The sequence below is a fragment of the Dermochelys coriacea genome, chromosome 23 (assembly GCF_009764565.3).
Source record: "Dermochelys coriacea isolate rDerCor1 chromosome 23, rDerCor1.pri.v4, whole genome shotgun sequence".
NCBI lineage: Eukaryota > Metazoa > Chordata > Testudines > Dermochelyidae > Dermochelys > Dermochelys coriacea.
In genome coordinates this window covers 8,983,810-9,039,001 of record NC_050090.1, presented here as the reverse complement: position 1 = coordinate 9,039,001, position 55,192 = coordinate 8,983,810, and the positions used below count along the sequence as shown (strand labels likewise).

Here is a 55,192-nt window from a genome sequence, read left to right as displayed (position 1 = left end):
TTATTTTCTATCCCTTTTCTAACAGTTCCTAACATTCTGTTTACTTTTCTGTCTGCTGCTGCGCATTGAGCAGATATTTTCAGGAAATTATCCATGATGGCTCCAAGATCTCTTTCTTGAGTAGTAACAGCTAATTTAGACCCCTTCATTCTCTATTTATAACTGGGATTATGTTTTCCAATGTTCATTTCTTTGCATTTACCATCATTCAGTTTCTTCTGTCATTTTGTTGCCCAGTTACTGTGATGGGCTGTGGATTGGGACTGCAGGTGAAATTTTCAAGAGCTCTGAACCCAATGTACTCTGTGGAATCAGGCCAATAGTAAATACAGTTACTCACCTTGGTGAGGTGGAGTTTTCTCAGGCTGGTCAGTGACTCTGCTGCCATCGAGGAGAGCCTTTTTGTCTGGTCAATAAACACAAGAAATATCACAGTGCCTTAGCTAGGAATGAGTTAAATTGGGGTCTGTATCTACCATGAATACCTTTACACGTCTGGCTCCTGGCTCCCCTGTAGCCATAACTCAGCCTGCTAACACATGTGACATCTCCAAACTGTCCTGTCTTCACTGCAGTTTTACCTCGAGTTAGTTGATTCTAGTGCAGAACACAGCTGTTTTCCTACTGAAAGCACAGCTTTGGGGTCAGAAAATGTTATAAACAAGCCAGATATGGCTGGGTGGGGGAGGAATAATCTACTAAATGCTGGATATCCTCCACTTGAGCCCTTTCTCCTGCCCACACTGTGAAGCGTACAGATGCTCACCTGTGACCCTCAGTTGCAAGGGGGCACTGTAGTTGGAACTGGTCACCTGGTTTTTCTCATCCTTGCGCTGATACCCACAGGAATAGTGCCCTCCACTCTTCATGGAGGTCTTCAGAAGCACTGTAGAACTAATTTGTTCTGGTTTGAATTTTTGGCTTGAAAACTCCATCCCATCCTTACAGAAAATAACTTTGGTAACATTATACTTTGGAAGATATGCACATCGGGCTAAAACTGGGTCCCCCTCCTGAGCTGACGTTGTATTCAGGAACAACGTAGGTGCTGGGAGATCACCTGGAACAACAAAGAGACATGGGAGATGGGAATGACAGGGAGCTGAGTGTTAGCAATCACGGAGATGAGAAATGTATTGACTGGTAAAAGGAGAAGGGTCTGTTCACTTGGGAATTCACGGAAATATGGAATTCAAAACAGCAAAGCTGAGGCAACGCCCAGCTTTAATTCATACACCCAGACACATATCAGACTTGCCTATTTAGTCTGTTTTAGCTGTGGGTCTGAATCCCTGCTATATTGGGCCCTGCCTGTGAGTGGCCTGGCTATGATGTGACCCGCTCAGAGCTGCTCCTTCTCCCGAGCACTCAGACACCTGCTCTAGGATGGTCCGCAGGCTGGGCAATGTGGCGGGGAGCTGTTAAACAGTGCAACAGGCCACTCAGCGAGAGCCCTGTCTGGGTCTGTCGTTATTGAATCTGATGTTAAAAACTCCCCCAAAGGACATCAGCAATTGAAAGATGTTCAGGCTAGACGGGACCATCTAGGTTTTAATTAACCTAATTGTCACTTTCTATCAAACTGTGCCGTTGGATGTGATCTCTCCAGTCTCTCTTAGCCGTTATCTTTGTACCAATCTTGATTTTTTCACTAATCCTGGATTTCAGGAGTCTGAGTCTCTCCTGCCGGGCCCACAGTGTGCCATTTGTACCAGTGCAGTGGGGGTGTAACTCGGGGGTCATTTCACACTCGCTGTGCCCAGGTAACATGGTTGACCCCATGTGCCAGGCAGAGGGGAATCGGCCACAGAGCTGGGTATTTCTGGTGTAAATATCCCAGTGCGCTAAGCCCTGCCCTGCCTCCCTCAGTTTGGGAGCTGCCTTTGGCCTGTGTTACAGACTGGAGATGGATTTGTACAGGGTTTCACTAGCACTAGCCCCCAAGACAGGACTGGATCAACAGCTCTGAAGGCTTTGCCCCTCCCCCACTGCACTTCCCCTTGCACTAACACTTTCTAGCGCTTGTTTTTTTCCTACCCATTTTCATGCTGTTTTTCTTCCCTCTCCCCAGAGGCTGCAGGTGGGGTGAGGCTGTGCCCTGGGGGCTCTTTGGGGCTGGGCACCTACATATCCACAACTGAGCAAATCCCATTTATAGGGGCTGTATTTAGCTGGAGACTCTGTGGGGCTGTGTGTGTTCAGAGAGGTGAGCCCCACGGGGGCAAAGAGGTTTGTGTGGCTGTGTTATTCCAGGGCCGGTCTTACGGAAAATGGTGCCCTGGGGGTACTTGTGTTTTGGCGCCCCCCACCATCCAGCCCCAATGGGCACCCTGCTCCCCCCATCACATCTGGTCTCCACTGCCTCCCCAGTATTCAGTTTGTATTGAAAGATGTGCCAGAGCTCAGCCCTGGCACAAAATAAGCACCGGCAGGGCGGCCTGTTACTGGTGGGTCCTGGCCGGGCACCCAGCTCTGAAGGCAACGCCACCGCCAGCAGCAGTGCAGAAGTAAGGGTGGCCAGGCATATGGTGTATTGCCACCCATATGTCTGAGCTGCTCCTGTGGCTTGTGGTGCCTGGTGCTTGGCATGTGGCTCAAGGCGGGCTTTGCATGGTCACACAGGGGCTACATCTTGCCAGAGCCTATGGCCCTCCTGCAGCCCTCTGGCCACTCCTGGCTCACCGGGACACCATTTCAGATTTTGGGGGAGGGTGAGGAAACTTTAATCATGATTCTAGGGATCGCTTAGCCACCTGAAAACTCTAGGGTTTTTGCAGATAATAATTTAGGAATTAGCTGTCAGGAGCACTGTATCTAATTGTTAAAGCCACGTTTAAAGGTTTATGTAAATTTAGAACAATCAGGAGATAATACAGCAGATATTCCCAACCCCAAACCTTGAGGTATCAGTTCTGGAACAGATATCAGAAACACATGTTAGATACTTTGTACACTATCTTTAGTAGAGATAAATAAAAATAAAAAAAAATTGCTTAAAATCTGCTTACTTCCTCTACCATACATACTCTGTGTTACTGCCATTATCTGCTCTATTTTAGTCAATTGTTTTTGCATTCCACTAAAAACATACTTAATTTTAACTTTTTTTTCTTGTTTATTAAGAAAGGGAATTTATATTTCTAATTACTTTGGCATTTAGGTTACTGATCAAAATTATGTATGTGACTCACTAAAATTTAATTCCATCATTGCTATCATAGTTGGAACTACATCTGTTTTCATGTATATTTTAAATTATTTTACAGATACAACTAAAAATACAATTTGAAAATAAGCAACCTTAATAAGCCCAATGTCTAAAGTTATGTTTTTAGCTAATGTTTTTTAAACTGGCACTGCTAAGGTTAGTACAAGCTGAAGTTACATTCTAGAAGGATACTATTATTTGATTGTAGCATTTTAAATAATAAATGACAAAGCACAATATGATAACAAAAGTAATAATGATAATTACTCCAGCCAGGACAGATTAGGCATTTTAGAACTCACTACACAAAGAATTAAAATTAAGCATAAGAGAGAAATAAAATTATGAAATGCACAGACTGGTAAAAAAAAACTAAAACAATAGCAATTTGAAAGACTAAAATTACAGAGAATATACATGCTTTGCAGGAAGTACCAAGAAGTAATAACAAAAACATAATACATGTTTGTTGGGGGGGGGGTGTATGTGTGTGTGAGGAGAGACAGTTTGTGTTGGAGAAGTGTGTGAGAGTGTGTGTGTGAAAAAGAGCCAGTGTGTGTTGGGGGAGTGTGAAAGAGAAACTGTATGTGTGTGTGTGTGTGTGTGTGTGTGAGAGAGAGAGAGAGAGTGTGCTGGGGGAGTGTATGAGAGACAGCGCGCTGCCCCTTTAAGCAGAGTGGCACTCACCAGTCTAAAGGCTTCTTCAGTCAGCAGCAGCTGCCAGCATCTCTGTCCCACTCCTGACCCCTGTAACCCCCCATCCCAGATCACAGAGATGGGGTACATGGATGGGGGACACTCTGACATCAGTGCCCCCTCTTATCCCTAACCCCATCTCTTGCACAGCAAATATGAGGCTCCTGGGGGCAGCTGGCCTGGGGCGGCTCCAAAGCAGGAGGCAGGAGCAGCCGCGGATGCAGAGGGTTGCAGATCAGCAGGGCAGGGTACCTCCTGAGTCAGAGGTGCCCTGCTTAGATTTTACCCCTTTTGCTGTACCAAAGGCCAGCTCTGGTTACAGCCTGAGCCTGGGGCCCCATATGTGTGATCTCCTCCGGCCCTGGATGTGATGGGACCCAGTGCTGAGGTGGGGCTGGGCTGGGACATTCTGCTCTGGATTCGGGGCTGGAGTTTGACTCCTTGTACCATGTTTAAGTTGAGGAGCAGTGGGCAGTTTGGGGTACAGTGTCCTGGAAGCATGGCTGACACTCAGCTCCCAGGTGGGGGTTTCACAAATGCTGGGCCTCTTCCCAGGGACTGTCCATGTGATTTATCATGTGGGGCCTGTCCAAACCGAGTGCTGTCCCTGCCCAGGGTCTGTCTGTGGGGTTTACCGTGTGGTACGTGGGCATGGGGTGCAGGCTAGGGAAATGCAGCTGCCCCTTCTTGAAGGGGGGAATGAACATACTAAACATGAGTGCTCTGCACCCAACCCCCCCATTGTCCATCACCTCCTGTGAGACCCTAGGGGCTCAGTTGCTTTGGCCTGTTTGCTAAACTTTCTGAGCCACACCCCAACCTGGGTCATAGTTAGTACTGTTTATATGGGGCAGCACTCACAATGTGACCCCAGACCCCACAGAGGGGACAGTCCCTGAGCTGCTCGCAGCCTGAGGGCAGACAGACACAGTGTGGGGTAGGGGAACAAGACAAGAATTGTCTGTGAAAATCCCCATGTTTTGCTCTAGGCAGGTGAAGCAATGGGATTGCTCAGAGGGATTGAAATATGGAAAACCGAGGGCCTTGGGGAGGAGGACAGAGCAGAGGGGTACGTGCGAGGCAGCACAGTGGGAACTGCTTTGAGAAACTGGGATCCGGGCGGATGGGGCTGGGGGAGCCGGTGGGTGGAGCGGACGCGGCTGTGTTACATCCCCTGGGAGTTCCAGTCTGGAGGCTCAGGCTTGTTCTCTCCAGGATATTGGTGATGATCAGGGAAGACACCAGGAAGAAAAGGACGAGGGTGGAGTGCAGGATCCAGATGTAGAGAGACATGGCTGGGCCTGGAACACACAAGGGGACATTTGATGGGAGGCTGGGAGGCAGGGAAATGGCTCTAGGGTGTTCAGGGTCAGAGTGGGTGTGACGTTGCACTCCATATGTTTTATGGAAATATGTTTATAAGTGGGAATATGAGGTAATTGAAATATGCTTTTTGCAAAAGTTCTCTTGTAAGGTATCATAACAAAGGTTACAACCTACTGAATATATTCCTTTTGTTTGTATGTATTTAACATTCTTGTATATGAAGCTAGAAATCTGAAGTATAACTCTGAGGACCTATTGTAATTATGCAAGATGTGGGCCATTAATGGTGGCTTGGAATCTTGATGGCTCCTATTCACTAGGACCATTGGTTGAGAACGGATTTATTTACTTGCAAACCTTCCTGTGTGCGTGTGGGTCAGCCCAGGAAGAATGGAGGCTGGGGTCTCACAGGACATGTGACCATATCACATGACACTGGAATCCATCTTAACCCTGGAGATTTTCCATTTAGAAAGGGCGGGGGGGGGGAGGGACCCAGAGAGACAAAAGATTCCAGCCTTGTGTCAAAGCTATAAAAGGAGGTGGAACAGAACAAAGGGGGCTGTCAATCATGAGAAAACCCCTGCTAGCCACCTCAGATGTCTGCTGGAACTAGCAAAGTCTGTACCAGGGGAAAGGATTGGGCCCAGACTAAGGACTCTAGTCTGTGAAAGAAGCTTATTGGACCATCTCTGAGGGTGAGATTTTACCTGTAATCAGTTTCTTAATAAGAAAAGGAGTACTTGTGGCACCTTAGAGACTAACAAATTTATTAGAGCATAAGCTTTCGTGAGCTACAGATCACTTCATCGGATGCATTTGGTGGAAAAAAACAGAATGCATCCGATGAAGTGAGCTGTAGCTCACGAAAGCTTATGCTCTAATAAATTTGTTAGTCTCTAAGGTGCCACAAGTACTCCTTTTCTTTTTGCGAATACAGACTAACACGGCTGCTACTCTGAAACCTGTCATTATGCCAGTTTCTTAATGTATTCAGCTTAGACTTGTGTGTTTTTGCCTTATTTTTCTTGGTAACTTACTTTGTTCTGTCTGTTATTACTTGGAACCACTTAAATCCTACTATTTATACTTAATAAAATCACTTTTGTTTATTAATAAACCCAGAGTAAGTGATTAATACCTGGGGGAGCAAATCGCTGTGTTTCTTTCTATCAGTGTTATAGAGGGCAGACAATTTAAGAGTTTACCCTGTATAAGCTTTATACAGGGTAAGAGGGATTTATTTGGGGTTTGGATCCTATTGAGAGCTGGGTGTCTGGGTGCTGGAGTCAGGTAACCTGAAGAGCTGTTTTCACTTAAAGCATACAGCTTTGGGGGCATGGTCCAGACCCTGGGTCTGTGTTGCAGGAGGCTAGCATGTCTTGCTGAACAAAGCAGGGTTCTGGAGTCCCAAGCTGGCAGGGAAAATGGGCTCAGAGGTAATTTCAGCACATCAGGTGACAGTCCCAAGGGGGTCTCTGTGACTGAACCCATCACAGTGGAGCCCCGACAAGGCAGCTCTGGCTCCAGCTGGACAGCTGTGTCCCCCCAGAACTCCCGGGGGCCATGCTCTGAGAAGAGGAAGCACAGTGTCATAAGACCTCATAGCAAATCCCCCTGGAGGGGGTGAGATAGTTCAGAACCGCACTTCACATTCAGCACAGAGAGCACACGGAGAACTATTCAGACACTCATTAGCACTCTATGTAAAATATCTTATTTAAGCTAACCTCAGCCATACCTGGCAGAGCCTTAAAGGATCTTCTTATGAACATGTCTGGTGTGTACTTTGCTAGGAAGGAAGCTCTCTAAACAGTCCATATCTGATACCAGAACACGACAGATCATGCCTCCCACCCCACTGGGGAAGGAAGGGCTCTGCAGTGGCAGCCCCCTAAAAGGCAGTACCCCGTATGCCATTCAGTCGTGCCAACCCCAGGAGATGCTGCCAGCTGCAGGGTGAGAGGAGGGAATGGCTGTGGGGAGACAAATGGGTTTCCCTCAGCTGTGGATGCTCCTATATGTGCCGTTCCCTTCCCCACACACCCTGCTGTGGAGCAGATTGGAGAGGGGCTGCTCAAGGACCAGCCTAGAACAGGACACCTCCTCCCAGTTCTGAACATAGGAGAAGCCCGGCCCACTGGACTCAGTGCCAGGGTCCCAGGGATGCCGATGGGCTGTGGGTCAGGGACTCAGGGTGAGATTCTCGAGAGCTCAGAACCCAACGAGGTCTCAGCGTGCTGAGCGCTGAGGGAATTAGGCCTGAACACAGTCACTCTTCTGGTTGCCAGGCATCCGGTTTTCTCTTTCAAAAAGAGACCCTGGCAGCTCCGGTCAGCACTGCCAACTGGGCCGTAAAAAGTCTGGTTGGCAGCAGGGGGATGAGGAGGGGGCCTGCAGCAGCTCTCTCTGTGGAGCTCGGGGCGGTGTAAGCCCCGGCAGGCAGGGGGTGGATCCCAGCGGAGGGGCTGGGAAAGGCATTCGGCTGCAGGCTGGGGCTGGTAGGGTTAACCCCGCTCAGCAGCCTCCGCGGTGGCCAGGGGTTCCCTGCACAGTGGTCACCGTGGCTTTTAGGAAGTGCCTTCAGCCCCCTCCCTACACGGCCCACTGCTCCCCAGTGGTTGGGAGCTGAGAGAGGAGGGGTCAGGGCAAGCCGCCTGTCCTGGGTCCCATAGCCTGCTCCCTGGGGGGCTGCTGTGCTGGGTTCGACTCGGGACCATGCGGCCAGCAGGTAAGGGGCTGTGGGCTGGTCACTCTCCAAGGATGAACGGGCTGCGTGGAAGCATGGGGCTAAAGTTGGGCTGCTCTGCTTGGGAACGAGAGTTGGGCAGCAGCTGAGTGTGGAGGCCCCAGCCAGCGGCCGGGCTGTGGGGGGGAATGAAGGAGAGGGGCTGGGGGTCACTGGAAATGGCAGGAGGAGGAGGGGGCCTGCAGCAGCTCTCTCCCTAGAGCTGTTGTGATTTGGGTTATGCTTGGAGAGCAGCGAGTCAGGGGCAGAGGTGGGGTGGGTGTGTCACTTGCGGGGAATTCTCCCCACCCCCCCACATTCCAGAGAAGAGGAAAAACTTTTGTCCTCACCAAGACAGGTGTCCAGGATTCATGGCAGTTAAAGCACCCTCTGATGCCCAGGAAATGCCAGGTCAGTGCTGGTGCGGCTGCTATTTAAGGGGCCACCTGAAATCAATGCCTCCCGGACACCCATAAACCACACCCGCCAAAGACACCCAGAGCCCGCACTCCAAGCCCACTCCCGTGCCCCAAACCCCTGCCCCAACTCAGAGCCCCCTCACACACCCATACTCCCTCCCAGAGCCTGCACCCCTCTACCACACTCTGAACCCCTTGGCCCCAACCCAGAGCCCCCTCATGCACCCCAAGCCCTTCATCTCCAGCCCCACCCCAGATCCCGCACTTCAGCTGGAGCCCTCATCCCTCCCCTCACACCGCAACCCTCTGCCCCAGCCCAGAGCTCCCTCCCGCGCTCCGAACCCCTTGGCTCCAGGCTGGAGCACCCTCCTGCACCCTGAGTCCCTGATCCCCAGCCCCACCCCAGAGTCCACAACTTCATCCGGAGCCCTTACTTCCCCACACACCCCAATCCCCTGCCCCAGCCCTGGTGAAAGTGAGCGAGGGTGGGAAAGAGCAAGCCACGGAGGAGGGGGGATGGAGTGATCGAGTGTAGGGTTGCAGGGAAGGGATGGGACAGAGGGAGGGACTTCAGGGAAGGGGCAGGGCAAGGATGTTCAGTTTTCTGAAATTAGAGAGTTGGCAACCCTAGTCATTCACCTTCCTGAGACGGTGGATACTCAGGGCTGCGGCCGGTGCTCGGGATCAGCTTCTGGCCTGGGCAAAAAACACAAACATCAGGGACGTTCAGTAGTTCAGTGGCCAGCCACGCAGAGATCATCCCAGAGACGAAGCTGCTACAAATCCCTAGATCATGTCTCTCCAATGGAGCCTCAGACACACTGGGCCAAATCCCAGCCGGGGTAAATTGGTCCCACTCTACTGGAGTCAGTGGGCCAGATCTCCAGCTGGTGCAGATTAGCCCTGCTCCATTGACATCAGTAGGCCAGATTCCCATATGATGTAATAATAATTAATAATAATAATGCACTAGCATCTGACGGTCAAATCCAAGTCAGGTCTCATTGAGCTGCTATCTTTACAGACATGATAAAAGTCAATCTCTGCCCCCAAAGATCATGACTGGATGAGACAGACAAACTGGCCAAGAGGGTGGGGTTGGAAAATGGAGTTACAAATCTAATAAGAACATACAAACAGCTAGACTTGATCAGACCAATGGTCCATCTAGCCCAGTATCTGTCTTCTGACAGGGGCCAATGCCAGGTCCTTCAGAGGGAATGAGCAGAACAGGACAATTAATGAGCGATCCATCCCCTGTCATCCTCTCCCAGCTACTGGCAGTCAGAGATTTAGAAACACTCAGATCATGGCTAATAGCCATTGATGGATCTAACCTCCAGGAACTTATCTCATACTTTTTTTCAACCCTGTTATCCTTTTGGCCTTCACAACCTCCCTGGAACAAGTTCCACAGGTTGACTAACAGGTTTCAGAGTAGCAGCCATGTTAGTCTGTATTCGCAAAAAAGAAAAGGAGTACTTGTGGCACCTCAGAGACTAACAAATTTATTTGAGCATAAGCTTTTGTGAGCTACAGCTCACTTCATCTGCTCTACGTGCCATATAATATCATGCCCTTGTGAAGGCATCACAGGCTCATATATATAATGTACGCTCAGAGCGGCCTAGTGGTTGAGACACCCATTTCCCATTAAAAATTATGGAATTTGGATCTAAATCTCTTAGACAGCTTCGAAAATTAGAGCCTATGTAACCCACACACCTTCTGGGTGTGGTGTCCTGTCTGATCTAGTTGCACTGAGACCCCTTAGAGAGAGAGATAAGATGAGTTTGTTCTACAGATTTAGCTAACAGCATGTTAGCTTTTAGCTCATGGGGTAAAGGCTCATGTACTCAGCTCCCAAGGACACCAGTTCAATCCTGCCGGCCAGCGACTGGGGTCTGTTGGCATTACATGTAAATTTACATCGATTGTAAACTCTTTGGGGTAGGAGCCATCTTTTTGTTCTGTGTTGGTATGGTCCCTAACACAATGCGGTCCTGATCTATAACAGGCACTCCTAGGTGCTACTGCAGTAGAGATTACTAATATTGCATATAAATAAATTACATTAAAAGGATGTTACTGAGATTTCAAATTCAAGAAGTGTGATGTTAGGAAATGCCAGTGTTAGGTTTGGCCACTCAGCGCTCATTATGATTGTGGGGCCAGACAGTTTAACATTCTTCTTGGGGAGCATATTAATGATAATTTGGGACTTTGTGAGAAAGTAGAAATATTGAAATTTTTACAATGCTATACGTTCTGAGTTTCCAAGGGCATTATTAGGGAGAGGGGTTCTTTAAAATTAATGGTAATTTTTTTACACTCCAATCACTGAAATCAAGGAGAGTTTTTTCCATTGACTTCAGCCGACTTCTGGTCAAACCCTCAAACTGTACTGAAGATTTTGTAATCCTCCCCTGCAACTATTCAGACTTTGTCAGATTCCTAACCGGGTGTTTCCACTGATATCTGCATTGAAACCTATTAAACATGCATTGATTGTGTCTTGATTATCAGACATTCTGGGAAGATTAATTAATCAAGTCTGCAGAAAACAAGGTCATTAGAGAGGATCACAACTTAGACAATGTTTTCAAATTTGGAAATATATGGGAAAATTTTAGCCAAATATTTCCTAATTCCTCCCTCCCCCAATTTTTCATCCACCCTTTGTTTCTCCATCTGTACAATGAGGGTACTGATACTGACCTCCAGCAGGAAGGCTATGATATTGAAAAGAAATCTGAGAATAGTCTACATCAACTGGGAGACTTTGCAAAGAGCCCCCCTAGTTAATATTATAAGACTGTTCAATTGTTTTTTAGACAGACAAGAAGGGAAAAGTGACATTTCTCACTTTAAAACATTGTTACAAAGAAGATTGTGCTTAAATTGATTATCTTTAAAATGTCACCCTTTCCACATGGTCATACCCAGTGAGGAATCTCAGCTTTGCTAGTTTGGAAGGAAAACACCCCCTAAATACTGAGACCCTGCGCCTGCTATCGCTTGTGCAATTACGTAACTTTACTCTTGTAAGTAATTCCATTGAAGATAATAGGGCTACTCACAAGTTCAGTTATGCATGTGATTAAATGTCTGCAGGACCAGGGGCTTGAGTTCTTTGTTTTCTGCATATCTGTGTGTAGGGTTAAATCTCTCTTCAACTCTAGCTGCTGTGACAGCTTTCTGTTAATCCGATAACCAGCCTGTCTCTGATAGTTTCATATTTTGCATTCCCAAAGTCACAGTTTTCAGACAATATATGCAGAGCTTTTATCAAACATTCAACATTTTCCTCTGCTTCTTGAATTCTCTGTTTGAAACGTGCTCTTTCATAAAGCACATTTCTTTGAGCTCTAAAGTACATATCAAGTATCACCTGGACCCTTTTTCAGTCTTCTCTGTGACTGTCTCCAGTAGAGTCAAATGATTTTAACATATGCTCTGCCTGTTTCCCCATAGCATAAATTAACAAAGGTACCCAGATATTTCCAGTTTCTTTGTGGAGCCTGTTTCCATTGTGAAATCTTGCACAATTCTGTTTCCAGTTTGTCCATTGAGAAGGTTTGTCACAAGTGAAGTGCCCTGGAGTTTTGAAGAGTGGCATGTTGATGAGATCCTGCAACCTATGTTGCATTGTTCCCTCTGTCTACAACCTTTGTTGCTGTTTTCCTTCTGTTTCTGTTCTAGTCTGTCTCTAGTATACATCTGACACCATGTCATGTTTGGGTACCAGATATGGACTGGCCTCAGAGCTTCCTTCTTAGCAAAGTACACACCAGATGTGTTCATCATAAGATCTTTTAATGCTCTGCCAGGCATGGCTGAGGTTAGCTTAAATAAGATGTTTTCCATACAGTGTCCGTTAGTGGCTGAACAGTATAATAGAATTCAGCAGTCCATTCCCTGATCTATGAAACCCTTTGCCTCCAGGGACCAACACCCAGGGCTCAGAGCATCCAACAGTGGCCTGGGGGTGTCTAGGGCACGGAGATGGGTCTGTTACCTGGGAAGGGAAAATGTGAGAATCATCCAGAGATAGGTTCAGGGTCTGGTTATCCCTCAATTCAATATCCTGATGCCTAACTCCCATCCACGGGCCCTCTCCAGGAGAAAAGTCAAGGAGAGCGCTTGTCCTGGTATGACAGGCCCTGCTTGGTGTTCCTTGGGGTCTCTATCCTAGTTTGTTAGTTCCCCATGTCTCCTCTGTGCTGAACGTGCTGCACGTCTCTGCAATGTCCCAGCCCCCTTGGGGGCCTTGCACTGAGGTCTCATGACACTGGGCTGCCTCTTTTCAGAGCATGGCCCCCAGAAGTTCTGGGGGGAACACAAACAGCCTTGTGTGGCCCTGCCCATGCTCCACCCCCAGACCCCTTCCTACTTCCCAGCACTGTGCTGTAGGGGGCACTTCCCCTGTGGCCAGGGCCCCAGGCTGCCGCTAATAGGGGCTGCCTGGTGCTGAAGGGGCGGGAGGGGGAGCCACCAAACACCCCCAAGGCTGGGGAAGTGCCACATCACCTGCCCAGTGCATGGTGGAGGGGAGCACACCACTCGGCATGCTGGGGGGAGCCATGCCACCCACCCGCTGGGAGCTCTGGGGCTGGGAGAGCGGAACAATGCGGCCCACCCAGGAGGTTGCTAGGATGGGTGTGGCCTCCATGTCAGGGGAGCCTCTGGGCTTTGGCGGGAGAGGCTGGGCCTCGGGCAGAAGCGGCTAGCCTTCCTGAGCCCGGGGTTCACTCGCCATCTAGGTGGGGACAGCTGCCCAGCTGGAGGCAGAGCTGCTTTGTGGAGATCCCGCTCTGAGCCTGCACACTCAAGAGCCATTTGCCTGCTCCTCTACTCCGATCAAATGTTCCCTATTCCAGTCCCAGCCATGTCTGTTTACATCTGGTTCCTCCACTATGCCCTGGTTCTTCTCCTCCTGGTGCCTTCCCTGATCATCACCTTCATCTTGGAGAGAACAAGCCATCGCTCAGCCTGAACCACAAGACTCGAGTCCCCATGGGGTATAACATGGCCCCGTCCCTTCAGCCCGCCTGCACCCCCAACCTTGTCCATCCAGCTCCCAGTTCCCCAACACAGTCCTCTCTGTGCTGCCTCCCATACACCCTCTGTGCTCTGTGCTCCTTCACACAGCCCTCCTCTCTCCATGTCTCAGTCCCTCTGAGGAATCCCATTGCTCCACCTGCCTAGAGCGAAACATGGGGATTTGCAGGGAAAATCCTTGTCTTGTTCCCCTTCCCCAGTTCTCTCTTTCTGTCAATCCTCAGACTGTGATCTCCTCAGGGATTGTCCCCTCAACAGGGTCTGGGAGGCACCTGGCACATTGTGGTCACCACCATGAATAACCAATAATAACAATGTCCCAGGTGGGCATGTGGCTGAGGGAATCCAACAAACATTTGGGGCTGAGCCCCAGGGTTCTCACTGAGATGTACGGCCCATGAGGGACATGGGGCTCACATGTAATATGCTCATTCCCTTCCCCTATGCAGAAGGGAGCAGCTGCATTTCCCAGCCTGTGCCCCATGCCAAGTGCACTGCACTGCAGGAGTGAGGTCTAGGGGTTACCCTGGAGATGGCCAGGTCTGAAGCCTTGTCTCTCTCTCAAACCCCAAGGAAAAGGATGTTTGTGGAGTCTAACACAATCAGGATTCCCCGAGCAGGGAGGAGTTTGGCCAGGCTCCACACACCACCCAGGGACAATCACTGAACAGGGTCCCATTTTATATTTTGCACAGTACGCACTGCACACACAGCTAGTGAGGCATAGGTCCTGCCCCAAAGATCTCATCATCTAGCTAGACCAGGAAGATAAAGGATGGGAGGGGAAACTGAGGCAAAGATCAATGGGGTGACTTGTCCATGGTTACCATGAAGAACCAGGATTAGAACCTAGGTCTGCTGATTCCCATGCCTGTGTCCTGTCACTAAACTTCACTGCCTCTTCCTTATGTCTATGGGCTGTCCATACCTCTGGGTGAAGGAAAAGGTAGGTCATTCTCTGGGGTCGTTCCAATGTCTACATTTCTTCTGGGCTCCGAAACAGCACATCCGCTGAGTTCCATGGAGGGGACAATGTTATCCCATAAGAAAGGGCTGCCTTGGTCCATGTCAGACAGCGACCAAACCAAGGAGGTATCTGCTTGGCTCACGTCTCATTCAGGTCTTCTCAAGACACAGTGAAAGACATTTCCCAGAAATTACCAATTGTTCATTCTCTTCCATGAATGTTGGTGTTTCCCAGCCATGCTGCTCCAGGCCTGGGCTGCTGGCTCAGCCAGGGGAGATGGGAAGAGCTGCTGGGAGAGCACCCAAGAGACAGACTGTTGCCGAATGTGGAGCTGGTTATTCAGTAGGGTCGTCCCTGGGAGCCAGCCCTGAGCCCAGGTGTCTGTGCAGTGTTAGGGGGCGGCTGCTCTGTCTGAGGAAAAAGAAAAGGAGTATTTGTGGCATCTGAGAGACTAACAAATTTATTTGAGCATAAGCTTTTGTGAGCTACAGCGATGCCTGAGAATAGTGCAGTTGTCTCAGAGTTGGTTCTGGAATCCGCTAAAGCCCAGGAAGGGAATGGTCCTAAGTTAGTGTCTGCTAGGGAGAATGGCCCTGTAACTAGGTCGCATCCAGTTAGTGTCTATGCAAAATCCCAGAGACCAGACAATTCTGTATTTTGCCTGTTGCTAGTGTGTGGCTGGGGAAGTGTGTAGCAACTCTTTCTAATTAGGGTGAGATCCTAGCCAGGGTACAAGGAGAGCATAAAGGTGATTTGATTGTGTTACCTACTGAGGGTGTGGAAACCTGTAGTAAAAAGGACAAGATTCCTGAACTTGTGTGTGGCAAAGGGAAGGAGAATGCTTCCAACATTTTATCTAGGAAGTCTATAAGTTTGCCTGAAAGGGGATTGTGTAGGAATCCACCTGATGGGCCAGAGGTAATTCTGGATGTAATGAGACCTAGAAAGAGTCTGTTGTTGCTCAGAAAAGTGTTCCTCTAGAGCAAGCTCTAGGTGAAGAGTATAAGGGCAGAATTTCTGTGAAGGCTGAATTGTTGCATAGAAAAGCCCATAAGGAAAGGAATCCTCATCGTAGTCTTTGCAAGCAGTTTACTGCAACTGAAGGGTGTGAAAGTGGTTTAATCAAGAAAGTTTCAGTTCCTAACAGCCAGAAATTTTCTGTTGTGAATGAAGCCACTGACTTTCCTGTTGAAAGATCCAGTGTGGATAGCTTTGAGAAGGTCTCAGATGGAGTGAAAGTTGTTAAGAAAGTTATACAGTCCTATAACCAAGTGGCTGTGTTTGACCAGCTTGTTGGGGAGACAACTATGAATCCGAAGAAGTGAGCTGTAGCTCACGAAAGCTTATGCTCAAATAAATTTGTTAGTCTCTAAGGTGCCACAAGTACTCCTTTTCTTTTTGCAAATACAGACTAATATGACTGCTACTCTGAAATCTGTCTAAGGAGATGCTCATGCCTGGCCCTGGAGCCTTTGCCATTGGGGACATGGGAGATGGTCCAACACTCAGTGGTTGTAAATCAAGATTGTTGTTACTAGAAGACACTCTCCATCTCCACCACAGAGATGGGCTGGATGCAGGGATCACTGCATGGGATTCTCCGGCCTGGGTGATGCAGGCGGCCAGACAGATGAACATAATGGCCCCCTCTGGCTTTAACATCCCCGGATCTGTGTAGCTCGGGCTGAGGAAACCCCCAAGCAGGGGGCCAAATTCCAAGGCACATTTTACAGAGAAAAAAATAGATGCAGGCACTGATCCCATCTCCCCGCACTGATCCCATCCCCACGACCCAGCTGCACTAGCAGCTCAGAGCAGCACATGCCACATGGCTCAGTGGGGTATATATAGATGCACAGACCCAGAGCGATGCTGTTCCGCTGATGCAGCAACCTTCTCATGGCCCATTTCCATGGACCTCTTGGTGCCAACCGGCAGGGGACATGGGGTACATGAGGGTTACAGGGATTCCTTGGGTGCAGTATCTACACATTAGTCTGCCAAAGAATGCCAAGAAAGGGGTCTAATGGAAGCCTCTGTCACACTGGTCATCACAATTATTGTGAGACGTATGTACGGATAATACAGGAGAAGTCATGTCTAAATACTAGAAAATATGTTTTAGAGGTCTGTGAGATAAGGCAGGTTACATAAATGTGATTCCCAAGCTCCTGGCAGGCAGAGGAGAAGAAATGCTTCTCTCCTACTGGCTGGTCATGTGCAAATTGAGTATTGCCCAATTACAATCTGAGCAAAATACTAACCAATATACAGAGGGGTTTCTAGGGAGAAACAAAGCCAGGGACAGCAGATTCATAACAAACATAATGATGTATTTCTTCACACAACATACAGTCAACCTGTGAAAAAGAAAAGGAGTACTTGTGGCACCTTAGAGACTAACAAATTTATTAATTTGATCTCAGACCCAACGTGGTCTCAGTGTGCTGAGCGCTGAGGGAATTAGTCCTGAACACAGTCACTCTTATGGTTGGCAGGCATCCGGTTTTCGACCGGAACGCCCAGTTGAAAAAGACCCTGGCGGATCCGGTCAGCAACGCCCACCGGGCCATTAAAAGTCTGGTTGGTGACAGGGGGATGAGGAGGGGGCCTGCAGCAACTCTCTCTGTGGAGCTCAGGGCAGTGCGAGCCCTGGCAGGCAGGGGGTGGATCCCAGCAGAGGGGCTGGGAAAGGCATTTGGCTGCAGGCTGGGGCCGGCAGGGTTAACCCTGGGCAGCAGCCAACGTGGTGGCCAGGGGTTCCCTGCACAGTGGTCACTGTGGCCTTTAGGAAGTGCCTTCAAGCCCTCCCTACCCAGCCCACTGCTCCCCAGCCACTGGGAGCTGAGAGAGGAGGTGGTCAGGGCAAGCCACCACCACCCGTCCTAGGCCCCAAAGCCTGCTCCCTGTGGGGCTGCTGTGCCGGGTTCGACTCGGGACCATGCGGCCAGCAGGTAAGGGGCTGTGGGCTGGTCAGTCTCCTCCCGGGGATGAATGGGCTGCATGGAAGCATGGGGCTAAAGTTGGGCTGCTCTGCTTGGGAACGAGTCTGAACAGAGTTGGGCAGCAGCTGAGTGTGGAGGCCCCAGACAGCGGCCGGGCTGTAGTGGGGAATGAAGGGGGCTGGGGGTCACTGCAAATGGCAGCAGGAGGATGAGGGGGCCTGCAGCAGCTCTCTCCCTAGAGCTGCTGTGATTTGCACTATGCTGGGGGACCAGCAAGCCAGGGGCAGCAGTCGGGAGGGGTGTCACTTGTGGTGAATTCTCTCCCCCCTGCATTCCAGAGAACAGGAAAAACTTTGGTCCTCCCCGAGCCATGTGTCCAGGATTCATGGCAGTTAAAGCACCCTCTGATGCCCAGGAAATGCCAGGTCAGTGCTGGTGCGGCTGCTATTTAAGGGGCCACCTGACATCAATGTCTCCTGGACCCCTCACAAACCCCTCACTAGCCAAAGCCACCCAGAGCCCGCACTCCAAGCCCCCTCCTGTGCCCCAACCCCCTGCCCCAACTCAGAGCCCCCTCACACACCCAAACTCCTTCCCAGACTCCACACCCCTCTCCCACACTCCGAACCCCTTGGCCCCAACCCAGAGCCCCCTCATGCACCCCAAGCCCTTCATCCCCAGCCCCACCCCAGATCCCGCACCTCAGCTGGAGCCCTCATCCCTCCCCCTACACTGCAACCCCCTGTCCCAGCCCAGAGCTCCCTCCCATGCTCCAAACCCCTTGGCCCCAGGCTGGAGCACCCTCTTGCACCCTGAGCTCCTCATCCTCAGCCCCACCCCAGAGCCCACACCTCCAGCTGGAGCCCTCACCCTCCCCGACAACCTCCAATCTCCTGCCCCAGCCTGGTGAAAGTGAGCGAAGGTGGGGAAGAGCGAGAGATGGAGGAGGGGGGATGGAGTGAGTGGGGGCGGGGCCGTGGGGCGGGCCTTCGGGGCAGCGGCAGGGCAAGGATGTTCAGTTTTCTGAAATTAAAGAGTTGGCAACTCTAGTCATTCACCTTCCTGAGACGGTGGATCCTCAGGGCTGGGGCCGGTGCTCGGGATCAGCTTCTGACCTCGGCAAAAAACAATATCAGGGACGTTCAGCAGTTCAGTGGCAAGCCAAGCAGAGATCATCTCAGAGATGCAGCTGCTACAAATCCCTAGACCATGTCTCTCCAAAGTAGCCTCAGACACACTGGGCCAAATCCCAGCTGGGGTAAATTGGTCCCACTCTGCTAGAGTCAATGGGCCAGATCTCCAGCTGGTGCAGATCAGCCCTGCTCCATTGACATCAGTGGGCCAGATTCCCATCTGGTGTAATCATAATTAATAATAATAATGCACTAGCACATGATGGTCAAATCCAGGTCAGGTCTCATTGAGCTGCTAGCTTTACAGACATGAGAAATGTCAATCTCTGACCCCAAACACCATGGGTGGATGAGACAGACAAAAAGGCCAAGGGGGTAGGGTTGGATAATGGAGTTACAAATTTAATAAGAAAATAAGAACAGAAAAACGGCCAGACTTGATCAGCTCAATGGTCCATCTAGCCCAGTATCTGTCTTCTGACAGGGGCCAATGCCAGGTGCTTCAGAGGGAATTAACAGAACAGGACAATTAATGAGCGATCCATCCCCTGTAATCCACTCCCAGGAACTGGCAGTCAGAGGTTTAGAAACACCCAGATCATGGCTAATAGCCATTGATGGACCTAACCTCCAGGAACTTATCTCATACTTTTTTCAAGCGATGGTCACATAAACACCACCCTATATCGGAAACCTCCTGACCGCTATTCCTCCCTACATGCCTCTAGCTTTCATCCAGATCACACCACACGATCCATTGTCTACAGCCAAGCGCTACGATATAACCTCATTTGCTCCAACCCCTCAGACAGAGACAAACACCTACAAGATCTCTATCATGCATTCTTACAACTACAATACCCACCTGCTGAAGTGAAGAAACAGATTGACAGATCCAGAAGAGTACCCAGAAGTCACCTATTACAGGACAGGCCCAACAAAGAAAATAACAGAACGCCACTAGCCATCACCTTTAGCCCCTAACTAAAACCTCTCCAACGCATCATCAAGGATCTACAACCTATCCTGAAGGATGACCCATCACTCTCACAGATCTTGGGAGACAGGCCAGTCCTTCCTTACAGATAGCCCCGCAATCTGAAGCAAATACTCACCAGCAACCACACACCGCACAACAGAACCACTAACCCAGGAACCTATCCTTGCAACAAAGCCCGTTGCCAACTCTGTCCCACACATCTATTCAGGGGACATCATCATAGGGCCTGATCACATCAGCCACACTATCAGAGTCTCGTTCACCTGCGCATCTACCAATTCGATATATGCCATCATGTGCCAGCAATGCCCCTCTGCCATGTACATTGGTCAAACTGGACTCCAGCGAGAGACTGCTGAATTGGAATTAATTTGCAAACTGGATACAATTAACTTAGGCTTGAATAGAGACTGGGAGTGGATGAGTCATTACACAAAGTAAAACTATTTTCCCATGTTATTTCTCCCCACCGCCACACCCCCCACTGTTCCTCAGATGTTCTTGTTAACTGCTGGAAATGGCCCACCTTGCTTGTCACCATGAAAGGTTTTCCTCCTTCCCCCCGCCCTCTCCTGTTGGTGATGGCTCATCTTAAGTGATCACTCTCCTTACAGTGTGTATGATAAAACTCATTGTTTCATGTTCTCTGTGTGTGTATATAAATCTCCCCACTGTATTTTCCACCAAATGCATCCGATGAAGTGAGCTGTAGCTCACAAAAGCTTATGCTCAAATAAATTTGTTAGTCTCTAAGGTGCCACAAGTACTCCTTTTCTTTTTGTGAATACAGACTAACACGGTTACTACTCTGAAACATTTTTTCAACCCAGTTATCCTTTTGGCCTTCACATCATACCTGGAACAAATTCCACAGGTTGACTGTATGTTGTGTGAAGAAATGTATCAGTTTGTTTGTTTTAAATCTGCTGTCTATTAATTTTGTCTTGTGACCCCTGGTTCTTCTGTTATGTGAAGGGATAATAACACTTCCTTACTCACTTTCCTCACACCATTCGTGAGTTTATAGACCTTCTAACACATTGATGAGGCACGATTTCCCTTTACAAAAGCTGTGTTGACTCTCCCCAACACATTGTGTTCATAGATGTGTCTGATAATTTTGTTTTTTAAAATAGTTTCACCAATTAGCCTAGTACTGAAGTTAGTCTTACCACCTTGTAATTGCCAGGATTGCCTTGGAGCCTTTTTAAAAAAATCAGCATTATGTTAGCTACCCTCCAGTCATCTGGTCCAGAGGCTGATTTAAGCAATAGGTTACATATCACAGTTAGTAATTCTGCAGTTTCATATTTGAGTTCCTTCAGAACACTTGGGTGAATACCATCTGGTCCTGGGGACTTATTACTGTTTAATTTATCTATTTTATCCAAAGCCTCATCTATTGACACCTCGATCTGGGACAGACCCTCCGATTTAATACGTTCTGCACAATCCCAATTCACTTCGGCAGTGATCACAGCTCACTACCTGCGTCATTACTAGGTTCCCATGGCAGAAGCCCACACAATTCTAAAATGCCTGATCACCAGCCAGCTGTTCCCTTCTCCCTCCTCACATTGTGTTGGGGTCCAACAACTCACCTGGTACATTCAATGTCTGGGGGAGACTGAGACGAGAATTTTTCACCTGGTTCTGGTCGTTCCTGTACTGGTACATACATCTAAACTGGTCTGAGCTCCACACAGAGATGTCATGTCGATACAGTGACTGGCCTGGTATGGCCTTTTGGCTTGATATTTCTTTACCATCCTGACAGAAAATAGCTAAAGCAGCTAAACTGTTGAGACGAAGGTGACTCTGAACCGAAACAGAGTTCCCAACCTGAGCTGAAGAGGTGCTCAGGGACAATTTAGGAGAAGGGAAATCACCTGCAACAAGAAAGAGAGACTAAGGGTGCATCTACATGGCAAAAACCCAACGTGACAGCAAGTCTCAGAGTACAGGACAACTGACTCAGAATCATAGAGTCATATAAGGGGGCTAAAATTGAAGTGTAGACACTCCCGCTGTACTGTGGACACAGGCTAGCACCACTTGAGTACCACTAGTACCACTAGTCCTCCAGTACCTTCCCACAGTTCCCCTAGTGTGCCCAGAAAGGACAGACTGGCAAAGAATTCATAGAGCAGCTCAGTTTCCTGCAGCTCTCAGAGCTGTGAGCCATGCCCCAAGAAGCTGTACGTAGCCCCACAATCGAGGGAGCGCAGAATCAGTGTGGGCACAGCAGTGTGCCTGTTCTTGCACGAGCTCGGCTAACTCGAGAGGAGTCACTGAGTGCAGATAACTCGAGTTAGCTCTGCAGTGAAGGCAGAGCCTGGCAGGAAATTAAGCATTAGTGATGGATTAGTGAGAAGTGCGCTTGGCTGATTGAAAGAGCTGTTTCTCTTCACGTTGGAATAAAAATAAATACAAGGCAACACAGTAGATTTAAAACAAATTCATTCTAGTTCAGTGCCCTGGTCACATCAATACACTCTTCTATTAGCACCAAGTCTGCTAAGATTTACATATGGAAAGTTTGTTAAATATGGGCCAGATCCCTGGCTTATGTAAATCAGCCCTGCTCCATTAGAGTCAACAGAGGTATGCTGGTTTATGCCTGCTGAGGATTTGGCCAAGATGTTTCATTTCCAGTAACGTTTATAGTCTGTCACTGTGGGAAGTTCCATTTACAGTGTGATTACCAGGATTTCAGGCAGGAATCGTGCAAGAGGCATTCCCCACTCATCCCCCTCCTACACCCCTGCAGCAGCCCTCCCATTGCCCTTGCCTGGGGATTTCGCTCCTTTCTATGTCTCCCCTTCTTCCATGTCACTTGTTCTCTCACTCACCTGGGGAGCTGCAGGGCCCTGGACTGTGACCCCAGCACCTGCACCAGACAGCAGAGGGGGTGAGTGGCAGACACAGCAGCACTAACTATACACACAGCTACACTGGGGTAACATTAATATTAATAATTAAGCCAAGAAAAGCCAGGAAATCCCAACTCAGGATCATGTTGCAAGAGCCATACACCCCGATCCCACAATCGGATCCATCTGTGGGCCCTGGGTCTCACCATGGCTATCGATGGAAAGTCCCAGGTGGGAATCTTACAAAGTTTGAATATTTGCAAGGCAGGATTAAAGTTTCCATTAACGTTTAAGAAATTTTTTCTAATAATAAAACACTCCTCACCATGTAACCTGCTGAAAACAAAGAACACGAACATTCATGATCTTTACAACATTTTCTCACTGTCTCTACTTTCCTAATCAGCTTCGACTCTTTGTCCTCGTCCCTGAAATGAGCTCTGCACAGCCAGTCCTAACCCTGTCGTTTCCAGGATTGTAACCTCAATATCATTCTTTTAATGCAGGTCTATTCTATGTACTATGAAAGATCTTCTCACCGGCTCAGACTTTCAGAGCTGTATAGGTGATTTGGATGCTCAGTTGCCATGAATTTGAACAAAGTGTCCAAATCCCGTAGGCAGCTTTGAAAATCTCAGCCACAGGATACAGTATATCTGTGAGTACAATACACACACACAGGGACATTATATATTCAATAAAATAGCAAGTTATCAAAACAATGTTCTGTTTTGCATTAAATATTCTCTCAGAAATTGGTAAGAAACTTTGGCCATGAATTTCAAACCGGTTTTTAAACCCAACATGAAATAACTGCTTAGAGCTCAGTATAATATCAATGTGCCGCTGTTCATTTAAACCATTTTTACCCTAACTTCCCCTACAGGCTGTTCCCCATGTCCCTCCAGCCCAGGCAGACCTATAAACCTGCCTCCCCCTAAACCCCTAGGCAGAGAGCTCACTACAAACTCACAGAGCAGCCACAGCAGGATCATGGGGTGATTGAGAGTCTGTGACTCAGCCTGAATATCCCAGAGCATCTAGTCTAGGTCTCTGATGATCTGCCACCGGGGGTCTCTACTCCAGGTCCCTCCTTCTCCCCTCCTTCTTCCGGCCTGGACAGGCTCTTGTAGCGTGTATGAGGGAGGCCCTGATGTGTCTGTGGCCAGAGGGGCTGTCCCTCATGAGATGAGAATGGAAACATTATTCACCACCCCCCCACACACACACATCTTGTCTCTGCATCGGGGAGAGCTGGACCCCCTGGTTTCCCAAAGGAAGCCTGTAATTGCCAGGATCACCTTTGAAGTCTTTTTAAAAAATTGGAGTTACATTAACTAACCTCCAATCATATGGCACAGAGTCTGATTTAATCATATGGTACAGAGTCAGATTTAAGCAACAGGTTACATACCACAGTTAGTAGTTCTGCAAGTTCACATTTGAGTTCCTTCAGAACTCCTGTATCGAGTGGGAGTGTTTCCAGTGGGGTCCCACAGGGATCAGTTCTTGGCTGTAAACTATTTACCATTTTCATTAACACCCAGAAAAAAACATAAAATCATCACTGAAAAAATAGGGTGAGGTGTAAATAATCACGAGCACAGGTCACGGACACAAAGCACATTCTGAATGGCTAGGGATAGAACCACCGAATCTCAGGGTTGGAAGGGAACTCAGCAGGTCATCTGGTCCAACCCTCTGCTTAAAGCAGGACCAATCCCCAACTAAATCATTCCAGCCAGGGCTTTGTCAAGCCTGACCTTAAAAACCTCAAAGGAAAGAGATTTTCCTAATATCCAACCTAAACCTCCCCCACTGCAACTTGAGATCATTGCTCCTCATTCTGTCACCTGCTACCACTGAGAACAGTCTAGATCCATCCTCTTTGCAACCCCCTTTCAAGTAGTTGAAAGCAGCTATCAAATCCCCCCTTATTCTTCTCTTCTGCAGACTAAACAATCCTAGTTCCCTCAGCCTCTCCTCATAAGTCATGTGTTCTAGTCACCTCATCATTTTTGTTGCTCTCCACTGGATGCTTTCCCATTTGTCCACATCCTTCTTGTAGTGTGGGGCCCAAAACTGGACACAGTACTCTACATGAGGCCTCACCAATGTCAAATAGAGGGGAACAATCGTGTCCCTCCATCGGCTGGCAATGCCCCTACTTATACAGCCCAAAATGCCGTTAGCCTTCTTGACAAGAAGGGCACACTGTTGACTCATATCCAGCTTCTCGTCGACTGTAACCCCGAGGTCCTTTTCTGCAGAACTGCTGCCTAGCCATTTGGTCCCTAGTCTGTAAAGGTGCATGGGATTCTTCCATCCTATGTGCAGGACTCTGCACTTGTCCTTGTTGAACCTCATCAGATTTATTTTTCACCCAATCCTCTAATTTGTCTAGGTCATCGGTATCCTATGCCTACCCTCCAGCATATTTACCACTCCTCCCAGTTTAGTGTCATCTGCAAACTTGCTGAGGGTGCAGTCCACGCCATCCTCCAGTTCATTAATGAAAGGTAAGCTGGGTACAAGCAAACAATATACATTTAATATGGCTAAATCTAAATGCATGCATCTAGGAACAAGGAATGTAGGCCATACTTACAGAATGTGGGACTCTATCCAGGGAAGCAGTGACACTGAAAAACATTGGAGTGCCATGGTGGATAATCAGTGGCACATGATCTCCCAGTGTGACACTGTGGCCAAAAAGGCAAATACAATGGTTGGATGCCTAAATAGGAATCTCGCATAGCAGTAGAGAGTTATTTTACCTCTGTATTTGGCACTGATGTGACAATTGCTGGAATCCTGTGTCCAGTCCTGGCGTCCACAATTTAGGAACGATGTTGGTAAAGTGGAGAGGGGTCAGAAAAGATCCATAAGAATGATTAAAGGATTAGAAAACGTGCTTTTAGTGACATACTCAAAGAGCTCCATCTGATTATTTTAACAAAGAGAAGGTTAAGGGGTGACTTGATCACAGTCTGTAAGTGCCTACATGGAGAATAAATATTTAATAATAGGCTCTTCAGCTAGTAGAGAAGGTCGAACATGATCCAATGGCTGGAAGTTGAAGCCAGCTAAATTCAGACTGGAATAAAGCATAAATTAAACATTAACACAATCTACCAAGAGTCGTGGTGGATTCTCTGTCACTAACAACTTTTAAATGGAGATGGGATTTTTTTTCTAAAAGCTCTGCTATAGGGATCGCTTTGGGAAGTTCTGTGGCCTGAGCTACACAGGAGGTTAGACTAGATGATCTGGCCTTGGAATCCATGAATCTGTGAACTTCCTGGCTCCACCCCCATTCAGAGGCCACATCCCCTATGTCACTAGCTGGGTTGGAGCTAATTCAGGTGTCTCTATGACAGGACTGTGCCCCCAGAGCACTCTAGGCTTGAGACATCCTGCTGGGACCAGATGCACCTACATTCGGGTCAGTTTGGGACAGGCAGGTGCACTGTATGTAACCACCCTCCCCCACAGGGGTAAATCTGGCTCAGTGACTGTACCAGGGTCACATAGTATCAGCATAGGCTGGGAAATGGTGCCATTCTCCCAGCCACTTGGGCCTGCTGAGAATGCAGTGCAGGGACCATCTGCAGGATAGAAGTGAGCGCAGCAGATGGGCATTGTGTCAGTATGATGCTACCTAGGGGTACTCAGGGTTGTGAGGCTACCACCTGGCCTTACATGACACTTTCTCGGGTTGGTCCAGGAACATGAATCACCTGGTTACTCCCCTCCTGTTTCCAGCTAGAGGAAGACTTGCTGGTTCTTAGCTGGGTGTCAGCTTCTCTGACACATCCAGTCTGGCAGCCACCCACAAAATCTCTTCTGCACTCTGCCAGCCCTTATTTAGCCTTGGAAGAGAACAACAGGTGTAGTGCAGCCCCTGTGCCCCTGGGAAAGCCTCTCCCTGTAGTATCCAGCCTGTGCCACTGGAGACTCACAGAAATTACCAGATTTACTGTCTCCAAGGGAAAAGTGCACACACAGGCTGACTGGTACGACTCAGGGACAGTCCTTTAAAACATCACAGCACAGAGACTAAGTTTGAGTGAAAACAATAGTAAGGTTATTATCAAAGATAAAGATGTAAGGAGAATGGACATAGCAATGGTTACATATAAAACAAAAAGTATAACATGCTTTTGTGAACCTAAGCTTGACTGCCACAGGTTAAAATCCTTGTCTACAGTCTTTTCTCCACTCAAAGCCATCTCCCAACATCACCCGCCAGCATAGCTCAGATCCAGCTTCCATGAGTGCAAAAAGAGCTGTCCATTTTGCTTCATCAGTGATGGATAAAGTTGAGTCTTTTTGACTTCTTGTATTCCCCACATAAGTTGCTGTGTCCCTGAGGTCAGGAGAACCCTGTGTGGTTTTATCTCTGGGGTCTTTCCATCCCCCTGTTTATTCCATATGCAGCTTTGGCTTCCATTGTGTTGGCTCACAAAGTTGATTTACAAAGTTGAGGGTGATGGGGGGAATCAGCTTCCTTTGTCTAACTCAGCCCCTCATTGTCAGTCCTGCCTTGAGTTAGAAATCAAACCATCGTTTAGTGCATAGACACAGCTTTCAATATCACCCCTATATATGTCATCCAACAGTTCTGGGAATCAGTATGATTCTGTCTTTCATTTAAGTTTTCATTAGACATTCTTTATACGTAAATACTATGACTGCAATGTATTGTGTGTAGTGAGCTTTTCAGGACTATCAGAGGCTATAATGATGGAACAGAGATCCCTTTCCCAGGTGGCATTGAGGGATCCTAAGGGTCACACCTTAGTGTGAGGGAGTCTTGTCTGTATCTGCTGTGGGCAAGCTCCTTGAATCCTCCAGCTTCTGGCAGCACAATCACGGCCTTCGAGACCTCTGCAGGCCTTGCTGTCTCTGTATAGGCTTGTGATGGACACCCTCCATCCCCCAAGTCCTACGATTGTCCCTCTTGGGTGCGAGGCCCTGTTCCAATGGACATGCACAGAGCTCTCAGATTCGCCATTCCCAAAGGAACAGCACATACCGGCTTACCAAGTTCCACACAGGGTCACCACTATGCTTCACACACAGCACTGAGATAGATTCATAGTGAAAACAAGGACAGGTTTGTTATCAAAGATCAAAGATTAGAGTAACAGTAAGTAAGAATATTGGAAACAAGCCATTAGCTATCAAACAGAAGCACAACAGATTTTCTACAGCTGAAACTTAGCTAACAAGACATTCCCCTGTCTCCTGCCAAATAGCTTACCCCAAGCCATTCTCCCAGCATTTTCAACCAGGTTGGTTGAGATCCCTTCTCAGACAATCCAGCCTACTGGCAACTTATCCTCACAGACGAAAAGAAACGGGGGGGTTCATCTGCACCCCAGACATAGTTCGAAAAGTTCATTCTCTTACCCTTAAACAGGAGAATCCCTGCTGGCTTTGTTTCTTCCTAGAAACCCCTCTGTATATTGATTAGTATTTTACTCAGATAATAATTGGGCAATACTCAATTTGCACATGACCAACAGAAGGAGAGAAGCATTTCTTCTCCTCTGCCTGCCAGGAGCTTGGGAATCACATTTCTGTGACCTGCCTTATCTCACAGACCTGGAAAACATATTTTCTAGTATTTAGACATGACTCCTCCTGTATTATCCATACATATGTCTCACAATGATTGTGATGACCAGTGTGACAGAGGTTTCCATTAGTGCCCTTCCATGGCATTCTTTGGCAGACTAATGTGTAGATACTGCACCCAAGGAATCCCTGTAACCCTCATGTACCCCACGTCCTCTGCTGGTTGGCACCAAGAGGTCTATGGAAATGGGCCATGAGAAGGTTGCTGCATCAGGGGAGCAGCATCGCTCTGGGTCTGTGCATCTATATATACCCCACTGAGCCATGTGGCATGCGCTGCTCTGAGCTGCTAGTGCAGCTGGGTCGTGGGGATGGGGTCAGTGTGGGGAGAGGTGCCTGCATCTATTTTTTTCTCTGTAAAATGTGCCTTGGAATTTGGCCCCCCGGTTGGGGGTTTCCACAGCCCGGGCTACACAGATCCCGGGATGTTAAAGCCAGAGGGGACCATTATGTTCATCTGTCTGGCCGCCTGCATCACCCAGGCCAGAGAATCCCATGCAGTGATCCCTGCATCCAGCCCATCTCTGTGGTGGAAATGGAGAGTGCCTTCTAGTAACAGCAATCTTGATTTACAACCACTGAGTGTTGGACCATCCCCCATGTCCCCAATGGCAAAGGCTCCAGGGCCAGGCATGAGCATCTCCTCAGACAGACCAGCTGCCTCCTAACACTGCACATATACCTGGTCTCAGGGATGGTTCCCAGGGATGACCCTGCTGAGTCACCAGCTGTCATAAATATAAAGGGAAGGTTAAACACCTTTAAAATCCCTCCTGGCCAGAGGAAAAATCCTTTCACCTGTAAAGGGTTAAGAAGCTAGGATAACCTCGCTGGAACCTGACCACAATGACCAATGAGGAGACAAGATACTTTCAAGGCTGGAAAGAGGGAGAAACAAAGGGTCTGTCTGTCTGTGTGATGCATTTGCCGGGGACAGAACAGGAATGGAGTCCTAGAATTTAGTAAGTAATCTAGCTAGATATGCGTTAGATTATGAATTCTTTAAATGGCTGAGAAATTAGACTGTGCTGAATAGAAGGAATATTCTTGTCTTTGTGTCTTTCTTGTAACTTAAGGTTTTGCTTAGAGAGATTCTCTATGTTTTGAATCTAATTACCCTGTAAGGTATTTACCATCCTGATTTTACAAAGGTGATTCTTTTTACCTTTTCTTATATTAAAATTCTTCTTGTAAGAAATTGAATACTTTTTCATTGTTCTTAAGATCCAAGGGTTTGGGTCTGTGGTCACCTATGCAAATTGGTGAGGATTTTTATCAAGCCTTCCCCAGGCAGGGGGGTGCAAGGTTTTGGTGAGAATTTTGGGGGAAGGCGTTTCCAAACAATGCTTTCTCAAAAATAAACCCAGGTGTTTGGTGGTGGCAGTGGAAGTCCAAGGGCAAAGGGTAAAATAGTTTGTCCCTTGGGGAGGTTTTAACCTAAGCTGCTAAAAGTAAGTTTAGGAGGTTTTCATGCAGGTTCCCACATCTGTACCCCAGAGTTTGAGTGGGGAAGGAACCTTGACATGGTGGCAGAGCGGTGGGATCAACTTGAAATGATTTTGAGATTTTTTTGAACCAGAAGCACAGATTTGAAAAGAAAAGCTCACGAAAGCGTATGCTTAAATAAATGTGTTAGTCTCTAAGGTGTCACAACTACTACTTTTCTTTTTGCGAATACAGACTAACAAGGCTGCTACTCTGAAACCTGTCATTATGCAAGATTTGAAAAGGAAATATTTTTTTTCCTTTGGGCTGCTGGAAAGCAGGTTAAACTTAAAACAGTTAGAGGTGTTTTTTTTCTCTGCTTTGGGCCCAGAGCAGAGACAAAAGGGAATTGCCTTTTGTGAGATGGAGTTTTCTCTACCTAAAGGCAGGATAGTTAAACTCCTGCAGGGAAATTCACAAGTCTTCACAGACCTGAAGTTTTTTTTTTTTTCCTAAGAGCAACTAGAGGAGGTTTCTGCCTATTTGCTTGGAGCCAAAGGTGTTAGTTTTTTTGGGGGATTTCTCTGTAGGTTGACAATCACTGTCAGAGAATATAGGTATAATATTCAGCACAGTAAAATTTTACAAGCCAAGTTTCTTTGTTTTGGTTTGGTTTTCTGTCTAACTCTCGGGTGTAAAGTTAGTTAAAAACAGAGCGGTTAGGATGACAGACTCCACTGTTCAACAAAAGCTGGAATTAGCCAGATTTGAGGCTGAGGAAAAACAAAAGGAACATGAAAGACAGATTGAACTCATGCTGATGGGAATGGAGGCAAGGGCCAAAGAACTGGAGGAGAAGGAAAGAGAGAGGAAGCATGCACTGGAGATGGAGAAGGCAAAGGCTCAGCAGAATATACCAACAAACCCTAGCAATCCTTCTCCAGGTACCACTTCCCATCCCAGAAAGTTCCCCACTACAAGGCAGGCGATGATATTGAGGCTTTCTTAGAAAATGTCAAAAGGGCCTGCCTTGGGTACAGCATCTCTACAGACCAATACATGGTAGAGCTGAGGCCACAGCTCAGTGGACCCTTAGCTGAGGTGGCGGCTGAAATGCCTAAGTAACGCATGAACCAGTATGAACTGTTTAAAACCAAGGTGAGAGTCAGAATGGGGCTAACCCCCAAGCATTCCCGTCGGCGGTTCAGAGCCCTAAGGTGGAAACCAGATGTGTCATTTTCCCGACATGCCTACCAGATTGTGAAACATTGGGATGCCTGGATATCAGGAGCAAGTGTTAAATCTCCAGAAGATTTGCACTTCCTAATGCAAATGGAGCAATTCTTAGAGGGTGTTCCTGAGGAAATAGAAAGATACATCCTAGATGGGAAGCCCAAAACTGTAATCAAGGCGGGGGAGATTGGAGCCAAATGAGTGGAGGTGGCAGAGAAGAAAAAAACTGGTCATAGTTGGAGCGGATACCAGAAGGGACAACCTCAGACCACACCCTACTACCGGGGGCCACCCAAGGCCCCATCTACCCCCCAAAGAACCCTCCAGCCACCTTATCGTCCTGCCACACCATTCTCCAGCAACCCACCTCGCCTCAGTGACCCGTCAGCTGGATGATGTTTTAAATGTAACGAACCGGGGCATGTGAAGGCAGACTGCCCCATGAACCCCAACAGATTACAGTTCATTGCACCGGAATCACCCCAGAGGTCCTCAGGCCCAGATACCTCCCAGATACCCTTGTAGCGGAGGGAAGCTGTGAGTCTGGGTGGGAAGAAGGTCACTGCGTGGAGGGACACCGGAGCACAGGTGTCGGCTATCCATGCTTCTTCAGTGGACCCCAATTTAATCAACCCAGAGATCCAAGTGACAATTCAACCCTTCAAGTCCAACTCTTTCAATTTGCCTACAGCCAAGTTGCCTGTCCAGTAAAAGTGCTGGTCAGGAATGTGGACTTTTGCAGTTTATGATGATTATCCCATCCCCATGCTGTTGGGGGAAGACTTGGCCAATCATGTGAAGTCAGCCAAGAAGATGGGAATGGTCATCCGCAGCCAGACTAAACCAGCCATCACGCCTAGCACTGTTCTGGAAACTTCTACCAGGACCCAGTCAGAGGTGATAGAGCCGGAGCCCATGCCAACAGCAGTAGTGGATCCAGTCCCAGAGACCCAGACAGAGCCAGTCCCAGAACTGGAACTGGCGGAACAACTAGCACCAGACCCATTGCCAGCACTGAATCCAGTACTTGCAACCCCAACCTCAGAGGGCCCCACCAAACCTGAACCGGCAGCAGCCGATAACCCTACACAAGAGGCTCAGCCGAAGCCTGAACCCCAATATAGTGCACCAGCGGAGAACGGTTCACAGTCAACAGAAACAGCCCCATCCCCTACATCGCTTCCAGAGGGACCAAGCATAGGCTCACAATCCAATGAGGAACTGATGTCTCCAGCATCAAGGGAACAGGAAGTAGATGAAAGTCTCCAGAGAGCTTGGACGGTGGCACGGAGCAACCCACTGCCTCTCAGCTCTTCTAATCGATCCAGGTTTGTTGTACAAAGAGTACTCTTATATAAGGAAACTCTTTCTGGTGGACACCAGGAAGACTGGCATCCTCAGAGACAGTTAGTAATTCAAACTAAGTACCGGGTCAAGCTCTTGAGCTTAGTCCATGATCATCCTAGTGCTCGTGCTGGGGTGAACAGGACCAAAGACTGTTTGGGGAGGTCATTCCACTGGGAGGGAATGGGCAAGGATTTTTCTACCTATGTCCGGTCTTGTGAGGTATGCCAAAAAGTGGGAAAACCCCTAGACCAGGTCAAAGCCCCTTTCCAGACACTCCCCATCATTGAAGTTCCATTTCAGCGAGTAGCTGTGGATATTCTGGGTCCTTTTCCAAAAAAGACACCCAGTGGAAAGCAGTACAAACTGACTTTCATGGATTTTGCCACCCGATGGCTGGAAGCAGTAGCTCTAGGCAACATCAGGGCTAAAAGTGTGTGCCAGGCACTAGCAGACATTTTTGCCAGGGTAGACATCCTCACAGATGCAGGAACTAATTTCCAGGCAGGAACTATGCAAAGCCTTTGGGAAGCTCATGGGGTAAATCACTTGGTCGCCATTCCTTACCACCATCAAACAAATGGCATGGTGGAGAAGTTTAAAGGAACTTTGGGGGCCATGATACGTAAATTCGTAAATGAGCACTCCCATGATTGGGACCTAGTGTTGCAGCAGTTGCTCTTTGCCTACAGAGCTGTACCATATCCCAATATACGGTTTTCACCATTTGAACTTGTATATGGCCGTGAGGTTAAGGGGCCATTACAGTTGGTGAAGCACCAATGGGAGGGATTTACACCTTCTCCAGGAACTAACATTCTGGACTTTGTAACCAACCTACAAAACACCCTCCGAACCTCTTTAGCCCTCGCTAAAGAAAACCTAAAGGATGCTCAAAAAGAGCAAAAAGCCTCATATAATAAACATGCCAGAGAGCGTTCCTTCAAAGTAGGAGACCAGGTTATGGTCTTAAAGGTGCTCCAGGCCCATAAAATGGAAGCATCATGGGAAGGGCAATTCATGGTACAGGAGCGCCTGGGAGCTGTCAATTACCTCAAAGCATTCCCCACCTCCAACCGAAAGCCTAAGGTATACCATATTAATTCTCTAAAGCCCTTTTATTCCAGAGAATTAAAATATTGTCAGTTTACAGCCCAGGGAGGAGATGATGCTTAGTGGCCTAAAGGTGTCTACTAGGAAGGGAAAAGTGCTGGTGGCATGGAAGAGGTGAACCTCCATGACCCTCAGGTGTATGCAGAGATAGCAGATCCAGGAGTTGTGCACTAGCTATGCTCCGACGTTCTCAGCCACCCCAGGGCTGACTAAACAGGCATACCACTCCATTGACACAGGTAATGCTCACCCAATTAAAGTCCAACCTTACCGGGTGTCTCCTCAAGCTAAAACTCTATGGAACAGGAGATCCAGAATACATTACAGATGGGTGTAATCCACATCTCCCACAGTACATGGGCATCTCCAGTAGTTCTAGTTCCCAAACCAGATGGGGAGATACGTTTTTGCGTGGACTACCATAAGCTAAATGCTGTAACTCGCCCAGACAACTATCCAATGCCATGCACAGATGAACTATTAGAGAAACTGGGATGGGCCCAGTTCATCTCTACCTTGGACTTAACCAAGGGGTACTGGCAGGTACCGCTAGATGAATCCGCCAAGGAAAGGTCAGCCTTCACCACACATATCGGGCTGTATGAATTTAATGTACTCCCTTTCGGGCTGCGGAATGCACCCGCCACCTTACAAAGACTTGTAGATGGTCTCCTAGCAGGATTAGGAGAATATGCAGTTGCCTACCTTGATGATGTGGCCATATTTTCAGATTCCTGGGCAGAACACCTGGAACATCTACAAAAAGTCTTCGAGCACATAAGGGAGGCAGGACTAACTGTTAAGGCTAAGAAGTATCAAATAGGCCTAAAGACAGTGACTTACCTTGGACACCAGGTGGTCAAGGAACTATCAACCCCCTACAGGCCAAAGTGGATGCTATGCAAAAGTGGCCTGTCCCAAAGTCAAAGAAACAGGTTCAATCCTTCTTAGGCTTGGCCGGTTCTTACAGATGATTTGTACCGCAATACAGCCAAATCGCCAGCCCACTGAAAGATCTAACCAAAAAGAAACAGCCAAATACCGTTCAGTGGACTGAAGAGTGTCAGAAGGCCTTTAACCAACTTAAAGCGACACTCATGTCTTTCCCTGTACTAAGGGCGCCAGACTTTGACAAACCGTTCCTAGTAATCACAGAAGCATCTGAGCATGGTGTGGGAGCAGTTTTAATGCAGGAAGGACCGGACCAAGAATTCCACCCTATAGTGTTTCTCAGCAAAAAGCTGTCTGAGAGGGAAAGCAATTGGTCAGTCAGTGAAAAAGAATGTTACGCCATTGTCTACCCTCTGGAAAAGCTACACCCATATGTTTGGGGATGGTGTTTCCACCTGCAAACCAACCATGCTGCACTACAGTGGCTTCATACCACCAGGGGAAATAACAAAAAACTTATTCGGTGGAGTTTAGCTCTTCAAGATTTTGATTTTGAGATCCAACACATCTCAGGAGCTTCTAACAAAGTGGCTGATGCACTCTCCCGTGAAAGTTTCCCAGAATCAACTGGTTAAGATCGTCCCTGAGATGTGGAAAATATTGTTAGTCTTTATGTGCTTGGTAGTATATTTAGAGGTACATATGTCTTATTAACTCTGTTTTTTCCTAGAGCTCCAGGAAGAAATCCCAGCCAATGTTTCACTCTAGCTGTCATTTGGGGTGTGTGCCATAAATATAAAGGAAAGGGTAAACACCTTTAAAATCCCTCCTGGCCAGAGGAAAAATCCTTTCACCTGTAAAGGGTTAAGAAGCTAGGATAACCTCGCTGGAACCTGACCACAATGACCAATGAGGAGACAAGATACTTTCAAAGCTGGAGGGAGGGAGAAACAAAGGGTCTGTCTGTGTGATGCGTTTGCCGGGGACAGAACAGGAATGGAGTCCTAGAATTTAGTAAGTAATCTAGCTAGATATGCGTTAGATTATGATTTCTTTAAATGGCTGAGAAATTAGACTGTGCTGAATAGCATGAATATTCTTGTCTTTGTGTCTTTCTTGTAACTTAAGGTTTTGCCTACAGGGATTCTCTATGTTTTGAATCTAATTACCCTGTAAGATATTTACCATCCTGATTTTACAGAGATGATTCTTTTTACGTTTTCTTATATTAAAATTCTTCTTGTAAGAAATTGAATGTTTTTTCATTGTTCTTAAGATCCAAGGATTTGGGTCTGTGGTCACCTATGCAAATTGGTGAGGATTTTTATCAAGCCTTCCACAGGCAGGGGCGTGCAAGGTTTTGGTGAGGATTTTGGGGGGAAAGACATTTCCAAACAATGGTTTCTCAAAAATAAACCCAGACCTTTGGTGGTGGCAGTGGAAGTCCAAGGGCAAAGGTAAAATAGTTTGTACCTTGGGGAAGTTTTAACCTAAGTTGATAAAAGTAAGCTTAGGAGGTTTTCATGCAGGTCCCCACATCTTTACCCTAGAGTTCAGAGTGGGGAAGGAACCTTGACACCAGCTCTTCCCATCTCAGCCTAGGCCTGGAGCAGTGCGGCTGGGAGACATCAATATTCATGCAGGAGAGTGAAAAATTGGAGATTTCTGGGAAACGTCTTTCACTTTGTCTTGAGAAGCCCTGAATGAGACTTGAGCAAAGTAGAGACCTCTTTGGTTTGGCCGCTCTGTGACATGGACCAAGGCAGCCCTTTGTTAGGGGATAACATCCTCCCCTCCATAGAACTCAGGGGACGGGCCGTTTCTGAGCCCAGAAGGAATGTGGAAATTTGAATGACCCCAGAGAGTGATCTGCCCTTTCCTTCACCCAGAGCCACGGCGAGCCCACAGACATAAGAAAGAGGCCGTAAAGTTTAGTGACTAGGACACAAGCATAGGAATCAGCAGACCTAGGTTCTAGTCCTGGTACTTCATGGTAACTGCAGGCAAGTCACCCCATTGCTCTTTGCCTCAGTTTTCCCTCCCATCCTTTGTCTTCCTGGTCTAGCTAGATGATGAGATCTTTGGGGCAGGATCTATGCCTCACTAGCTGAGTGTGCAATGCCCACTGTGCAAAATATAAACTGGGACCCTGCTCAGTGATTGTCCCTGGGGTTTGCTGTGTGGAGTCTGGCCAAACTCCTCCCTGCTCAGGGGCTCCTGATTGTGTCAGGCTCCACAAACATAATTTTCCTTGGGGTTTGAGAGAGGGACAAGGCCTCAGACCTGGCCATCTCCAGGGTAACCCCTAGACCTCACTCCTGCAGTGCAGTGCACTTGGCATGGGGCACAGGCTGGGAAATGCAGCTGCTCCCTTCTGCACAGGGGAAGGGAAGGAGCATATTACATGTGAGCCCCGTGTTCCTCATGGGCCGTACATCCCAGTGAGAACCCTGGGGCTCAGCCACCTTGGAATGTTTGTTGGATTCTCTAACCACACACCTACCTGGGACATTGTTATTATTGGTTATTCAGGGTGGTGACCACAATGTGCCAGCCACCTCCCAGACCCTGTAGAGGGGACAATCCCTGAGGAGTTCACAGTCTGAAGAGGGACAGACAGACAGAATGGGGGGCAGGGGAAGAAAACAAGGATTTCCTGTGCAAATCCTCATGTTTCTCTCTAGGCAGATGGAGCAATGGGATTCCTCAGAGGGACTGAGACATGGAGAGAGGAGGGCTGAGGGGAGGAGCACAGAGCACAGAGGGTGTATGGGAGGTAGCACAGAGAGGACTGTGTTGGGGAACCGGGAGCTGGATGGACAAGGTTGGGGGTGCAGGCGGGCTGAAGGGACGGGGCAATGTTATACCCCATGGGGACTCGAGTCTTGTGGTTCAGGCTGAGCGATGGCTTGTTCTCTCCAAGATGAAGGTGATGATCAGGGAAGGCACCAGGAGTAGAAGAACCAAGGCATAGTTGAGGATCCAGATGTAGACAGACAATGGCTGGGCCTGGAATAGGGGACATTTGATGGGTAGTTGGGGAGCAGGCAAATGGCTTTTGAGTGTGCAGGCTTAGAGTGGGCTCTCCATAAAGCAGCTCTGCCTCCAGCTGGGCAGCTGTGTCCCCATGGACAGCGGGTGAACCCCGGGCTCAGTAAGGCTAGCCCCTGGCCTGGCCCGTCCCTTCTGCCCGAGGCCCAGCCCCTCCCACCAAAGCCCAGAGGCTCCCCTGACGTGGCTGCCACCACCTGCCCGGCAACCTCCCAGGTGGGCTGCATGGTTCCCCTCCCCCAGCCCCAGAGCACCCTGTGGGTGGGTGGCATGGTTCCCCCCAGCATGCTGAGTGGTGTGCTCCCCCGTGTGCTCGGCCGTGCACTGGGCAGGTAATGCGGCCCTTCCCCAGCCTCAGAGGTGTTTGGTGCCCCCCCCCCACAGCACCAGGCAGCCCCCATTAGCGGCAGCCTGGGGCCCTGGCCACAGGGGAAGAGCCCCCTACAGCACAGTGCTGGGAAATAGGAAGAGGCCTGGGGGCGGAGCATGGGCGGGGACACACAAGGCTGTTTGTGTCCCCCCCAGAACTCCTGGGGGCCATGCTCTGAAAAGAGGCAGCACAGTGTCATGAGACCTCAGTGCAAGGCCCCCAAGGGGGCTGGGACATTTCAGAGCCATGCAGCATGTTCAGCACAGAGGGGACACGGGAACTAATAAACTGGGATAGAGACCAAAAGGGACACCAAGCAGGGCCTGTCATACCAGGACAAGCGCCCTCCTTGACTTTTCTCCTGGAGAGGGCCCGCGGATGGGAGTTAGGCATCAGGATATTGAATTGGGGGATAACCAGACCCCGAACCTATCTCTGGATGATTCTCACATTTTCTCTTCTCAGGTAACAGACCCATCTCCGTGCCCTAGACACCCCCAGGCCACTGCTGGATGCTCTGAGCCCTGGGTGTCGGTCCCTGGAGGCGAAGGGTTTCTAAGATCAGGGAAAGGACTGCTGAATTCATAGATTCATAGATACTAAGGTCAGAAGGGACCATTATGATCATCTAGTCTGACCTCCTGCACAATGCAGGCCACAGAATCTCACCCACCCACTCCTGCGAAAAAGTCTCACCTATGTCTGAGCTATGGAAGTCCTCAAATCGTGGTTTAAAGATTTCAAGGAGCAGAGAATCCTCCAGCAAGTGACCCATGACACGTGCCCTATGCTACAGAGGAAGGAGAAAAACCTCCAGGGCCTCTTCCAATTTGCCCTGGAGGAAAATTCCTTCCCCTGAGCATAGTGGCAAGATTCACCAGCCAGATACCCAGGAAAGAATTTTCTGTAGTAACTCAGATCCCACCCCATCTAACATCCCATCACAGGCCATTAGGCCTATTTACCATGAATATTTAAAAATCAATTCATTACCAAAATCATGTTATCCCATCATACCATCTCCTCCATAAATTTATCAAGTTTAATCTTAAAGCCAGATAGATCTTTTGCCCCCACTGCTTCCCTTGGAAGGCTATTCCAAAACTTCACTTCTCTGATGGTTAGAAGCCTTCATCTAATTTCAACTCTAAATGTCCCAATGACCAGTTTATATCTATTTGTTCTTGGGTCCACATTGGTACTGAGCTTAAAGAATTCCTCTCCCACTCTGGTATTTATCCCTCTGCTATATTTATAGAGAGCAATCATATCTCCCCTCAACCTTCTTTTAGTTAGGCTAAACAAGCCAAGCTCCTTGAGTCTCCTTTCATAAGACAAGTTTTCCATTCCTCGGATCATCCTTGTAGCCCTTCTCTGTACCTGTTCCAGTTTGAATTCATCCTTCTTAAACATGGGAGACCAAAACTGCACACAGTATTCCAGGTGAGGTCTCACCAGTGCCTTGTATAACGGTACTAAAACCTCCTTATCTTTACTGGAAATACCTTGCCTGATGCATCCCAAGACCTCATTACCTTTTTTCACGGCCATATCACATTGGCGGCTCATAGTCATCCTATGATCAACCAATACGCCAAGGTCCTTCTCCTCCTCCATTACTTCTAATTGATGCGTCCCCAGCTTATAACTAAAATTCTTGTTATTAATCCCTAAATGCATAACCTTACACTTCTCACTATTAAATTTCATCCTATTACTATTACTCCAGTTTACAAGATCATCCAGATCCTCCTGTATAATATCCCGATCCTTCTCCGAATTGGCAATACCTCCCAACTTTGTATCATCTGCAAACTTTATTAGCACACTCCCACTTTTTGTGCCAAGGTCAGTGATAAAAAGTTTAAATAAGATTGGTCTCAAAACTCATCCCTGAGGAACTCCACTGGTAACCGCCCTCCAGCCTGACAGTTCACCTTTCAGTAGGACCTGCTGTAGTCTCCCTGTTAACCAATTCCTTATCCACCTTTCAATTTTCATATTGATCCCCGTCTTTTCCAATTTAACTAATAATTCCCCATGTGGCACGGTATCAAATGCCTTACTGAAATCTAGGTAAATTAGATCCACTGTGTTCCCTTTATCTAGAAAATCTGTTACTTTCTCAAAAAAGGAGATTGGGTTGGTTTGGCACGATCTACCTTTTGTAAAACCATGTTGTATTTTGTCCCATTTACCATTGACTTCAATGTCCTCAACTACTTTCTCCTTCAAAATTTTTTCCAAGACCTTGCATACTACAGATGTCATACTAACTGGCCTGTAGTTACCCGGATCACTTTCTTAAAAATAGGAACTATGTTAGCAAGTCTCCAATCATACATTACAACCCCTGAGTTTACAGATTCATTAAAAATTCTTGCTAATGGGCTTGCAATTTCATTTGCCAATTCCTTTAATATTCTTGGATGAAGATTACCTGGGCCCCCCCGATTTAGTCCCATTAATCTGTTTGAGTTTCGCTTCTATCTCAGATATAGTCATATCTACCTCCATATTCTCATCCCCATTTGTCATGCTACCATTATCCCTAAGATCCTCTTTAGCCTTATTAAAGACTAAGGCAAAGTATTTGTTTAGATATTGGGCCATGCCTAGATTAGCCTTGATCTCCACTCCATCCTCAGTGTTTAGCTGACATTGTATGTAAAACATCTTATTTAAGGTAATCTCAGCCATGTCTGGCAGAGCATTAAAAGGTCTTATGATGAACACAACTGGTGTGTACATTGCTAAGAAGGAAACTCTGCATCCTGTCCATATCTGACAGGTTTCAGAGTAGCAGCCGTGTTAGTCTGTATTCACAAAAAGAAAAGGAGTACTTGTGGCACCTTAGAGACTAACAAATTTATTTGAGCATAAGCTTTTGTGAGCTACAGCTCACTTCATCGGATGCATGACATTGTATCTGGTACCCGAACATGAGATGGTGTCAGATGTATACTAGAGACAGAGGAGAACAGAAACAGAAGGTAAACAGCAACAAAGGTTGCAGACAGAGGGAACAAAGCAACATAGGTTGCAGGATCTCATCAACATGGCACTCTTCAAAGCTGCAGAGGACTTCACTGGTGACAAACCTTCTCAATGGACAACCTGGAAACAGCATTGTGCAAGATTTCGCATTGCAAGCACACTTCACAAAGAACTGGAAATATCTGGGTACCTTTGTTAATTTATGCTATGGGGAAACAAGCAGAGCATATCTTAAAATCCTTTGACTCTACTGGAGACAGTCACAGAGAAGACTGCAAAAAGATCCTGGTGATACTTGATATGTACTTTAGAGCTCAGAGAAGTGTGGTTTATGAAAGAGCACGTTTCAACCAGAGAATTAAAGAAAAAGAGGAAAATGTTGAATGTTTGATAAAAGCTAAGCATATATTGTCTGAAAACTGTGATTTTGGGAATGCAAAATATGAAACTATCAGAGACACGCTGGTTATCGGATTAACAGATTAAAAAACTGTCACAGCAGCTAGAGTTGAAGAGAGATTTAACCCTACACACAGATATGCAGAAAAAAAAGAACTGGAGCCCCTGGTCTTGCAGACATTTAATCACATGCATAACTGAACTTGTGAGTAGCCCTATTATCTTCAATGGAATTACTTACAAGAGTAAAGTTACGTAATTGCACAAGTGATAGCAGGCGCAGAGTCTCAGTATTTAGGGGGTGTTTTCCTACCAAACTAGCAAAGCTGGGATTTCTGGGTCACACCTGGCAAAGCTGGGTCACACCTCACTGGGGTGTGACCATGTGGAAAGGGTGACATTTTAAAGGTCATCAATTTAAGCACCGTCTTCTTCGTAACAATGCTTTAAAGTGAGAAATGTCACTTTTCCCTTCTTGTCTGTCTTTAAACAATGGAACAGCTTTGTAATATTAATTAGGGGAGCTCTTTGCAAAGTCTCCCAGTTGATGTAGAATATTCTCAGATTTCTTTTCAATATCATAGCCTTTCTGCTGGAGGTCAGTATCAGTACCCCCATTCTACAGATGGAGAAACAAAAGGTGGATGAAAAATTGGGGGAGGGAGGAATTAGGAAATATTTGGCTAAAATTTTCCCATATATTTCCAAATTTGAAAACATTGTCTAAGTTGTGATCCTCTCTAATGACTTTGTTTTCTGCAGACTTGATTAATTAATCTTCCCAGAATGTCTGATAATCAAGACACAATCAATGCATGTTTAATAGGTCTCAATGCAGATATCGGTGGAAAGTCCCGGTTAGGAATCTGACAAAGTCTGAATAGATGCAGGGGAGGATTATAAAGTCTTCAATACAGTTTGAGGGTTTGACCAGAGGTCGGTTGAAGTCAATGGAAAAAACCTCTCCTTGACTTCAGTGATCTGAGTAGAAAAAAATTACCATTAATTTTAAAGAACCCCTCTGCCTAATAATGACCTTGGAAACTCAGAACATGTGGCATTGTAAAAATTTCAGTGTTTCTTCTTTCTCACAGAGTCCCAAATTATCACTGATATGCTCCCCAAGAAGAATGTTAAACTGTCTCGCCCCACAATCATAATGAGCGCTGAGTGGCCAAACCTAATACTGTCATTTCCTAACATCACACTTCTTGAATTTGAAACCTCAGTAACATCCTTTTAATGTAATTTATTTATATGCAATATTAGTATTCTCTACTGCAATAGCACCTAGGAGTGCCTGTTATAGATCAGGACCGCATTGTGCTTGGAACCGTACCAGCACAGAACAAGAAAATGGCTCCTACCCCAAAGAGTTTACAATCAATGTAAATTTACATGTAACGCCAACGGACCCCGATCGCTGGCGGGCAGGATTGAACTGGTGATCTTGGGAGCTGAGTACATGAACCTTTACTCCCTGAGCTAAAACCCAATATACTGTTAGCTAAGTCTGTAGCACAAACTCATTTTCTCTCTCTCTCTAAGAGGTCTCGGTGCCACTAGATAGGACAGAACACCACACCCAGAAGGTGTGTGGCTTACATACAGGCTCTAATTTTCAAAGCTGTCTACGGGATTTAGATCCAAATTCCATAATTTGTAATGGGAAATGGGTGTCTCAAGCACTAGGCCGCTCTGAGCGTACATTATATATATGAGCCTGTGATGCCTGCACAAGGGCATAATATTATATGGCACGTAGAGCAGGAGGCTATAAGAAACGTTGGAAGAGTATTGAAAATCACGTCAGACATTTTCAACCAGCTTTTCACTCTGACATGAATTAATTCTCTGGATCTCCGTGAAGTAGCCATGTGTAGTCACCATTTCAACTACTCGATATTTCTAATGGAATTCTGAACCCAGGCTGGTCCCCACGTCTCCCCAGCCCAGGAACCATCATTATCCTGTCTCTCCCTCTGCTCCCAACAACCTGGAGACAAGCTCCCCCAGCCCGTGGGCAGAGAGCTCTCCCCAAACTTACAGAGCAGCCGCAGCAGGATCATGGGGAGCAAGAGCTGGTGACCGAGCCAGGGGACTCTGCAGCAGCGTCTGGGCCTCCGAGGAGAACCCCCGAGGCTCTGTGCCTCCAGTCCTCTCCTCCCCAGGGGGAGCAGCAGAGGAACCAGATGGGCTGTGGTCTCTTGTAGCATGTCTGGGAGCAGCCCTGACGCGTGTGTGGCCAGAGATGTGAGTGGAAACATTATCCACCATTCTCCCCCATCCCAGGCTGGTGTCTTTGAGGACTGAATGTGCTGGTTTCCCATTTACATTTCGCAGCACACAGACTACTAGCCACAGCCCAAGGCTGGTCTCACTCACAGGGAGCAGTCACATCCCCCCCCAAGCCAATGCTCCCCATGTCTCCAAGGGGGACCCCCTGGCTCACACCAGAGGCAGTGACCAACACCAGTAGTGTGAAATCCATAGAGGTTCAGCATCACAAACTGGGGAACTTTCCCAGGAACAGTTTTTAGGAGTGTGAAATACTCAGACAGGACATAAAGGGGCATGTGGTTGGCGTGAGCTGGTGACTATCCATGCAGCTCTGGTCTCCACAGCCTCCAAGGCACATTGTGCCCAGAGCAGGAGATTAGTATGTGGGTGAGTTTACAGCAACCACTGAGCAAGTGACATTAACCTGGGCTCCGACCTTCAGCCCCGCTCTAGTAGCATCAGCCCTCATCCACTGCTCTTCACTGCACACCCTCAGCTCAGGCCCCAAGCGCCCCTCCAGGGGCCGTGTGTCCCTATCACAGAGCGAGTCCCACTCAGTCCAGCACATGGCTTGCAAGACACCGTGTGGCTGTAAAGCAACCAGACATGAGCAAGGAGTGAATAAAAACCTGGCACATCCCAGGTGTTCGGGCTTCTCATGGAAAATGGGGACTGTGCTTCTATATGGAACATGTGGCCTGTGTACTGCACTCTCATTGGCTGGGGATGATACAGCAGCTGAGGATTGGGTGGCTTCAGAAAATACTGGCCACACCCCCATTCCAAAGCCAGGCCCCCATCCAAGTTCAGGATGATATAGCAGCCAGGGATTGGCTGGACAGAGGAATGTCCTGGCTCTGCCCCCTTTCCCAGGCCACTCCCCTATGCCAGGACCCCACTTAAGGTCACTTTGGATCCAGCAGGTGCAGTTTACAATGCCCCCCCCCCATGAGGAGACTGTCTGGCTCAGTGATTCTGTACCAGGGTCCCAGGGCATCAGTGTTGGCTGGGACAAGGTGCAGGGGATGGAGGTGCCGTTCTCCCAGCCACCTGGCCCTGCTGAGAATGTAGCACAGGGACTGTCCCCAAAATAAAAGTGTGCACAGCAGATGGCCAATGGGGAGGTCTCTGCCTCTGGGTCTGCACTGCTATATACATGGCACTAAGCCGCGTGGCACACGCTGCTTTGAGCTCCTAGCACAGTCGGGGCCATGAGGACGGGATCAGTGAGGGGAGAGGATCCTGCACCGCAAACACTTCTCATAATGCAATGAGTACATGTGGGGAGGGGCCCGTGGCTGAGTATCTGGGTCTGTATATAGCACAAGTGGAGCGAGTCCCTAGACAGGTCAATAACCACAGCTCTGTCTATATTAGCTTACAGGCAGCTCCTATTTGGCTCTCTCCTCCATCTCCACTTGCTCGTTTTATTTACATACTCCATGTGTTGGAAAATTCCCCATGTCATAAAAGCATAAACACATAAAATAATCATTGATAAAGTCTGCAGAGGACACAACATTTGGGGGACTAGTACATAATGGAGGACAGGTCACTGATTCAGAGCGACCTAGATCATTTGGTAAACTGAGAGCAAGCAAACAATATGTGTTTTATTGTGGCTAAGTGTAACATATACAAATAGGTACATAGAATTCAGGCCTTACTTAAAGGGTGGGGGACTCTCTCCTGGGAAGCAGTGACTCCGAAAAGATTTGGGGGTTGTGAAGGAGAATCAGCTGAGCTCCCAGTGCGATGCTATGGCCAAAAAGGCTACTGCGATCCTGGGATGCATAAACGGGAATCCTGAGTAAGAGTAGAGACGTCATTTTACCTCTATATTTAGTAATGGTTCGACCACTGCTGGAATACAGTGTCCATTTCTGATGTCCACAATTCAAGAAAGTTGTAGATAAATTGAAGAGGGTTCAGAGAAGAGACATAAGAATGATTAAAGGATCAGAAAACCTGCCTTATAGGAATAGACTCAAGAAGTTCTATTTATTTATCTTAAAAAAGAGAAGACTAAGGGGTGACTTGTTTACAGTCTGTAGGTATCTACAATGGGGAAAATGTTTAATAATGGGCTCTTCAATCAAGCAGAGAAAGATATAACAGGATCCAATGGCTAGAAGTGGAAGCTAGACAAATTCAGACTGGTAATTAGGAGTAAATGGCACACAAGCAAGTGTCTCACAAGCGAGAATACCAATCTCAGAGCAGACTGTTAAGAAGCAGAGCACAAACCCCAAATTGATTGTGAGTTCTATACTTACATTTCACCAGCCCAGTAACAAGTGTAAACTCCTCAGGCACTATACAACCTTATCATGGAGTCACAGACAGTCCCCTTGGGCTCTCCAATCTATCTTGCCACACAGGCAAGCTTGCCTTTGTGATAGATGGCCACTTTACAACAAAGATCACAAAATATTCAGGTTACTCCCAGTCCCAAAAGATCCATCACTGGTCAGGGATTTTTATCCCCATTTCCCTAGTGTACAAACTGATGGGACGAGCACTTCATGGGTGTGCTGGGAGCAATCAACAAAGTCCTTCCTCCTGATGGCTTAAAATGGCCTATTTGGATTTTATAGGCTTGCCTGATGGGACAGAGATAACCCCTCCTCATGGGTGCAAAACCAGTATTTCACACAGGGTGATGCTTCTTTCCTGACTGGATTTCCAGTTTCAGAGGGAACATTTTTTCAGTTGCCGAACAAACACTGAAGCATTACCTTATAACATGGCTTACAGATATTATAAATGAGCATAATTCAGGTAGCAACTTACAAGCATTTCATAAAGTCTACATGCTAAACACATTGTTACAAGTCTGATACCCATTTTAACATTACTAACACACTGGTGCGTCAGGCTGGTTTCCAGCTCTGCCTTTAACAGTGTTCACAGGAGGCCTCGGGACCTTGGCATGAGCTGGCACCTGGTCTGCCAGCTTCACAGTACATTTTTAGCAGTGGGGGTGATTACCCATTGGAATGAGTTACTAAGGAGTGTAATGGATTCTCCATCACTGACAATTTTTAAATCAGGATAGGATGTTTTCCTAAGAGATTTCCTCTGGGAATTATTTTGGGGAAACTCTGAGTCCTGTGCTACACAGGAGGTCAAACTAGATGATCACAATGCTCCCTTCTGGCCTAGGAATCTATAAATCCATGTCCCCGGTGGCAAAGACCCTGTATCTCATGGCCTGCACTGACATCAGCACTGAAGAGTGCCCACGTTCCTGGGTGAGCTGTTCCAATGGTTAATTCCCCTCCCTGGTAAACACCTGCATCTTTGTTCCAGAATGGATTTTTCTAGCATCATTTTCCAGCCTTTGGATCACATCCTGCCTGTGTGTGGCCTGGCTGTGATGTGTGACCCGCTCAGAGCCACTCCTGCTACACGGGAGCACATGTCTAACCAACTGTGTAAGGGAGTCCTGGCTCCTTCTCCCGAGCACTCAGACACCTGCTCTAGGATGGTCCGCAGGCCGGACAATGTGGCGGGGAGCTGTTAGAACAGTGCAACAGGCCGCTCAGCGAGAGCCCTGTCTGGGTCTGTCATTATTGAATCTGACATTACAAACTCCCCCAAAGGGCATCAGCGATCCAAAGATGTTCAGGCCAGATGGGACCATCTAAGGACCATCTGGAACCATCTTTTAATTAATCTAATTGTCACTTTCTATCAAACTGTGCCGTTGGGTGTGATCTCTCCAGTCTCTCTCAGCCATTATCTTTGTACCAATCGCAATTTCTTCCCTAATCCTGGATTTCAGGGGTCTGCGTCTCTCCTGCCCGGCCCACAGTGTGCCATTTGTACCAGTGCAGCAGGAGTGTAACTCTGGGGTCATTTCACACTCACTGTGCGCAGGTGACATGGATGACCCCATGTGCCAGGCAGAGGGGAATCGGCCACAGAGCTGGGTATTTCTGGTGTAAATATCCCAGTGCGCTAAGCCCTGCCCTGCCTCCCTCAGTTTGGGAGCTGCCTTTGGCCTGTGTTACAGCCTGGAGATGGATTTGACCAGGGTTTCACTAGCACTAGCCCCCAAGACAGGACTGAATCAACAGCTCAGACGGCTTTGCCCCTCCCCCATTGCACTCTGATCCCAGCCCCGGCTCGCTACCACACGTGCCCCCCCACACTGCACTTCCCTTTGCAATAACACTTTCTAGCACTTGTTTTTTTCTACCCATTTTCATGCTGTTTTTCCTCCCTCTCCCCAGAGGCTGCAGGTGGGGTGAGGCTGTGCCCTGGGGGCTCTTTGGGGCTGGGCACCTACATATCCACAACTGAGCGAACCCCATGTATTGGGGCTGTATTGAGCTGGAGACTCTGTGGGGCTGTGTGTGTTTGGAGAGGTGAGCCCCACGGGGGCAAAGAGGTTTGGGTGGCTGTGCTATTCCAAGGCCGGCCTTAGGGAACATGGCACTCTGGCGAACTTGTGTTTTGGTGCATCCCCCATCATCCACGCCCCATGGGCACCCTGGGCTACCCCCCATCACCTCTGGCCTCCCCTGCCTCCCCAGTGTTTAATTTGTATTGAAAGATGTGCCAGAGCTCAGCCCTGGCACAAAATAAGCACTGGCAGGGCGGCCTGTTACTGGTGGGTCCTGGCCGGGCACCCAACTCTGAAGGCAACGCCACCGCCAGCAGCAGTGCAGAAGTAAGGGTGGCCAGGCATATGGTGTATTGCCACCCATACTTCTGAGCTGTTCCTGTGGCTTGTGGTGCCTGGTGCTTGGCATGTGGCTCAAGGCGGGCTTTGCATGGTCACACAGGGGCTACATCTTGCCATATCCCATGGCCCTCCTGCAGCCCTCTGGCCACTCCTGGCTCACCCGGGCACCATTTCAGATTTTGGGGGAGGGTGAGGAAACTATAATCATGATTCTAGGGATTGCTTAGCCACCTGAAAACTCTAGAGTTTTTGCAGATAATAATTTAGGAATTAGCTGTCAGGAGCACTGTATCTAATTGTTAAAGCCACGTTTAAAGGTTTATGTAAATTTAGAACAATCAGGAGATAATACAGCAGATATTCCCAGTCCCAAACCTTGAGGTATCAGTTCTGGAACAGATATCAGAAACACATATTAGATACTTTGTACACTATCTTTAGCAGAGATAAATAAAAATAAATAAAATTTGCTTAAAATCTGCTTACTTCCTCTACCATACATACTCTGCATTACTGCCATTATCTGCTCTGTTTTAGTCAATTGTTTTCCATTCCACTAAAAACGTACTTAATTTTAACATATGTGGTTAAGGTTTTTTTTCGTTTATTAAGAACGGGAATTTATATTTCTAATTATTTTCACATTTACGTTTACTGATCACAATCATGTATATGACTCACTGAACTGCATCTGTTTTCATGCAAATTTTAAATTATTTTACACATATAACTAAAAATACAATTTGAAAATAAGCAATCTTCATTTGCCCAATGTCTAAAGTTATGTTTTTAGCTAATGTTTTTAAACTGGCACTGCTAAGGTTAGTTCAAGCTGAAGTTACTTTCTTGTAGGATACTATTATTCGATTGTACCATTTTAAATAATAGATGACAAAGCACAATTTGATAATCAAAGTAATAATGATAATTACTCCAGGCCGGACAGGTTAGGCATTTTAGAACTCACCACACAAAGAATTAAAATTAATCATAAGAGAGAAATATAATTATGAAATGCACAGACTGGTAAAAAAAAAAACTAAAACAACAGCTATTTGTTGGGGGGAGTGTCTGTGTGTGTGTGTGTGTATGAGGAGAGACAGTTTGTGATAGAGAAGTGTGTGAGAGTGTGTGTGTGTGAAAAAGAACCAGTGTCTGTTGCAGGAGTGTGAAAGAGACTATGTGTATGTGTAAAAAGAAAAGGAGTACTTGTGGCACCTTAGAGACTAACAAATTTATTAGAGCATAAGCTTTCGTGAGCTACAGCTCACTTATGCATCCGATGAAGTGAGCTGTAGCTCACGAAAGCTTATGCTCTAATAAATGTGTTAGTCTCTAAGGTGCCACAAGTACTCCTTTTCTTTTTGCGAATACAGACTAACACGGTTGCTACTATGAAACCTATGTGTATGTGTGTGTGACACAGAGAGAGAGTGTGTGCTGGAGGAGTGTATGAGAGACTGTGCGCTGCCCCTTTAAGCAGAGTGGCACTCACCAGTCTAAAGGCTTTTTTCAGACAGCAGCAGTACCCAGTTTCTCTGTCCCACTCCTGACTCCTGACTGCCCCCACAGATCACAGAGATGGGGTACATGGACGGGGGGACACCCTGACTTCAGTGCCCCCTCCTACCCCTACCCCCAGCTCTTGCACAGCAAACAGGAGGCTCCTGGGAGCAGCTGGCCAGGGGCGGCTCCAAAGCAGGAGGCAGGAGCAGCCACGGATGCAGAAGGCTGCAGAGCTGCAGGGCAAGGTCCCTCCTGAGTCGGAAGCACCCTGCTTAGAATGGCAACTCGGGTCTTTACCCCTTTTGCCGTACCAAAGGCCGGATCTGGTTACAGCCTGAGCCTGGGGCTCCATATGTGTGAGCCGCTGCAGCCCTGGATGTGATGGGACCCAGTGCTGAGGTGGGCGTGGGACATTCTGCTCTGGATTCGGGGCTGGAGTTTGACTCCTTGTACCGTGTTTAAGTTGGGGAGCAGTAGGCAGTTTGGGGTAAAGTGTCCTGGAAGCATGGCTGACAGTCAGCTCCCAGGTCAGGGTTTCACAAATGCCGGGCCCCTTCCCAGGGACTCTCCATGTGGTTTGTCATGTAGGGCCTGTCCAAACCCAGTGCTGCCCCTGCCCAGGGTCTGTCTGTGGGGTTTACTGTGTGGGACCTGGGCATGGGATGCAGGCTGGGGAAATGCAGCTGCCCCTTCTTGAAGGGGGGAATGAACATATTAAACATGAGTGCTTGGCCATTGGCTATCACCTCCTGTGAGAACCTAGCGGCTCAGTTGCATTGGCCTGTTTGCTGAACTTTCTGAGCCACACCCCAACCTGGGTCATAGTTAGTACTGTTTATATGGGGCAGTGCCCACAATGTGCCAGGCACCTCCCAGACCTCGCAGAGGGGACAATCCCTAAGGAGCTCGCAGTCTGAGGACAGACAGACACGGAGAGGATAGGGGAAGAAAACAAGAATTATCTGTGAAAATCCCCATGTTTTGCTCTAGGCAGGTGAAGCAATGGGATTGCTCAGAGGGATTGAAATATGGAAAACCGAGGGCCTTGAGGAGGAGCACAGAGTAGAGGGGTGCGTGGGAGGCAGCACAGTGGGAACTGCATTGAGAAGCTGGGAGCTGGGTGGGTGGAGCTGGGGGAGCCGGTGGGTGGAGCGGACGTGGCTGTTTTACATCCGGTGGGAGTTCTGGTCTGGAGGCTCACGCTAAGCGATGGCTTGTTCTCTCCAGGATATTGGTGATGATCGGGGCAAACACCAGGAGGAGAAGGAGCAGGGTGGAGCGCAGGATCCAGAAGTAGACAGACATGAGTGGGCCTGGAACACACAAGGGGACATTTGATGGGAAGCTGTGGGGTAGGAAATTAGCTCTAGGGTGTTCAGGCTCAGAGTGGGTGTGATGTTGCACTCCATATGTTTTATGGAAATATAAGTATGAATATGATGTAACTGAAATATGCTTTATGCAAAAGGTCTCTTGTACAGTATCAAAATAAAGGTTATAACCTACTGAATATATTCCTCCTGTTTGTATGTATGTATCATTCTTGTATCTGAAGCTAGAAATATGAATTATAACTCTGAGGTCCTACTGTAATTACGCAAGGTGTGGGCCACTAATGGTGGCTTGAAATCTTGATTGATCTCATTCACTAGGACCATTGGTTGTGAATGGGTTTATTTACTTGCAAACCTTCCTGTGTGCGTGTGGGTCAGCCCAGGAAGAATGGAGGCTGGGGTCTCACAGGACATGTGACCATATCATATGATACTGGAATCCATCTTAATCCTGGAGCTTTTCCATTTAGAAAGGGCGGGGCGGGGGGCAGGGACCCAGAGAGACAAAAGATTCCGGCCTTGTGTCAAAGCTATAAAAGGAGGTGGAAGGAGGGTGAGATTTTACCTGTTATCAGTTTCTTAATATATTAGGCTTAGACTTATGTGATTTTACTTTATTTTGCTTGGTAACATACTTTGTTCTGTCTGTTATTAATTGGAACCACTTAAATCCTACTATTTATACTTAATAAAATCACTTTTGTTTATTAATAAACCCAGAGTAAGTGATTAATACTTGGTGGAGCAAATAGCTGTGTGTATCTCTCTATCAGTGTTATAGAGGGAGGACAATTTAAGAGTTTACCCTGTATAAGCTTTATACCTAGAGTAAAACGGATTTATTTGGGGTTTGGATCCTATTGGGAGCTGGGTGTCTGGGTGCTGGAGTCAGGTAACCTGCAGAGCTGTTTTCACTTAAAGCCTGCAGCTTTGGGGGCGTGGTCCATACCCTGGGTCTGTGTTGCAGGAGGCTAGCATTTCTGGCTCAACTAAGCAGGGTTCTGGAGTCCCAAGCTGGCAGGGAACACGGGCTCAGAGGTAATTTCAGCACATCAGGTGACAGTCCCAAGGGGGTCTCTGTGATTGAACCCATCACAGTGGGGCCCCCATAAGGCAGTTCTGGCTCCAGCTGGGCAGCTGTGTCCCCCCAGAACTTCTGGGGGCCATGCTCTGAGAAGAAGAAGCACAGTGTCATGAGACCTCATAGCAAATCCCCCTGGAGGGGGTGAGATAGTTCAGAACGGAACTTCACATTCAGCACAAAAAGCACACGGGGAACTAACACCCTAGGATCGAGAGCCAAAGGGACCCCAAGCAGGTCCAGTCATACCAGGGCAAGCAGTCCCCTTGACTGTTCTCCTGGAGGGGGACTGCAGATGGGAGCTAGGCATCAGGATATTGCATTGGGGGACAACTAGACGCTGAACCTATCTCCAGATGATTCTCACACTGTCCCTCCACAGGTTACAGACCCTTCTCTCTCCCCTAGACACACCGAGGACACTGCTGGCTACTCTGAGCCCTGGCTGCTGCTCTCTGGAGGGGAAGGGGTTGCTGAATTGTATTGTACTATTCAGAAACTAATTAGCACTCTATGTAAAATATCTTATTTAAGCTAACCTCAGCCATATCTGGCAGAGCCTTAAAGGATCTTCTTATGAACACGTCTGGTGTGTACTTTGCTAAGAAGGAAGCTCTCTAAACAGTCCATATCTGATACCAGAACACGACAGATCATGCCTCCCACCCCACTGGGGAAGGAAGGGCTCTGCAGTGGCAGCCCCCTAAAAGGCAGTATCCTGTGTGCCCTTCACTCCTGGCAGCCCCAGGAGATGCTGCCAGCTCCAGGGTGAGAGGGGGGAATGACTGTGAGGAGACAGATGGGTCTCCCTCAGCTGTGGATGCTCCTATGTGTGCTGTCGCCCCTCCCCACACACCTTGCTGTGGGGCAGATTGGAGAGGGGCTGCTCAAGGACTGGCCTAGAACAGGACACCTCCTCCCAGTTCTGAACATAGGAGAAGCCCGGCCCACTGGACTCAGTGCAAGGGTCCCAGGGATGCCGATGGGCTGTAGGTCAGGGACTCAGGGTGAGATTCTCGAGAGCTCAGAACCCAAAGTGGTCTCAGTGTGCTGAGCGCTGAGGGAATTAGGCCTGAACACAGTCACTCATAGGGTTGCCAGGCATCTGGTTTTCGACCGGAACGCCCAGTTGAAAAGAGACCCTGGCAGCTGCGGTCAGCAGCGCCCATCGGGCCATTAAAAGTCTGGTTGGCGGCAGGGGGATGAGGAGGGGGCCTGCAGCAGCTCTCTCTGTGGAGCTCAGGGGCAGTGCGAGCCCCTTGGCCCCAACCTGGAGCCCCCTCATCCACCCCATGCCCTGCATCCCCGGCCCCACTCCAGAACCCACACTGCCAGCTGGAGCCCTCCCCCCGCACCGCCATCTCCTGCTCCAGCCCAGAGCCCCCTCACACACCCATACTCCCTCCCGGGCCCTGCACCTTACATCCCCTCCTGCACCTGAACTCCTTCTCAGAGTCTGCGCCCCCTCCCACACTCCAAACATCTTGGCCCTAGCCCTGAGCCCCCTCATGCACCGCAGGCCCCTCATCCCCAGCCCCACCCCATAGCCTGCACCCCCAGATGTAGCTCTTACGCCCCCCTGCATCCCAACCCTCTGCCCCAGCATGGTGAAAGTGAGTGAGGGTGAGGGAGAGCTAGCGACGGAGGATGGGGTATGGAGTGAGTGCGGGCAGGGCCACTGGAAAGGGGTGAAGTAGGAGAGGGGCCGTGGGGAAGGGGGCGGGGCAAGGGTGTTCGGTTTTCTGAAATTAGAAAGTTGGCAACCCTAGTCACTCACCTTCCTGAGATGGTGGATCCTCAGGGCTCAGGCCGGCAAAAAACAACAGACAACATCAAGGACGTTCAGCAGTTCAGTGGCCAACCAAGCAGTGATCATCCCAGAGACGCAGCTGCTACAAATTCCAGACACACTGGGCCAGATCCCAGCTGGTGTAAGTTGGCCCTGCTCTATTGGAGTCAATGAGCCAAATCTCCAGCTGGTGCAGATCAGCCCCGCTGCATTGACATCAGTGATCCAGATTCCCAGCTGGTGTAATCATAGTTAATAATAATAATGCACCTGACGGTCAAATCCAGGTCAGGTTTCATTGAGCTGGTAGCTTTATAGACCCGATAAATGTCAATCCCTGCCTCCAACGACCATGAGTGGATGAGACAGACAAACTGGCCAAGAGAGTGGGGTTGGAAAATGGAGTTACAAATCTAATAAGAACATAAAAAACAACTAGACTTGATCAGACCAATGGTCCATCTAGCCCAGTATCCTGTCTTCTGACCGGGGCCAATGCCGGGTACTTCAGAGGGAATGAGCAGAACAGGACAATTAATGAGCGATCCATCCCCTGTCACCCAGTCCCAGCTACTGGCAGTCAGAGGTTTAGAAACACCCACATCATGGCTAATAGCCATTGATGGACCTAAACTCCGGGAACTTATCTCATACTTTTTTTCAACCCAGTTACCCTTTTGGCCTTCACAAACTCCCTGGAACAAGTTCCACAGGTTGACTGTATGTTGTGTGAAGAAATACATCATTATGTTTGTTTTGAATCTGCTGTCTATTAATTTCATCTTGTGACCCCTGGTTCTTCTGTTATGTGAAGGGATAATAACACTTCCTTACTCACTTTCCTCACACCATTCATAAGTTTATAGACCTTCTAACACATTGATGAGGCATGATTTCCCTTTACAAAAGCTGTGTTTCAGAGTAGCAGCCGTGTTAGTCTGTATTCGCAAAAAGAGAAGGAGTAGTTGTTGCACCTTAGAGACTAACAAATTTATTTGAGCATAAGCTTTCGTGAGCTACAGCTCACTTCATAGAATGGATCTGTGTTGACTCTTCCCAACATATTGTGTTCATCTATGTGTCTGATAATTCTGTTCTTTACTATAGTTTCAACTAATTGGCCTAGTACCGAAGTCAGGCTTACCACCTTGTAATTGCCACGATCGCTTCAGAGCTTTTTTCAAAAAATCAGCACTATATTAGCTACCCTCCAGTCATCTGGTCCAGAGGCTGATTTAAGCAATAGGTTATATATCACAGCTACTAATTCTGCAGTTTCATATTTGAATTTCTTCAGAACTCTTGGGTGATACCATCTTGTCCTGGGGACTTACTACTGTTTAATTTATCCATTTTATTCAAAGCCTCATCAATTGACACCTCAATCTGGGACAGACCTTCCGATTTAACAGGCTGTGCACAATCCCAGTCCAGTTCGGTAATGATCACAGCTCACTACCTGCCTCTCCATTAACAGGTTTCTGTGGCAGAAGCCTATAAAATTTTAAAATGCCTGACACCAGCCAGCTGTTCCCTTCCCCCTCCTCACATTGTGTAGGAGTTCAACAACTCAACTGTTACCTTCAAGGTCCGGGGCAAACTGAGACGAGAATTGTTCACCTGGTTCTGGTTGATCCTGTACTGGTACATACATCTAAACTGGCCTGAGCTCCGCACAGAGATGCCA

The 55,192-nt window shown here is 47.9% G+C and overlaps 1 long non-coding RNA gene across 1 annotated transcript; it reads right to left on the bottom strand.

Annotated features, from left to right (window-relative positions):
- Positions 1-7,167: 7,167 nt before the first annotated feature.
- LOC122457270 lies at positions 7,168-21,241 on the bottom strand. Its single transcript, XR_006276740.1, has 3 exons — positions 21,085-21,241; positions 9,017-9,073; positions 7,168-7,206 (listed from the first exon to the last, which is right to left on the bottom strand). It is a non-coding gene; the product is annotated as an uncharacterized LOC122457270 (long non-coding RNA).
- Between the last annotated feature and the right edge of the window lie 33,951 nt (positions 21,242-55,192).